The following is a 72089-nucleotide window of genomic DNA, read 5'->3' as shown; positions in this document are numbered from 1 at the left end:
CGTGACATGAAGCTACTTTCCCTGGATACCTAGCCAAATTCACAATCGCTTACGTTTCATAAGAATATCTCTCCCTATCGCTCTTCTGTAGTGGCGCGACAGAGCCAGGCTGCGTTTCCATTCGCCACGTAGCGTCAACTATTGTCACTGCAGCTAGGCCGGCTGTTGTGTCTGAACTTTTCAAGACTCTCGGGTGCCCGTAGTAGACTATCTAAGAGTTTGAGAGAGAGTTAGTTTGAGTCTAACGCAAGAATGTAATTAAGTAAGTATTACCAACTATTTGTATGTAAATGTTGCTTGTTTTTTATTACATTTATTTAGAAAACTTTTCTAAATAAATATAATACTCGACATAGCCCTCCTAATCGCTAAACTTAAGTGGCAGTGGGCGGGGCACATTGCACGTAGAACCGATGGCCGTTGGGGCGGAAAGGTTCTCGAGTGGCGACCGCGCACCGGAAGGCGAAGCGTGGGTAGGTCCCCCACAAGGTGGACTGATGACCTGGTGAAGGTCGCAGGAGTCCGCTGGATGCGGGTGGCGCAGGACAGGTCATTGTGGCAATCTTTGGGGGAGGCCTATGTCCAGCAGTGGACGTCTTTCGGCTGATACGATGATGATGTTGATGAGAAAACTTTTAACTATTATCACCGTAAAATTCACCTCCGGCTAGTTTCAAACCTTCAAAATTTAAGATTAAATATCAGGTGCTAATTTCAGACAAAACATGTCAAAAAGTTTTGGATGGTTCAGGGTTATTTTCATTAGATTTCTGTTGACAAAAATCAAAAAGGTAATCACGGTCTGTATTCCGGTCAATATAAGTCTAATGGAAATATGTTGAAAGTTTAAAAACACACAGTCGGTCAACGGACGTGTTCTAAAATATCGCCAAGCGTTTGATTTTATTAGTCGCACTTTTATAACTATACGATTGCTTTTCGACTGGCGTTTTTCAACAAAACATATCCATCATTGTCACCACTCCTAAACATTGCCCCTGCAATGCGCTACTACCCCACGTCTTTGCTTCTTCAAAGCCCGCAACATGCAACTAATTCCATTCAGACGCAACTTTGCCACTGTCACGCCGCAAGCACCTCAATCATATATTCAAACTTTAATGCTGCGACTAAGTAGAGACGTAACGCATAATATGGATATTATCCGGTCATTATCCGTCTGAAACCGTATAGATGAAGTTTCCGACAGGATTGGGATTGTGATTTAGTATCAAACCAAGTCAGTATTATAGTCATTTTAATTCCACATTTAATTTTAAACATTAAAAACATAAAAAATATGTGAATTTTCTTTCAAAAACTGCCTATAATAATATCATGCCTACTATTAAAAACACTCATCTTCCTCGTACAGCTAAATAAACTGTGAAATGAACTCTCGCCTTCGGTATTTCTGAACTATTACGACCTTCAAATATTTAAGAAAAAAGCGTATTTACAATATACATTTGTCTTAACGGCCGCTATTGCAGGTATCAATGGACAGCAGTGATCGCTTACCATAAGGCTCAGTCTGCTCGTTTGCTCCTTATCTAAAAAAAAAAAAAACATTACATACGCACTTGCAACCTACGCCCGCACGCCATCTTTGTTTCATTTTGGCAAAAATAAAGAAAAGATGGCGGATTAGCCGGATATTCGGCGGCTAAACTATTCGTTGCATCCCTAGCTACGACTCAAGCTAATCTTCGGAATTCAAAGCAACTTTCGAGCAACTAATTTGGTTACGGGATGAAAGAGCATTGTTCCCCGGTGCATTACTGCTAGCGTAGTGGGTCTACGGCGTAGACTGCTACGAAGTTCTTATTACCACAGAGCACGGGGAATCTAAATTCTTGCCATTTTATTTCACGCTTTTCGTGAAATAACCTGACTTCAATTCTTTTCAGTTGAAGTACTACCTAGATATATTTTGTTTTAAGAGCACGACCAGAGTCTATATTATTATCATGTACATGATACCTAGCAGGATTACAAGCTTAATTATTTTAAAAATTATGAAAGAAAATTAGTTTTGAATAATATAATAAAGAAAAGCCAACAAATGAATTTCATAATTTTTAGAACTAAATAAACAGGACTTACTCGCGTAACATGCACTTTACGTTTAAATTTGGCCCGACGTTTCGAACATCACAGTACCTACGTTCGTAAGTTACGGGCAGACTCAAAGTAAGTAGCGTTTAGTTCTTAAAATTATGCGTGCAAATCATGTTAGTTTAAATCAATATAAAATCAATTTCATTCTTGAATTTTAAAATAAAGTCACTTATTTTACAACTTCATAGTAAAGTTAATAAAGAGACTTGACAATAACATGTGTGATGAAAACTATTACGGCTCTGTCATGTTGTCCCGTAAAATGGAACGACACAATAAAACATTCCATTTTAAAGCTAGACGGCCCTATTCGAATTTTAAAAGAAAGCTCTAGATACGATTTGGATTGGATGAAGTATGACGACAGTGATATGTTTAAAAAAATATAATAATTTATTACCTCGGGTCACACAATTTTAAAACGTGATTACCTCTACACGACCTCTATCACCGTGTGGTACCCGACGAAAATTTGTTATGTTCTGAAAGAAAAGGCGCCTTTGACCAACTCTAAGGGCGAACAATGTGTGCTTGCACCTCTTATAAGAATCCTTCACAGGATTACGATATAGCGGGAGAGATGGTGCTGCCATCTCACCACACTCTTAAGTCAATGTGTCGAAGCGGGGAAAAAATAATCGGCTCTTTTCTGGAGACATCTATGCCGATATAATTAATAATTATTTTTCAAAAGACTCCCAAAGCAGCTTAAATTTGTTGCAGCCATTTTTAATAAAGGCTTTCCACGGCTCAATTAGTGAATAGTCAGCACAAGGGCTTTGAAGCCGATTAGATTTTGCAATCGTGGTTTGGTTTTCATATTGTTTTGATACGTCTATTGGTTATCTTACTCTAGAACAATGCTCTGTGCCGGGGCTTCTGACATTTGAGTTATCTATGTATTTCGTGACCAAGAATAATCCGTGATATAAAAAGATGCATCAAAGCCATACTTCTAGTCCGGCTTGTTCTAACGAGAATCATCCTTGTGCTAAACTGCTCGTTATATTAAAAATTAACTTGAAATAATCATGCTAATGATGTAAAACAATATACTACATGTATTGTGGTGATGTTTTTCTGCACCAGTTCGCAAAGTATACATTACTTGTCGTACGATACAAACGTGTGAATTCGGAATTCGTAACTCGCGTCAATTTAAAACACACCTATTATTCAAACATTTAATTGGAGATACTTTGTACTAGTAACTTTGTACATTCAAGCCCAAGAGGATATAAAACACCCTAGCATGGAGGGCCCTCCTCGCCACTCGCGCCGATGTCAACACTCACACAGTATACAACCAGTAATAATTCTTCCAACAAATTTTGCGCTGCCCGGTTTGTCTTTGAACAGCAATCTGCGCGAGCGAGGTGCAGAAAGTACATGTGGAAATGGACGATCGCAGTCGCGCCAGTACGCCGATCGCGAGAGATTCACTACTGGGTCGTCCTTATACTGTGACACTGACGTCTTAACAGCCGCTGACCTTGATATGCCCATAACTAGAGTGCCCTCTTTAGATCATTTTATATACATCGTTATTTTAGTTATACTTTTGCATTTATAACATGTTCAGGAATTGTAACTACAGAGTCGGCCTCCTTCTGCGGTAATAAGGTTATTAACTCAAGTGGCAGAACGCGCGTATTACCGCCTTTGTTACAAACAGCTTAACAATGCTACAACAGTTCTTGACCTAACTTCGCTTAGCTGAATACAGGAATTAGTATATAACGTACTCGTAGTGTACATACAACGTTCAGAGGCTTAGCAGAATAAGATACGATTAGTAAAATTACATTTTATTTTAAAATTTCCTCATTGAAAATGATAATTAACATTGTTACAGTATCGACTTTGAAGAAAAAATAATTGTAATTTAATAAGTACTTATTGTAAAAAGATCTCTCTCTCTCTCTCTCTCTCTCTCTCTCTCTCTCTCTCTCTCTCTCTCTCTCTCTCTCTCTCTCTCTCTCTCTCTCTCTCTCTGTCTAATTGGTTCAAAATAGTTGTGTCGCTTAACTTCAAACTTGGGTAAATCCATTCTGCTTTAAGGTTGATTATAAAAAAAAAAAAATTGATCTCAAAGAAAATCAACCTTACAGCAGAATGGATTTAACCAAGTTTGAAGCTGGATGGGGTGTTCTTGTTATGATTGGGTATATCCTAGTTAATTATTAGTAGTATGTAGTTTAGAGTATTTATAATATAAGTTAGTTTAAGATTTTTGCATAAATCTATAGTTTGAAGTTAAGCGACACAGTTGAGTGTTGACACCATTATGGTGAACAAACCAATTGACGAAACTAAACGGACAGAAAAATATAAAATTGATTTAGATATTTAAATTTATTTGCTCTTTCATTATCCTTACCTGGTAAGATATTCCACAGGGCTAAGATGGACGGCTTTCTATCATTTTTAACCACGTCTGTCACATTCTAACAAGTATGTAAGTGCAAAAGGGACGCATAACGAGTGACTAAAATACGACCATGATATAGCCACAGAGCCATAAATTATTGTCACAGAAAATGAAAACATAACTCGAAAACAGCATTTGAATCGTTTCCTTTTACATTCACTGGCGCAGGTCGGCATGCAACGTAAATGTCCTCTATTGTCGCAACAAAGTTCCCGTTTCACGGAATTCCGTTCAACATGTCCCCAGGCGAAACAGTTTCGCGGTGTCCATTACTGGCACACTGTAACAACTGTACATACTTAGCCAACGTAACAATCGATTACGCTTCGTAAGCTTCTTGTAGCTATTTCTATTGCCATTCTATAGTGGCGCGACAGAGCCAGTCTGCGTTTCTTTCGCCATATATCGTCAACGATTGTCACTTCGGCTAGGCTTGTAGCGTAACCGGGAGAAGCGCAACGGTGTAATGCAAAATGTAAAACAAAAGGAGTGCACCGCGCAATAAAACAATGTAAAACAAAACACTCGAGATACGCGAATTCCGCCTACGGCTGTATTCATGGAGAATTCAATAAATGGAAAGCGTAAGGAAAAAACGATGACTTTACTCCTTCCAATATCAAAAATATAAAAATATACACAATCGAAATTACGCTGCTGTAAATATGTAATTCAAATATCATTCTGTTAACACGTTCTTGTGTACTTTTGAATTGGTAAGGAAGTCAATACAGATTTGTGAATTATTTTGATAGTAGTATGGTCGATGTATGCTGCACGCTGTACAGTATTTTGACAAAAAGTTATAGTTATTTGTTATAAAAGGGGGCAAAGTTGTATTTTAACGCCGAATGTGCTGGAATTGAAAAACGAGCAAGTGAAAGGATTGTATAGTTGAACCACGAGCGAAGCGAGTGGTTCGAGAATAGAATCCTGAACTTAGCGAGTTTTTCAATAGTTTCAATACACGAGAAGTAAAATACATTTGCACCCGTGTGTAACACAAAACTTTTCCCCACACTATAGCGAGGAAACTACAACGCAAAAAATGCGTTTATCACTGCTTCCAGTAGTTCCACAGGTGGTAAATCATCTTCATTAGTAGATTCATCTACTTTTATCAATTTAAATACAGTTAATTTGACTATATTCAAGGTCAAATTACTTTAGTGGATAAAATGCGTTTTTACCCGCTGGTATTAAAGGATAAAACACGTGTTTCCGAGCTAGTGTGGGGAAAAAAATATAATACAGTCTGACCAAAAAGAGTAGAAATTAAAAAGTGGCAACTTCGTAGTGTCGTCCCGCTTTCTCACACATATTGATTTGAAAGGAATGAGACTACAATGTTGCCACTTTTTATTATCAACTCTTTTTGGTCAGATTGTACAAGTGGTGTAAGTATATATGGTACTGTAGTATATAAATGAGGAGATCACAAAATGTCTCCTTAACGTTAACATTAAATAGTTACTCATAAAGTATGACTTCACAGATGGTATTCGAGCCGCGGCAGTGATATCATTAAAAATAAGTGAACTGAGAGCGTCGTCCTGAAACATTCAGGGCTCTGAAAATAATGGCGACATCAACTTTTTGTAAACAGACTGGATATAGAAAATTTAAATGTTACGTATTGATGCAATATCTGAACCCTACTGAGCATAATTCAGCATTTATCCTATAAAACAAAATACCGTATCTGTTTACTGGAACTTTTTTTTACACTGACTGATCCTATCCATCTATCTAGTAAATTGGACTTTCGAATGATCCACGAAACTTGTCTGATCGCGCATAAGGTAGGTACTCTTTTTAATTTTGCTGTTTAATCTTTTTCATAGCATAACATGCAGTTAATAGATTGAAAATCTTACGCAGTTTTGTAGGTACTGCTGCTTCGACTATCCTCCATAATAGAATTTATTATGCGCAAGGAAATATCAAATGAATAAGAAAATATATTGCACCTCTCCGGGATTTTTCAATGTTACTTTATAATTCAATATGTTGAAATATCAGATGAAGCAATCAAATGAATCGCAGAGCAAACAAAGAGTTCATGAAAGGTAATATCGGCGAATAATTGGCCTCGCGACTCGATCCGCTCTTTGAACCAATATTCCATTCAAATTATTCCAATAAAAATTCAAGTCGGCGACATTACGGATTTCGTCAGAAAACATTCCGGCTTGTTAATTCGATAAAGCAAAGCTTTGCACGACTTGAATTTAAATAAATTTCCAAATCTTTTTACAGACGCTGTTTTGATTTCAAATTGTATTTGAATGTTTTTTTCTTCAGGATTTTCTGCTGCTGTAGATAAGGTTTGAACAAAAGTCTCTGCCGATTGGTAACAAACAACAAAGTATCTCAGTATTGAAAAGTCTAAACCACTGAGGAGTAAAGAGTCATTGATAGCATTTTAGATACGGAATATGCAGCCATCGTCGATCATTCAGGGAGTGAGTCAGCGAGCTATCTAATGACCCCAGTCTTTGTCCGCTAGGAAATGAGAAAAGTTGTGACAACGGCGTGGAGCTTTTTATTTACCGCCGCCCCGTACCGTCCCTGGATAGACTTTCTTGTACCTGGGCTGTTATTACAGAGCTTATCGAGCGCAACGCCCTGGGGGCTACCGAAGATATTTAGTCGTTTTTCATTATCTTTAGTTATATATTGGCGTTAAGAAGACGACCGGTAAAATTTCACGCGCTACCAATACCAGTTTGTGTTAGTACCTCATGTAAAATACCCTATAATGGACGGTGACGCCATTATGGACAAAAATCACAAATTCTTATAAAAATAAGTATCTAAAATTAGTTTCTAAAAACTGACGGCAATGTACCATAAACTAGAGTCATAGAGCTATTTAATTTTGAAGTTTCATTTAATTCGGTTGTTTCGGAAGGATTTGGCGGCAAGATAAAAGTCATCAGCGGGGCCCGTAACTTTCATGCCGATGACATCAATTTGACGTCACGCTACGTTTTATTGTTATAATTAATCATTATTCATTAATCAATTTAATCGATTACAAATGACTTCAAAAGTAAGCTATTCATACGTGGAATAATTAATACTGTGATGGTCGTCGCAGAGGGCGAGCCACACATATCCTTCAGCCTGAGGGGCCTTGTGAAGGTTTCCAAGCTAACTCAGGGTAGGGAGGATGAGCTGATAAGAAACACCACTTAAAAGTAACGAACTGGCGTCTTACGCGCCTTTTATTTATAAAGAACTCTTAGGTCTAATTACACTGGTTTCGCTCCAGACGGGAGCGAGCTATATACAACGATATATAGGAATATGATACGTATATATGATAACCCGAGGTTTGGCAGCGTGCCCTGGGAAATATTGGATAACGGAACGTTCCCCGGGGAACAGGGTCGGGAATAGACCGTCCTGGCTAGCTACGCGGGCTTCCACGCGGACGGGATAGGTTCACGGTGGGAACGGTGCTGGGGATAACCACCCTGGCTGACTACGCGGGCTTCCACGCGGCCGGGAGAGGTTATACTACGGGGGGAAGGAAGGGGAAGTCTCCTGGCTAATTACGCGGGGCGCCACGCGGCCGGGAGACTTATACCTAGGGACACTTGGGGCGAACGCGGGCTTCCACGACGCACACCAAGCGGAGGAGCCGTTGTGGCTTGCTCGGGCTCAGCACACCGACTGCCGGTCGGTCCGCGCTCCGCGCGGTTATATAGGCGTGCGGCGTCGGCGGGGCACGGTGGGGTGTGTAGCCGGAGTAGTCTGCTCGTCGCGCGTCGCGCTACACCGCTCCGGATGCCGTCCGTTGTGACGATGCCGGGTCGTCACAATACCTACTCGATACGTGAAACGAAAAGGAAACAATTTGTTTTGTTTTTATAATTTATTGAAATATGATAACAAAACTATTTAATAAAATGTATGTATAAAAAATAAACAAATAATTAATTATTTCACATATGAATAGATTAGTTTTGAAGTCATGATTAAAATTATTTATGAATAATGATTAATTATTAAATAAAACTCTTGAATTATCTTATAGGACGTCAAATTTATGTCATCGGCATGAAAGTTACGGGCCCTGGTCATCAGTTTACTGAAAAAATATCAAGATGAATTCTTTGTGATGTTGCTAAGAGAGTTGAGTTCATGTATAAAATAATAAAAAAAATAATACTCGGTGTAAACTTGAATGATTTTTACTTACTGCATTAACCATGAGAAAAGGTATAAAACATACTAGTTTGTTGCTCCAAAGATATAAAAAAATTGTGTTATTTTGCGAGTGTCCATTACTGGAACCGGAAAACTGCGTACCTCCTATGATGGACAAGGAACAATTTACGAAACCAAAATTTACAAGAAACAATCATAATTATGTTAAAATAACCCAATTAACCCAAACTAATTTTGTTTGGGGTATATAAAATTGACTCATTGAGTATCTGTTGGCTTTAAAAGTAAAATTATAAACTTATTTCACTGTCCATAATGAGGGATCCATTACTGGAGAACTGCCGTCCATGATTGGAGAATAAACACCTAGTTTTAATTTGTTAACTATGAAGAAACTAATAAGAGTATCTATTCTGCAATACGCTTGAAATGTAAAAGAAGGATAAGACATTCAAAAACACGCTTAGCGGTCTTGCGGTAGAATTTTTACACATATCATTGAAATAGCAAAATTTTATCTTAAACTGTCCATGATTGGGTCCGTTACCTGACTTAAGATTTTAAAAGAGCAACTTTTTTAAAACAATAGTAACGACTAAATCATTTGTTTTCCAAAATGCATGCAAAATGAGAAATAAAAGTATGATCAAAAGCTCCTTTTTTCAATGCATATTGCATTATTCTCGAGAACATACGACCAATTCGTACTGCAGTCCGAGTGGGCTCATTAATTGTTATAGGTTGTGCTATGAATACATAAAGTATAGGTCAGTTTTTCTTTTGTATGCCGTAACATACAGTATTAGCGGGAAATAATCTATCATATTTTTTTCGGACACATTTGCATACTTATTTCATACATTTAAAAAAAACGGCTATTGCGATGTCGAAGAAATTCACAATATAAGTGTATATTATGAAAAAAACTATTTGGGCAACTTTCTTTTTTAAAACAATTCGTATGCCCGAGTTATGCAGGGTAGCCCTGTGGGCCTCAAATAGTATAACCCTCCTTTTACGTTGCCGTAGTCAGATAAAAATAATGATGTGGTGTTATTTTCATACCAACGACTTCTGAGGTAGGTAAATTGTTAGTAAGATTTATAACCAGTATGATAGATTTTTTTACGCTACTGAGTTATAATGAAACAATATTCTTGTGTTCTGAATTAAAAAAACATATAATGATTAAATGCCGATTGAACATTTATTATGGTATTTTGTTAAAAATAAGCAAATAATCTCCATATTATTTTACATATTGTACCCAGAGATTGGTACTATACGCATTGTTGTCGCTTCACCAAAAGGTAACACGAAGGTTTAACCCGACCAAGACTAAGTAAGTGCTTTACGAAAAGGATAAGCGGGTTTATAAAGTTGTAAGTAAAAAGAATGAGTTTGGTAGCTCAGACGGTAAACACACCCATGTTTGTAAATAAATAAATAAATATTGGGGACACCTTACACAGACCAACTTAGCCCCAAACTAAGCAAAGCTTGTACTATGGGTGCTAAGCGACAATATACGTACCTAAATAGATATATACATAGAAAACATCCATGACTCAGGAACCAATATCTGTGCTCATCACACAAATAAATGCCCTTGTTAATTTAACTTTCTAACAGTTTGCCATGTTTTCGATAATTTGTTGTAAAAATATAATTATATTATATTTTCTGGTCTTTATTTGAGAGACCATTTTTTTAACTTTATACATTTGTTTGACACTCGTGAATTGAATATTTATAAAGTAGGTATTTAATATACCTTTTTTCTAGAAGTATATTTATTCACCTAATTTTCATAATTATGTGAATAACTTACGTTTCACACTGATTAACTTTCTAATTTGCTAACAGATAAGCAGACGAAGCTATGCATATAATTTATTCATAGGTTACCCACCGGACCAAATGGATTCCATCGTCTCCCAAGACAATAGAGACCTTGTATTACATGGCTCAAGCTCAACTTAAGATGATTAAAGTCTAGTGAATTGAGACTCCAAACATGCAATTATCTTGCCAACATCATAGTCTGATTCTTCTACTTAATATATACCATCTTAATACTTATAGTACTAAGTCGGTTTTAAAGTGCCGGCAAAAAGAGATACGAGGTTAATAAAGTAAACATAAATCAAGGGATTTCGCAACGCTGTTTAAACGAAAAAGGTCTTACGAATGTACAAAGCCTTGCTGCTTTCTTAGTTTGTAGAAACATGAGCGTAAATATATGTACAGTTTTCAACTTTATTCCAATAGAGGAAGGATAAAAGTGTACACGTATTTATGACAATGAGTGTACAAGTACATTGTAGCATCGTACGCGAGATTACAACAGAAAACACGGAGCTGGATGACATCGCGCTCCGTGACAGTTTGTCACTGCTTTAATGATCGTTTAACTCGTAAAAGTCATACAATATGCTTACTAGACTTTTTGGATCGAAATATAAATTGTCACAAAGAGCAGTAGGTACGCGTATACTGGTATAATTTGCATTGGATGAAACTTTTTTTCATATCTTGCCGCTACATAGATCACATGTCTTGTCATAATTGCATAATTGAGATGGGTGGTTAGATAACCTTAAGAAAGTTAGTTAACAAGTGTGATATCTCACGAAAGTTAAGATTTTTTTTTAATAAATAAACATTATAGGACACAGATTATAATAAATAAATAAAATAATATATAAATACTTATATGTACTATACATAGAAAACATCCATCACTCAGGAACAAGTATCTGTCCTCATCACACAAATAAATGCCTTTACCGGGATTCGAACCCGGGACCGCGGCGTAGCAGGCAGGGTCACTACCGACTACGCCAGACCAGTCGTCAAAAGTAGTCAATTCGCGGTGAGATAATCTGCCCTGTTGGTCCGACGCGGAGCTCGGCAAAGGCACAATTGTGTATGTTTTTCCCTTAGTTGCGAGTAAACAAACCGCCATTGTAGCCGGCTTACGTTGATCTGCGGATCGTTTCCGGTCCGCCACTCGTCACTCCCTGCTTACTCCGCACAAATAGGTAAATAATTCCGTCAGGGATCAGGGAACAATGAGCCAGCGGCAGCATGTCGCCGTGTGGATGTGCCGACGTGATACGTCATGGGGAATAATCTCGTGATAAGCTTCCGTTTTTCTTTACTCGTTTTAAAGCTCTAAAACAACTTGTCATCACTACGCCTGCAAATATATCGTAAGGTTTTCTAAAACGCTAATATTACTTCCTGTTTGTAATGTGTGTGTGCTTTCCGTGTTTTCACTCGCAATGGCCCCGACGGAAGATCAGCGTTGGCCCTCCCAGGCTAACACCATGCTGAGTCGGGACCATTTCGTGGCAAAATATTTGTATGTACCTATCTTTTTGTGTTATGTGTAAATAATTTATGTTGTCACTTGTCACGAATAAATGATTTCTATTTTATTCTATTCTAAAACTACAAGCCATTTTCTTTCATTGAAATGGACACACCAAAGTATTGCGTAACTAAGGAGTAGGTAGTAAGTTAAAAGCGTAACACCGTGACTGCTTATAAATTGCTCTGGCGGCGGCTTAACTTCATCAGCAATCTTGCCTGATGATATGGTCCTAGTAAGGTACAGCGGGGCAAATCTCAAATGAGGGGCAATTGTAACTACTCCATTTTTTCTATTATTACACTATGATGTTGAGTTCTACAAGTAGGTATCCACTGAACACGCCTACCATATAAATATAACTGGTGGACACTCTATTTAATAATGCAAACATTGTAAAACATGGTTACATTTGCCCCCCAATCGAGATTTGCCCCAATGTACCTTACACGGAACATGTTACCAATTAATCGCTATATTTTAACATGAGTAGATCCATGTACATAATTGAATAATTATGTCTAACGAAAGTTTAACATAATTATATTTATATTTTAATGTGTTACTGTTGTATGAATAAAACGTCACATATTAATAAAATAAAAAAGGTTTTGACAATCTCCTACATACATTCAAATAATAACAATATATTGTAAAACGAGAAAAATAAGCTAGTTTAAAGGAACCGCCATCAAAACCCATCTGAAATGTAATCTTCGCTCGGCGCTCGCGGAACCCGGCACCGTCGCCCGCGGCGTCGGATAACGCGCTAATAATTCACACACACCCATTACTCAACGCTGATGGCCGATAGCTAATAGTCATGCCCCAGACGCCAAATGCCTTGATTAGAATCATTATATAACAGGTTACTTTGTACTTCTCTTTTTGCAGGTCACGGATACAAGGATTTGTATGGCGATCTCAAAATTCCTAGGTAACCTAGGTTTTCTTTTTCAGTTGGGTCCCATAACTGGCATGTCGACGGTGTATCGGATAACATGTTAATACCTAGTTCACACGAACCCAATAACTCAATGCTGATGGCCGATAGCTGATAGTCATGCCCCAGACGCCAAATGCCTTGATTAGAACCATTATATAATTGGTTACTTTGTACTTTACTTTTCGTCACAGATACAATGACTTGTGTATGACGATCTTCCTAAGTTCTCTCCTTCAGTTGGGCCCCGTGGCGCCCGGCACCGTCGCCCGCGGCGTCGGATAACACGCTAATAATTCACACACACCCATAACTCAACGCTGATAGCCGATAGCTGATAGTCATGCTCCAGACGCTAAGTGCCTTGATTAGAATCATTACATGACTCGTTACTTGTGTTTCGCTTTTCGCAGCCCTATGGTCACGGATACAATGACTTGTATGACGATCTTAAAATTCCTAAGTTCTCTCCTTTAGTTGGGTCCCATGGTGCCAATAATTCACAGACACCCATAACTCAAAGCTGATAGTCATGCCCCAGACGACGAAGAGCCTTGATTAGAATCATGGTATAGTTGGAATTCAGTGTCAATATGAATTACTGTAATAATACTAGTGATGATTTTTCAAAATTATTTTATTATTAACACAGTCCTGTCAAATCTAATTATTTGACGTGATACGAGTATAGTGTAGTAACTTTATTGTTCTGTTCTATTGTAAGTGTAATTGATCAAAATGTTAAAATGAAATACAGATCAAAATTCTTGATATTTTTTCAGAAGTCTACAAACAAGTAAAAATCCATAATAATATTATAAATGGGAAAGTGCATGTGTGTGTGTCTGTTTCTTTGTCCGTCTTTCACGGCAAAACGGAGCGACGAATTGTCGTGATTTTTTAAGTGGAGATAGTTGAAGGGATGGAGAGTGACATAGGCTACTTTTTGTCTCTTTCTAACGCGAGCGAAGGCGCGGGCAAAAGCTAGTGTATTATATTTCTTATATATTTCGTAACAGTGAAAACTATTTAGACCTTTTCCTAAGTTCTCTAAAACAATATAATTCAATATACGTATTTGTATGAATAATACGTCCACGACGGCATGTGATTGGTTCATTACGCTGAAGCATCCCGTAATTAGACGATGCGGTGTACCTACGCCCCGGGCCACCGCATTGTTTGTAAAAAGATGTTTTACTCTTACTTTTACCTGCAAAATTTATTAAGTTTCAAAATTAAACTCAAATCACTCTCACTTCAACACCAGCGGCAACAGGAAGCTTTAACCCATGATACAAGTTTTTGTTAATTGTCTTATAAATAAGCAAGTACTTAATATTAATATAGTTACCTGTTATACTATCCTCTCTTCTTTATCACTAAATGTTTATTTACTGTATTGCACTTTTAAGTTTTATTGTATTTCTCCTCCTTTTTTTTCCATGTTGTGGCACCCACCTCGCCAAGTTTAATTGTTTAATTGTTATGTTTTTTTTTTTATGTACTCGCAGCTGATTTTCTTTCTTTCTTTTTTGTGTACAACGCAAATCCAGGCCTGTTTCATGGTTAGTTTTAAAAACTTACATTTCTATGGGCTCTTTCATGCCTATATTTGTAACACACATCTACTAGTAATTATGTACTTTGCACCTTAATATTTCTTATTTAAGATATTGTCATACATAATGTTGTACATATACGAGTGAAATGTTCCACATTGTTGTATAAGTCATTGGCACGCTGTACGACCTGACCGGCTATTTTATTATTAATTATGTTAAAATGTACCTACACCCACCCGCACTCTAGATGGCGCTGAACACCGCCTCGCAATTGTGGCCGCGTTCAGATGTTTTAGAAGGGCAGGTCGTTCAGCTGCGTTCGTGGCCCACTAACATGGTCTCGCCGGAAGATCAGCGCTGACCCCCGGGTCAGCATTTATGCTGAGGCGGGACCATTTCGTGGTAAACCATTTTTTTTTATCTCATCACTTATTAGAATTTTATATAATACTTATGTATATTAATTGTGTTTACCATTGAATAAATTATTGAATCTGAATCTGAATCTGAATCTGAATCTGAAACTTTTGACTTGATTATACCCCTGGTAAAGTATTAGGAAGAAGAAACATTGCAAAATAAAACAAAAGTATGAAATATGACTAGATTATGTTGTGTCAAGTCAAGGTACACATTTTTATTAATGTTTTAATTTATTTTATTTATTTATTTCATCGCAGACTGCTTTCGCTTTCGTAAAACTAGTGCCTACGCCAAATCTTGGGATTAGTTGTCACAGCGGACCCCAGGCCCCCATGAGCCGCGGCAAACGCCGGGATAACGCAAGGGGGATGATGATTTATTTCATGGCATGGATACAAATTGGTCTCTTTCGCTCATCATCATTTTAATTAGTGGCAGTGAACATAAATTATAGAACAGGCACTAATAGGTATCATATTTAAGATCAATATTATTTAACCATAGGGCTGCGTTCATATTATCAGGAAAAAATGTGGGTTCAGGGAACCTCTGGTATTAATTTTTATTAAGCAGAAACGTCTGCTAACGATTCTAAACATTTTTATATTAAAGGAAAAAATGCATAAAAAAAGGCATGGAAGGATTTGCGAAGTCCGGCGTGGCTTCCGTAGCTCAATTGGTAAGAGCATTGCACGGATTGCAAAAATGGTGCGGGTTCAAGTCCCGCCGGAAGCGTAAATTTTTCCATTTTTTCCTTTAATATAAAAACCTCCGGTATATTAACGGGTATATTTATTTTGTCTCTCGGGACTGTCTGGTCTATTTCTTAGGACAGTGGGAGATGTTTTTCGTTTTATTAAGTACACATCGGTAACTCGTGGCATTTTGGTGGCACTTGACAGCTGTTAACAGACTAGACTAGTGATGTGACAATGTTTTTCCTGTACGTACGAGTCGGAAAAAAGAAACGAATTAAAAGAAGGAATGTTAATAATTTAATCAATTATGACATTCGTGATAAACAATTAATATTTGTTCTAAATATTCACAGGTCTGCCTACGTCTTCTACTTGAGAAAATCCACCTTGTGTTTAAGAAAAAGATATTTCAACCTCCACTGACGTAATGGTAAAAAAGCTCTCAATAGAAGTTCTGAATGATCTCTTAATGTAGTAAGTAGGTAGGGCTTGTAATTATCCGCCCAATTTTGTACCCGGATGAATCGAATACTTGGAATTTGACTATCCTGATATCCAGATAAAACGGATATTAGGAATATTTTCATTTTATTTGATAAAGTCCCACCATGCAGGCAATAATTATTTATTATTTTATCTTTTCTTAAAAAACACAAACTTGTCACATCACTATTCTGTCAAGTGCCACCTAAATGCCACGAGTTACCGATGTGTAATAATATACTTACAATAAAATCACCACGTCGTTTAAAAGTTAAATTTTATAACTATTATTAAATAATCTAATATAATTTAAAAAAATACGAATGCCAATATATTGTAAAACAATATCAAAAATGATTATATTTTGTGCAATGTACGTGTACAGCCGCACTTAAACTTGTAATACCCAAAGGTTTTATTAATAGTTTGAAAATAACATACCTATTGACTTTTAATAATGCCGGCGACATAATAACTCTTAGAGTTTGCCTATTATTATTTCGGGGTTATTTCGGGGTAACAATTGACACTGCATGCATTCATATCGAGCACTACTACTGACACATTGAAATGGGAGCAACAGGGACAGGTTATTAGAACCAGACAGGTACGGTAAACCAAGCCATTCGGTTCGATATCAAAGGCATATCCGAGCCAATATTCCAATCGCTTACCGAGATTTTAATCGAAGCCGCATAGTATAAGATCAGTAGTAACTCTTCTATTAAACGTACGCCACGCGTCATATATGTATGAGTGCCTTGTCTTATGATCAAATGTATGCGGAGGAGAATGACCTAGAATGAATCTTTCTCATTCGCTTACATGTGTTGCGTAAGTCTAAGTGTGTGTTTGTTAGATGAGTTATTACTGGTTATATACTGCTAAGGGCCTAGTGATTATGACAGTACCGAATAACTAACATTCCGCTATCGTCAGTTCTGACAGTCAGTCATATGCTTTAGAAGGACACCAGCGCGCAAGCGTCCATTTCCATATAATAGCGCCCCATTTAGCCGAAGCATTTAGGCAATCTTGCGTGAACATACTTTTAAATAGTTCCGAATACAGATTTTGTATTTTAATGGCTCCTGAAACACTGGTGTAACTGACGATTAGTTCGCGCGTCCACTGCGCATACACAACCTGATTGTCGTACAAACGTAAACAGGGAAGGTTGCCCGTGCTAGTTCAAAGGCAGTGATTGCGCTGCCCCAACCGTATTGAATTACATTCCGGGAATAATGGTGCTGTTAAATCCGTCTAAATTGGAAATGATATTGCGTTACTGGGTGCATTAAGTAACGAATTATGCTTCAATTCGAGTTTTCTGGGCTCATCGTAAAGCAATTAGGCAAGAAATGTAATTTAAACAGTGTTAAAGCGGTTTTATTGATGCCCACTGTCATTCCTATATCGAGTGACAGTTTCTGAAATAAAGAGTAATGACATGGAAGTATCATGAAATCGCGTGTGACAGCAATATTGTGTACGTACAACGCACTACTAGTATTAGATTGGGGAGCCCTATTCGAACATAATCATACTCCTTATATTAGATCTATGTAGGTACGATATGGATCGAACGATTTATTAAAAATCACAGTTTTTTTTAATGAAGGATCACTAGAGAGCCGATTTCGAAAGCGATTTAAACATCAATATGGAAATATGGATATGACTCGCATAATTTATTATTTTTTCTACACATAAAAAAATGTATCGGAACATAAAAGTAAAACCCTTTTTGGATGCTTTTGTGAATATCGGGTAAAAATCATAACGATAAATAAAAAAATGTTTACTCTTTTTAGGGTTCCGTAGTCAACTAGGAACCCTTATAGTTTCGCCATGTCTGTCTGTCCGTCCGTCCGTCCGTCCGTCCGTCCGTCCGTCCGTCCGTCCGTCCGTCCGTCCGTCCGTCCGCGGATAATCTCAGTAACCGTAAGCACTAGAAAGCTGAAATTTGGTACAAGTATGTATATCAATCACGCCAACAAAGTGCAAAAATAAAAAATGGAAAAAAATGTTTTATTAGGGTACCCCCTACATGTAAAGTGGGGGCTGATTTTTTTTTCATTCCAACCCCAACGTGTGATATATTGTTGGATAGGTATTTAAAAATGAATAAGGGTTTACTAAGATCGTTTTTTGATAATATTAATATTTTCGGAAATAATCGCTCTTAAAGGAAAAAAAAGTGCGTCCCCCCCCCTCTAACTTTTGAACCATATGTTTAAAAAATATGAAAAAAATCACAAAAGTAGAACTTTATAAACACTTTCTAGGAAAATTGTTTTGAACTTGATAGGTTCAGTAGTTTTTGAGAAAAATACGGAAAACTACGGAACCCTACACTGAGCGTGGCCCGACACGCTCTTGGCCGGTTTTTTTTTAATATTTTACTTATTTAAGTTGCGCATTGCACAGTAAAAACTTCTATTACGATTCAAAGAATAGAAAAATGAAAATAATTCTCTTCCTGTATACAAACTCCTTTATTTAGAATAAAATACTTTTGTTTAAAAGTAGTGTGTTGCAAAAATAACATTAATTTAATTTAATTATTCAACGAAGTTTGTGGTGTGTGACGTAATAATAGATTGTAAGACCTTATTATAAACCACAACACTTGTATTAAAAAAATTGCATCCATATTAATATTTAAATCGCCTATAAAATCCGTTCTCTAAGGATCACTATTAAAACTAACAGATTGGTACGAGTATATAGTATCGCAGTGATATTTACTCACATCTTAGGGCCCATTTAGACGGTTTGAGAACTCGCATACGAGTTTTCTTACATTGCAGTATTTATGGCTGTGCAAAATTGTATGTAACCTCCACAGCCCGCAATGTAACTAAAATCGAATGCGAGTTCGCACGCCGTCTAAATCAGGCCTTACCCAGGCAGACATCCGAGCTTCAGAACAATTCTCATGTCTTTTGTGTAATTACGAGGTAAGGTTGTTCAGAGGACGCATTAAAATGATAAATGTATATCCCTAGACACATTCGATTAATTAGCAGCAAACAAGACATCTCACGTTAATTAATTAAGGCCAAAGATAAGTCGTCCTGGCTACGCCCTCCCACCCTGCCTTCCCATTTCAGTGGTCACCGCGCGTAAAATTGCCACGTTAGATAAGATACCTATCTAGATAGCTTTTTCGTTTCTCAATTTCTGGGAAGGTCATGTGGGTAGAATTATTAGCCACATACATACTTATTTTCGGCGTAATATACTCGTACGATCCTTATCTTTAGATTTGTGCCAACAACATACAATTTGGTAGTAACTATCAGAAACAATAGGATCGACAGAGCTTACAAATTTATTAGGACATAAACCAGTAATCAATGTTTTCGTTATTAAAAAATAATAATTGCCCTTATAAACACGAAAAGTGTTTTTTTTTGTCTGAGGAATAGTCGCCACCATAGACTGCAAGTGAATTTGCCAAGCTATGTTTACACCACAACCAAAATCAAAACAAAAAAAAATCAAAAATTTCGTACCTGCAAGCGCACAAGATTGGGCACGTCGGAATGAGTAACGGTTAGGACCAGATGCATCTAAATATTCAGTGAGGTGCAGCCGGCTGCTCAGTATGCGGCATTATAGCGCGCAATAAAAGGCAGCCACCGCTGGACACATAAATCCATCCGAACGGGTAATACTTCCATCTTCCGTGCCCTCGCCCGGAGTCATAACTTCCGCGACCACAGCCGTATTCTGGCGTTTCATTGCAAATGTCCTTTAAAATAGGTGTGCTTTCCTTGTGATTAATGACTAACTCTGTGCATTGTCATTCTGAAATATGTAGGTACCTTAGCTTGCTTTAGAATGGCCAACTGTATGTACTATTGTCATTGTGCAATATTTACCTAGTAAAAAATATGACTAAAGGCTCTATTTCAATGTTAGTACGCAAATACTATAATATACCTAATCTAAATACCTTAGTGTCAGCATAACGTTTATTTTTTAAAAAACTTTATTTTTGACACTGACAGACACATCTTTAATCATAATTAAAATCATATTTAGAATGTGGCATAGCTAAAATATGAAATTATAACACCTTGCTATGAAAACACCAATCTAAAGCGATATCGAGAACACACTGAGACAATATTGCAACCTTTATTACTATTGTATCTCGTTTCTGCTTTGCCGCAGCAAAACTATTATGTGTCGGAGCACGAAACACTTCGATTTGAATACTATTAGGATTTCCTAGCGTTGGATGCAATTCCTGAGCAACCGTAAAATCTACAAACTATTGGATATAGGAAGTAGGAGGAAATATCTAAATTACTTTTATCTGGCTGACCGTAGTGGCTATTATACACGGTGTAACATGAGGGAACCGAAAGATTTTAACTACGCATTTCTGAGGGCAAAATAAAGATAAAATGTTATAACACGTCAAGCAAAATTGTTGTATTTTTTTTAGTTTTCTTGAATATATTTTCAAGTAAAAAGTAAATCTTATTCGTAATTAGAACTGGAAAATAAAATGAAAAATTATTATCTTTCTTTTTAAATAATTTTTTGCAGTGAGTTATTAGTTATTTTTTGACATCTAACAATGAGGATTATGTGCGATAACGGCATTATCGCGATCAAAATAGCGTTTTGTTCTGAGGTATAATAAGTAATTGTTATTTTTTTTAATGCTTATAACTCTGAAAGTAGGCGAAATCCAGAAAAGTTTATATGACATTTTCCTCTTCAAATATGATGAGGAATACGCTGTTAAAATTATTCGGTTTCCTCATGTCCTTAGCTAGTTGAAAGTAGGTTTTCATATCGCTTGACTGCTACCGCCAGAATCGTCCAGAGTCCAGCAGATTCCCAGTTTTGAGCGCCCGTATCCGCTAGCACGCTCGAATGCCCCGCGTTCGCCTGCCTCACGCTTCGACGCACACGACTTCCTAACCCCTATCTCCTTTTTCTTAAAGTCGAATCTCGAAAATGGCGACACATTTTTGTAAGCTTTTATCTGGCCCGTGTGCAATCTACTGTGTGTCGTTTTTGGTAAGAAGCCGAAGCTATTTCTGGGCGCACATATGTTACAAATACATATTAATGGATTTATGTATTTTGATAGATGCCTTAAAAGATTTCGCTGAGATAAAATATTGGTGTGTTTCCTGCAATATTTTAGCCGAGCCACTTCTCATGAGTTATGATCGCTGTGTCAGTTAATAATAATGTATGAACCGTTTTTATATGAAACGGAAATAAATGTGGCTTGAATAGCAGAAATAAATGTCTTATCGAGAATAAGAGATCGCTCTTCAGCGATAAGACCGCCTGTTGTTACCTCTGTTTAATTTGTTTTGTTTCTTGTGTATTACTTGTAAACTATGTGAGGTGTGCAATAAAGAGTATTGTATTGTATTGTATTGTATTGTAAGTGTAATGTCAGTCAATACATTAAAAAAAAACTTTGTCTACAGTGGTAGGTTTTATGTACTTTGTTATATTTGTCCCATCTCTCCCCCTCTGCGTCACCCCTCTTCCCCCCTTAAATAGCCGAAAATGCGGTTTTTCGTGATTTCTGACAAAACCGTTGCAGATACAGAAAAAGCGTGTAGGAACAAAGTAATCCTTAATAAATTTACTACAAATCATTCATTGACACTTTGGTTCTAGCACTTATAGTTTTCGCGTGATCCATCACGAAAGTTGGTCCTTTGCTGCAATTTTCTTTAGTGAATGTTAAGTTTTCTCCCAAATTGTTTACGAAATCTGTTTGATATTACTAAAATATTATAAACTGAAAATGAATTTCAGAGGGAAAAATCACTACCATGGGTGGAACTTGAACTCACGGCATCTGGATTGAAACTCCAGGGCTCTACCAACAGCTACCAAAAGCTCATCCCCAGTCATCGATATACTATATGGATCAATGGTACTCCTAGCGACTACTACCGTGAAAATATTACGTCTTAAATAGTTACTAGAATTCCAAGACATATTGGAAATTCCACCCATGGTAGTGATTTTTCCCCCTTAATTTTATTTTAGTCATGGGTTACAATATTTTAGTCATATCAAACAAATTTCGACGATTTCGTAAGCATTTTGGGCGAAAACTTAACATTCATTAAAGAAAATTGCAGCAAAGGACCAACTTTCGTGACGGATCACGCGAAATCTATAAGTGCTAGAACCAAAGTGTTAATGAATGATTTGTAGTAAATTTATTAAGGATTACTTCGTTCCTACACGCTTTTCCTGTATCTTCAACAGTTTTGTCAGAAATCGAGAAAAACCGCATTTTCGGCACTTTAAGGGAGGGTAGAGGGGTGACGCAGAGGGGGGAGGAGTGAAGAGGGTTGATGAAAAATAACTTCAGTCTATAACGTACATATTTCAATTTAAAAAAACCTTCCATTAATTATGCCGTAATTTTAGCTAATTTCCCCCTACTACCAGTTATTTACAGTTGTACATTTTTAGGGTTCCGTAGTCAACTAGGAACCCTTATAGTTTCGCCATGTCTGTCTGTCCGTCCGTCCGTCCGTCCGTCCGTCCGTCCGTCCGTCCGTTCGTCCGTCCGTCCGTCCGTCCGTCCGTCCGTCCGTCCGTCCGTCCGTCCGTCCGTCCGTCCGTCCGTCCGTCCGTCCGTCCGTCCGTCCGTCCGTCCGTCCGTCCGTCCGTCCGTCCGCGGATAATCTCAGTAACCGTTAGCACTATAAAGCTGAAATTTGGTACCAATATGTATATCAATCACGCCAACAAAGTGCAAAAATAAAAAATGGAAAAAAATGTTTTATTAGGGTACCCCCCCTACATGTAAAGTGGGGGCTGATATTTTTTTTCATTCTAACCCCAACGTGTGATATATTGTTGGATAGGTATTAAAAATGAATAAGGGATTACTAAGATCGTTTTTTGATAATATTAATATTTTCGGAAATAATCGCTCCTAAAGGAAAAAAAAGTGCGTCCCCCCCTCTAACTTTTGAACCATATGTTTAAAAAATATGAAAAAAAAATCACAAAAGTAGAACTTTATAAAGACTTTCTATAAAAATTGTTTTGAACTTGATAGGTTTAGTAGTTTTTGAGAAAAATACGGAAAACTACGGAACCCTTCACTGAGCGTGGCCCGACACGCTCTTGGCCGGTTTTTAATTATCATTTGCAAAGTTTGTTTCAAATGTCTACTTAGAATCATACAAGTGATTCAATGCCTTTTCTATGTCTGTTCAATGTACCAATATGACTGTAAATTGTTTTAATTAATTGTTTGGTTAGGTGCTTTTTTGCTAACTTAATGCACCATCGTTGAACGTATGAAAACCGACAAAAATGTGAAAATGTTCGGAAACAAATCTTATCTTTTTTTATTATATACGTGCTTCTAAAGTGCAAAATCGGTTTTAGAATTCATTTATAGCAGGTCTCAGAAGAGCAAAGGCAACACGACACCGAGCGCCTCGGGCAGCGCTGTTCACAACATCACAATATTGTGATACGGAGACAAAGGGAATTATGGATTAATTATTGTCGTGACATGGCTTACTATGTACGTACAGGTATATACAGGACGAAATAAAAAGAACCGTTCAAACTTTGCATATAAATGACTTTAGAGGTTTTTTTTTTCAGTATGAATAAATAAACAAATAAATAAATAAATATTATAGGACATTCTTACACAGATTGACTGAGCCCCACGGTAAGCTCAAGATGGCTTGTGGTGCAGGTACTCAGACAACGATATATATAATATACAAATACTTATATACATAGAAAACATCCATGACTCAGGAACAAATATCTGTGCTCATCACACAAATAAATGCCCTTACCGGGATTCGAACCCGGACCGCGGCGTAGCAGGCAGGGTCACTACGCGCTAGGCCAGACCGGTCGTCGGTATAATAGGTAGACGTTTGACCACGATCACACCTGATGGTAAGTGATGATGCGGTCTACGGTGGATCACGCTTACCTATGAGATACCTATTTACTCTTGCTATAAAGAGACCTGGATTGTACTCATGTGGAAACACAGACTCAGGTAGGGCATTCCACTCCTTGGCGGTTCGCAAAATAAATGTTGAAGCGAAACGCTTAGTGCGTATTTTTGAAATACTAACCGTGAAGCGATGCCGCATTGCCGAACATGAACAACTGTTATTATGGGGCCAATGCTGAAATCGCAAAAAAAATATTGGTTGTTCCATATAAATGAGCGGCATCATGACGTCGAAATTTATGAAACAGCCAAAATTTTTTTGCGATTTTAAGGATTGTTCCCATTATAAAAGTGTCCATTTTGACCTCAAAAGGCACTATGCAAAGTTTAAACGGTCCTTTTTATTTCACCGCGTACATTTATATCTAAGATGTTAACAATTAGGCATAATAAAAATATACTAACACAATTATTGACCTTTCAATTTTTGAAATAAAAACGGGACTTAGGGCCAGTTGCATCAATAACATTTGATAGACACATCATCGTCATGCAGCAGACGTCCAAAGAGAATATAATCACTACTGGGCAAAGCGCTAGTTGCTTGCGTATTGGCGCCGCTTTCGTTTGGCGTCGGAGAAATGCCATTCGGCTACGGGGCCAGGGCAATAGTTGCTACGAATCCCGGTAAGGGCATCAATTTGTGTGATGAGCACAGATATTTGTTCCTGAGTCATAGATGTTTTCTATGTATATAAGTATTTATATATTACATATATCGTTTTCTGAGTACCCACAACACAAGCCTTCTTTGAGCTTACCGTGGGCCTCAGTCAAGCTGTGTAAGAATGTCCTATAATATTTATTTATTATTATTTAATTACTACTTTTTAATAGTCGGGACTCCCATACTAGCGAGTGAAGTCAGTTAGTATTAGTTTGTTTCCAAAATCGTTACCACAATTTACGACAAAGAACTGTCATCATGACAGTGTCATGTGTCAAAGATCTGTCAACTAGGGTTGTACGCTACATGCTTGCGTTCGTTATCGATATCGATAAAATGGAGAGGGTTGAAACATAGGTTCCACGCAAAATGTATTTTACTCGAAGTCAGGCTAAGGTCGAATCCGCATTTAAGTTGTATATTATTTATACATAATATTTGATTCAGTAGACTAATGCATGGACAGGATTTAATGAAATAAAAAAATGCAAACAGATTGTATTGCATTTAATTAACTCGAAATACATCCCGACGTTTCGACGGTTAACGAGTCTTACTATAATTATAATATACTACAAACACCCGGAAGAAGGCACTATAGAAGACGTGGGAAGGTAGGACTTCATTCCCCAGAAATTTGACCCACTGCCTGCAACTGAAATCATACTGCATTAAACAACTGAGCAAACTTGCTCATTAGATGATCAGCTGATAGCTAATTTCCATATAAATAATATTTGATGGCATTCCATTATCAACAACCCTTCATCAATGATCTAACTTTATTAACAATGGATATTAATTATATTACAGATAATTTCCATTGAAAAGCTTTAATAATAAATTAAAGTCATATCGCTTGCAAGTTGTCATGAAATTACACATAATTATTTTCTTTAATTTAAGAATAGAAGAATTTAATTAAAGATTTACTAACAAGATTACAGCTATCGATAGTTCTAGTACATCCCTAGCTAACAAAATAACTAGATATGAAATATCTAATATTCGACGGATTTATAGCCTTCTGCACAAAAATAAGATCAAAGGTACCTAAATTAATACACACAGGTCTTCAGGTAATGGAAATTTCAACCATAAACTCCCTTTTTTGATCATTTTGGTAAGTATTTTCTTTGCCACATATTTCGTAATTTGTGAAACGTTTTTGCAGTCGCTGCATTCTGACATGGTGGCACTTTGATCACAGTTCACTTTTGAGTTCAGTTCAGACCAAATAAAAAAAAATCACAAAATATTCCACCAAAACACGGAGGGACTAGCTCCATCACAAGTAAATCATTCAAACTGACAGATGACTCGAATTTGAACTTGACTGATAAATAGCAGTGACGTTTTTTTTTTTCTTAATTATTGGCAACATATTGGCAATGTTTTCCGATACAATTTTCATACAAAAACTTGTTTTGCTCCTAGTTGCTTCTGCCTGGAGACGTCTATGGAACTTCCCATACAATAAAATTTAACGAACACTTTATCGGTGACAGATGGTTTGATGCAACCTGCCCTTAGCATTGTAACTAGGGTTGCAAAAAGACGGTTTTTTTCTGCCTTGAAAAAAACATGAAAACAAAACCGTGAAAAAAACAGTTTTTTTTGGAGTATGTTTTTTCTAAAGTGCGAAGTCTCAAAATTAGCAAAAGCATAAATACTTTTATACGGTTTTTTAGACTTAATGTTAACTATTTAACGAATTTAATCAAATAACTTTAATTACTGGTCTTATAAAAGTAACATTTACGAAATCTGTAGTTGGTAGTTCTCACTATTTACTGTTGGCAACACCACCGCCTCTCCACGCTCCACGCCGCATCGGGTATTCCCCAATAAACGTTTGTATATTGAATGTTAATCGAATTAAAATGTACGTTATTGTTATTGAAACACGTAACAACTCACGAAAACCCGTTATTGTCGAATTATTTATTCATCTGAAAAAAAAAAAAACATATTTAGAAAAAAACCATGGTGCTCGGTTTTTTTTTGTCATTTTTTTTTCATAGTTCTGAAAAAAAAACATTTGTTTTTTTTTCTATTTGCAACCCTAAGTGTAACACTCACGTTTATATTGGTCTCGCAATTCCGAAAGTAATTACGTCACGTTCGAGGCGTGGGGACTTAATATAAATGTAAGTATTACGCGACAGTCTTGTTTTAGTTATAAAATATAATAATTACCTACCTCCTACCTACTATCAAAATTATTGAAATGTAGTCAAATAAAACATCTTCAAATGTCACACCTGATGTTGCGTATGGGTACAATGTGTACAGTGTACATTCATAAGTATAAATAATGTACAACAGATAAAATTTTAAACTTTTAACTATGCCAAATAGCAGAAATCATAAGGCTACGACAATTTTTATGGTTTTTAACTCATTACCTCGAAAGTAAATGTGACGTTCCAAGCCTTATGGTCTTCATGCCTTTTGTACAGTAACCATTTTATCAGATTTTCGCTTGGTTTTCAAACGGCAACCTTATTTTCCTTGAAGCACCCTTGTGCTTAGATAGAAACTAATTATGTTTTCATTCTTGATATAGGAAACATACTCATTGGTATCAAATGATTTGGTTTATCTTTGTTATTTTATTGTCAAGCGCATGCTTCTAAGGAGTCTATAAAGCTTACCCTTTAGACATGGATCTAACAATAAACATAACACTGAGCTTCAATAAAATAGCTCCAGCGTCGAATGTAATTATTGACACTCCAGCGTCGGTGGTATTGACACCTCTTTATAATAAACAGAGCCTTTGTGCGTTTATTAAATTTGCTCCAGCTTCCGATGTACAAGCGAACGCTCAAAGCGCTCAACCTCGGGCGACATTTAATCACGAATTGAGCCCTCTTTATATATCGTTCCAGAGATAAATTAAGGAGGAGGAAAATATCGAATGAATCAAGTAATGAAGGCGAAGTTAGCCGTTTATTTGATTACCGTCTGCTCGCGGGCACTTGATTGCTGTGACCTCTTCTGGGTCATCAATTCTACTAAGTCCCTTTTTAGCTTTCAGGCACGTTTTGATGCCGTTTCTATTTTATGTTAACTGTGTTTAATTTTAAGCTTTCCAAATAATTTTATTTGCACGTGCAAAATCTACAGTAGAAACTGAAAATACCTCGCTGTTCCAGCGTGCAGCGAACAACTTTTTATTTGCATCACAACTCTCTTATTTACATTATGAAAAGCAGGATATCTACATTTGTAAGCGTGTAATTCCAAAAACACAATGCATCTACATCAGCCGGGACAACGGCTGAGGCATGGAAAACAAACGTCTCACGCCAGAGTAGCGCTGCATGCGCGCTTTTACCCTTTTCAATTATGCTAAGAGCGATAGGATTAAGCTCGTGCAGGAAGCCTGGGAATTTAGGGATGAACTGCATTTTCATTTATATTGTTATAGTTTAGTTGATTGAAGAGTTAGCGGTCTGAAGTTTGACTTGGGCAATTGCTTTTGTATAGGTATTTGGGTGCTTTTTTTCTGCGGGTCGAAATTCTCAAATTATATAAAGTATAATATATTTTGTTTATATCTGGAGTCTATGATTGCATTAATTTTTTGCGCAACTTAATTTTGTTTCCCTTAAAAATGGAGTTAAATGGAGAGCAGTGTTAGTAGCTTATGGTGACCTAAGGCCGAACGTCGATAAGATCCATACTAATATTATAAATGAGAAAGTTTGTGTGTCTGTTTGTTTGTCCGTCTATCACGGCAAAACAGAGCGACGAATTGACGTGATTTTTTAAGTGAAGATAGTTAAAGGGATGGAGAGTGACATAGGCTACTTTTTGTCTCTTTATAACCCCCAATTCCTAAAATGGGGGGTGGAAGTTTGTATGGAGCATTGTGCAATTTTCTAACTTAACGCGAGCGAAGCCGCGGGCGAAAGCTAGTAGGTTTATAATTGGTTACAGTGAAGGAAAAAAATAGTTTCAAACTATTTTTCAAATAAGGCCAATACGGGTAAGTGTGTCATAAGGAGAAGAACTGGCATGTAACAATATTATAAATAAATTAATATGAGAATGAGTAGTGGTAAACGTATGAAGACACACTTACCCGCATTGAAAAATTGTATTAAACTTTTTGAAAATAAATAATAAATATGTATTTCGATTAAGTTTACTTATCTTTTGTTTAAGTATCATGACTCAACATTTAATTTCTAATGCTCTTAGCGACTCATGTCATTTGTGCATCCAAACATCATCAATAACAAATGTCATGTCATTTAGATACATGTATACACGTATCAAGTTTATAATACGCTGAATGACAAGTAAGATTAACGGCAAAGTTCAATGTGTGTGTCTCTGTCTAGTGTTACTACAAATCCGAAATATCACCTGCTGCGGTGTATACAGGCAACAATAACAATTATTTTAACTATAATAGGAGTATAGCAACGAACCACAGCCCCAATCTTGAGACAATAGAGCGCACCTCTATTCAGAGCCTTGCTGTATGCATCTAATACGCAGCGCAAATGCCTAAATTACTTATCGTGTTTGGCCTGAACAGACTAACCCATCTCTCACTGAGGCTTGTGGTTTAAACAAAAACTTTCAACGGTAAAATTTTCTAAGGTACGGCGGATTTCAGCTGGGGGGGGGGGGGGGGGGGGGGGCATTGAAGGTGGTTCACTTTTTTCTATGTTTTACAATGTTTGCATTATTAATTAGAGTGTCCACTGTGTAAACCTTATAATAAATGTTGAAATATGTATTCACAAATTTCATCACCATTGGACTCTATTTTCAAAACTTGTTCAAAGACTTATTTATCCCAGTTATCTCGCTTTCCTCGAACGTAGTTTACGGTGAACATCTGAAAGATATTTTATTGCATATGCAGCTAGCTTGTATTCTTGCAAAATCAGCCTTATGGTTTATTTTTCTCTTGAGGCAATTTTACATATTGTACATTTGATAGATTCCCGTTTATCACAGACTGTAGAAATTTAGAAGAGTTTTAATTTATTTTAAAGCATATTCCTTTATTCCTCTACTGCCTTCAAGAGATTTTTGCAATATGGTCCGATGGTTTAGTTTTGTTTTAATGCATATTCCTCTATCTCTTGTGACTCGACCAGCCATAACTCGGTAATAGCGGTCGATACTCGATCGTGTCTCTCGAGATTGAATGCACTGTCTCCACACGCCCTCTGCCCCGCGGTTGCGGTCTCTGATTTATTTAAGCTGCACCAGGTTACTGATTGCCGGATTTGCGTTCGCTCGGATGCAGTCAATGTGGAGCTCCGACTTAGGTTCAGGTGTGTTAGGAAGGAATATATTTTATGTTTTCATTTGAGGCTAGATCAGCCGGTTCTTTGGGTTTTATTGTGTGGGTGAGATTTTATACGAACTTGTACAAGTTTTCTTTAAATCAAAGAATTTTGAAAATTAAAATCAAACGAAATCTGTAGATGTGTAAATAAATCTATTATAGGAACAACTCTGAGATACGATAATATATGTGGATGGGATGTCAATATTAGAATCAGGCAGAAAGTGCACGATACCCTACTAAGCTACCCCAAAACGATTATCTACTCGTACCTAATTATTACAATCACTGGTTGACAGACTGATTTAGACGGTGCCTCCAATATCTTGGGTGTGAGTTTCATTACTTTTGAGATTACATTTCAAAAGTATCGTAGTATTATAGAACTGCATCGCGCATCGACGAAAAAGCCTTTAAAAGTGTGAGATGTTTAGATGACATCATGTCAATAAAATTTAGCTCTCTTATTCAACGATATACCTACTTCGGATTAAAATAACCTAAAATGAAACTACATAGTATCAAGCTTGGAATTGCTAGAAATATGCTTGAACATCAATTGGGATAATAAGCCCGTACGTAACAAAGCAATAACCCATTTGGCATGGCGAGTCGCGTAAGGATAAATGTTTACGAGCACTGGCTACGCGGTACACGATTTGATGAGACGTTTTATCAGCCTCTGAGATAATGCTTGGCTTTTTTGAAGTGAAACTTCTAATGCGACTTGCAACTGTCAGCGCATAACACTCAGTCAGTGTTACGTTGCGTGAAATGCCGCTCACTCAGCACGTAACATTCTGTCAGTGTCGTTGCGATGAACACGACTCACTCATTCCATTCATTCACTCATTCACTCAGTCAGTGACATAATGGTTTTGAATGGTGGAATGGTTGGTTGGAATGTATGTGTTTTATATTTAGATCCAGTGAAAAATTAGTTTCAGATTGTTTTTTCAACAATTTGAGCAAATAGCAATGTAAAATATTTAACACAGTAAAAAGATGGACGAAACTAAACGCAAAAACGTCACTTCACTCACTTGACAAAATGTTTTTTAGTTATGTTACGAAATTGCATTTAATCCGCGCGGAGGGACTCCACGCACCGTTTTGTTCGTTTGATTATTCTCCAGCTGTTTGCTCGCGAATTAAACGCATGTACCAAGTACCCTGCTGTATCGTTGCCCATTTTTTTGTGATATATGTAGTTACTCGTATTAAGTAACTAATAATGATTGCTAAATAAGTTTTAAATTCGGTCATTTAATACTTGTAGATAATTTAAAATTTCATAAATACATTTTAGGAGAGCTGTTTACAAAAACAATGGAGTTAAGAGTAGATAAGATTTAATCGAACTTTGATTAAATTTTTTGATTACATCTATATTTATGTTGCTTAAGGGCGGTATGAGGCTATCGTATTTAAACGCGCCTATAGGTACAAGCGCGTTACTTTTCCCTCCATTGGCTTTTGACGAGCTTTTTTTAACACCCGTTACTTTTTTCCACATTTCATCTATAAATTTGTACACACGCGAATGAGTATCCTGGTATAAAACTTTAGCCTGAAACGGTTCTCAGTGACCACATGATGGCAATCACTTTATATGTAATTTGATACATATTTTACAATTTTTGAGCCATGTCGCTCGGCGCAGCAGCTTGCGACTGTTTCATTTGAAAACGATAATTTACGAGGCAATAACTCGATCGCGCCGACTAGTGCGATTTTTATTTAAAACAGCTTCGCTCGTTCCCTTTCCGCGCCGAAGCTACGCGGCTTATCTGTGGCAAACCTGTTAGTTTTTATATTTATTACTTTTATAAGCAGAAACTGAAATTCTTTGAAAATATGGTTAAACAAATTTTAATAAAAACATGTATAACCAAAATTCATAATGAAATGGGGTTGGCGGGACTCTGCGCTCTGCGAATGTGGTGAAGAGGCTCAAACCATTGAGCACATTATACAGCGCTGCCCTCTGCATGCTTTCCCAGGCCCTCCCCGGAAGACCTGTTTAAATTAACACCTGACAATCAGCAATCTCGTGGTTTGGAACCCTGAATGTGGACTTATAATTCTAGCTACATATTGTTTGAAAGTTTATGTAAATGCGCCATACGAATAAATAAAAAATAATGAAATTCGCGACGTAAATGTATTTAAGAATGATACTGACACAAAAAGAGCAAGTTTTCGTGTACCGTGACGTGCTCTGTTTTTCCTCAAAACTGCCATTTTGTGTTTATACATTTTTGTCTTTTACTCAATGACCAAGTTAGATTAACGGTCCACTAAAAGAAAATTTCGAGGACACAATATACAGGCATCGCTGAAAAAATACTTGCATTTCAAACAAATAAAAACTCTACTGTTTGCAGTGATCTGTCCGTCTGTTACTTTTTGTCCTTTACTAGGCAGAACACAAAGCAGATTAAAATTTAAAGCTCACATCGGTGCACTATCTCCATGTTGTTTTATTATGTAGTATGCTCTCCAGTACAACAGCGCTTATGCTCAGAGTCCCAAACGTATAAACACAATGTTTCGAGATAAGACAGCCTAGATTGCCTGGGGACTATCATTGGAAACTGTCGCGCTAGGCAGCCAGATAACGAGACTACTTAAATTCTAAGACGCAATATAACGATTGCATAACTAAGATCTCATTTAGATGGTGCGATGCAAAAACTCACATGCGTCACTGCGTTATATGATCAGTCGTCGGTCAGTGATCCGCAACGTCTAACTGAGCCTTAAGTATTTCAAGTTCTTGATAATTGATTAGTGAGTTGAGCGAGAGCTACATTCGAGTAAAACGTTGCTTAGCCATCAGTAAAACTGGAATCCTTTCACCGAATCAATCTGGGAGATGGGCGGACTCATCGCGCAGCGCCGGCAGCGCGGGAACAATGCCTAGCGGGGCAATTGCCGTCGCCTCTGTCGCGACGGCCCGAGCTGCAATCTCGTAGATTAGTCGCGCTCATATTACACGCAGTCAAACTGTCAGCAGTTGGCGTTTTGTGATTTATGACTGAAGTATGAACAGGTACAGGATGAGCTTGCTAGTAGCGAACATGCCATATGTTACATACTTACGTCATGAATGAACTGACTATAAGTTTACTAATATTTAATCATGTATGAAATACAGTTCCTCTGGGTTGTATAAATTTCAATAGGTAGTCGCTGACGTCAAAACCAGTTTATTGGCTGGGTGCGAAGTAGGTGGTGGGAGAACCACGAATCGATCGCAGCGCGCACCGTGGCCAAAAAAACCCTCGCTCGGCAGACCAACTGTCACTTTTTACAGCGAAATTTACGTATCCGTGCATTTAACGTAAAAATAAATAAATATGCGTAACGATACTTGCTACGTAGCTAACTGTACGAAGACTGGGAAAAACAGTGATCACAAATTTTATAAATATACACAAGCAAATTGGAAACGAGACCAGCAAATGAAATAGATAATCGCTGTAAGAGGAAAAAGTAAGTAAACTAACATAAATTTAAAAGTGGAAAATGTCTGCCTTGGGTGAGACTTGAACTCACGGCCTCTGGATTTGCCAGCGCTCTGCCAACTGAGCCACCAAGACTTCAACCAAGCCAGCGAAATTTTCCACTACTAAGGTCAATGGGACCCGTAGCGACATCTACCGTAAGAGTGTTAAACTTCTTAAACGGCAACCGGAGTTCCAAGTCATATTGGAAATTCACCAGTTACGATGCGCTAACCATGCTAAATTTTAACTTCTGATTAGCAGAAACGTCTGCAATCGATGCCACTAGGCTTAGAATAAATTTAAAAGTGGAAAATGTCTGCCTTGGGTGAGACTTGAACTCACGATCAATATTCCAGCGCTCTGCCAACTGAGCCACCAAGACTTCAACCAAGCCAGCGAAATTTTCCACTACTAAGGTCAATGGGACCCGTAGCGACATCTACCGTAAGAGTGTTAAACTTCTTAAACGGCAACCGGAGTAGTAGTTAGTAGTGGAAAATTTCGCTGGCTTGGTTGAAGTCTTGGTGGCTCAGTTGGCAGAGCGCTGGAATATTGATCCAGAGGCCGTGAGTTCAAGTCTCACCCAAGGCAGACATTTTCCACTTTTAAATTTATTCTAAGCCTAGTGGCATCGATTGCAGACGTTTCTGCTAATCAGAAGTTAAAATTTAGCATGGTTAGCGCATCGTAACTGGTGAATTTCCAATATGACTTGGAACTCCGGTTGCCGTTTAAGAAGTTTAACACTCTTACGGTAGATGTCGCTACGGGTCCCATTGACCTTAGTAGTGGAAAATTTCGCTGGCTTGGTTGAAGTCTTGGTGGCTCAGTTGGCAGAGCGCTGGAATATTGATCCAGAGGCCGTGAGTTCAAGTCTCACCCAAGGCAGACATTTTCCACTTTTAAATTTATTCTAAGCCTAGTGGCATCGATTGCAGACGTTTCTGCTAATCAGAAGTTAAAATTTAAACTAACATACTTTTCAAATAGACAAAAATTCTGCATCATTAACGACACTACAGGCATAAATAATCGTCTTCAGTATATATGAAATGCGTTATTACCTAAAATCGGTTTACTTCTTTATTTACATTTCGCGAACTCAACCATGAGAAACTCCGTATGTACTTACCAGAAATTTATTGATTGTGTCATTTTAAACGGAGTTTTAAAAGGTGAATATTATTATCGACACTATAAATTTATATGATCGAATTAAACATTACGCTATTTCATTAAAATTATTTGTTTATTTACTTACTCTTCGTATTGACAGAAAGCCATTTGGCGTTTCAAAGTCCGCCGTAATTGTAACCGCTAGGTGATGCCGTCATCGTGCACCCAGCCAATACGCATCAATACGCGTTCATGAATTTAAAAAAGCTTTGTATAACTTTTTAGCATCTAAGGCATAATATATTGATAGTAATGATAATGAAAGTTATAAGATTGTCTAATCAAAAGTAAGTAGCCATTAAATTAATGCATGCGACACACATTACATTACAAAATATTTGCATGTCTCTATGACCAAACATGTAGAACTGTTATACCTAGTATTAAGACCTTATTGTAAATACCATGTTTCAGCAAATAAATTTCTGAATCTGAATCTGAATCAAAGCCTGGGTGGCAAAGCGAACCTAGGCGCTCACAAACGATGTCAAAATACCGGGATAATACAGAAAGAAGAAAACGATTGCATAAAAGACAGAGTTGTCACGTATGCTTTATTAGCGTAAGTTTTGCGTCCCCTACGGACTAGCGAAACCGCAGGGATATGCAGCTTACACCTGGATTTATCTAAGCGCGAAGCATCTATCGTTACCTACATGACAAACTCACACTATAGTATAGTTTAGTTACCTACACACTAGTTTATGAAACGACAGTTTTATCTGTGATTCCGTGCCACTGCACACCGTGCAGCCGCGAGCACCAAGGGAACTGTTACTCTGATTGGGACAAGTATCAAACGCGCGATACCCGCACGGCGACTATCCTTAATGGAGTATATACCACTGAACTCTCGCTCCGTCCAGTTCAAAAGCATCTACACAAACCAACATCCCAAAGTTACGTATACACGACCTTAGTGTCATTGTTTCAAAGACGTGTAAATATATTTTTGGAATGTTGGCCTGTAAAGATGTTTCTGCACTCGCCTGTTCAATGAGACGTGTTTTCGAAGCGAGCTTTGAAATACCGTTTTCGCTTGATCACGCCACGCGGAAGGCATTTTTAACGGGGATGTAATTGAAAGGTAAATTTAATTGAAATTGCTTCAAATTAATGACGTGTTGTAAATTAATTTAGGGTTATGAAATGCGGAAACATTTCTTCAAGCAATAGACTAAATAATGATACTATTTTCTCGATTTCAAAGTATTGCAGTATCATCAAAATGTTGACGTTTAAAAATCTATTAACTTGTTTGGAATGACACTAGTTGACATAGTTAGTGTTGAAACTCCGTGAATAATAACAAAGAAGGACCATCATAAACTAAATATTTTGAATGTTGAAGAAATCCAGCGTAGCGAAGCTAACATACATACATACAATCACGCCTGCATCCCATAAAGGGGTAGGCAGAACACATGAAACTACTACAGCTTCAGTGCCTCTCTTGGCAAAATAAGGGGTTGAAAGAAAACGAAACTGTGACATTGCAGTGACAGGTTGCCAGCCTCTCGCCTACGCCACAATTTAACCCATATCCCATAGTCGCCTTCTACGACACCCACGGGAAGAAAGGGGGTGGTGAAATTATTAACCCGTCACCACACAGGCAAGCTAAACACACACAGGTAAGCTAGCGAAGCTAAGTTACTTGTTAACTTACTTAAGCCTTTTAAATAGGTAGTTAAGTTATGTCCACAATTTTGCAGAAAAGCTAAGTAGCTCTTAAATATCAAGCAACTTTTAGTCGTTGTCTTTGCCCCGAATGTTCTCATTATCATGTTGAACAATGTCTTAAATCAAAACTCGGTCGTGAGCGGCGGGAACTCCCCATTGGTTAGTAACTTGCACAAAGAGGATGGGGTTAAACGTTACGTAAGATCGGAACTAATCTGTTCAAATTGTACTTATTATAGCTAAAAAGTTGCGTCATATCAATATATTTTTATTTATTTATTTAATCGTATGGGACATTATATTTAGAATTAATATTATATTTAAAAACAATTTTGAGTATGATTTCATTGAAACAGTCGGTTCGGTCCTTGTTTGTTTATTTTCTTTCTGACTCTTGGAGACCATAAATATACATCTCCAAGAAAAAAAAGTAGATTAAGTATACATATATTTTTTTCTTTAGTTGAGACATCAAGAGTCTTTTACAACTCTAAAGTTGTTTTAGTTATCTTTTATTTCTATCCCTTCTTTGTTTTTCTTCATCATGTATAATTTTTCTTTTTTTTAGATGTTCTATACATCTCTAACATCTCTTATTAATCATAGTAGCTTTGTACTTTGTATAATTTATTGAAATTATTTTCCATAGAGTACCTAAGTCTATATTTTTTGATGAATACTTTTGCATGTTAAATTGTATCTTGTTTTTTTAATGCATGTTAATTATAAGATGTAATATTTTAAAAAGAAGTGGCCCGTCGAGTTGCCGGTCCCATAGTGGATACCCCCTCCCCCCCGTATATATTTCATTTCATTTCAATCAAACTGTAATTACTCCTTGAGGTTGCTAAAGCTAGGCAACCAAGTTCCGTGTCACAATTTTCAGATCTTCAGCAGGCCCGTGGGTGCAGTAGACAGCGTTGGAAGATTTTTATGATATGATAATATGTTCAAGTTTAATCAGGTAAGTTAGGTTATTAATAATTATTATTTTCTCAAACAGTTGTGACTGTATGTCTGTCTACACTCTGACTCCTTCTTCTTCAACCTAACGTTTTCCCGGCCTAGCGCCAGGCTCCGCATATAGTTGGTTGTTGTGATTAGCTGCGATACAGTTCATATATATATTTGAGCATAATGCTTCCCGTAATTTCACTTTCATTAAAAATAATCAGGATAAAAATCATCTGTAATTCGTTTTCTATTTTGTAAAAATAAAAATAATATTAGTAATTGCAAGTAAAAATGTAACCATATTCAAAATAAATAATTTAACTAACATAAATTTCTGTATTTTCTTTCTTTTGTATACTTTGAAGTCTATTCAGCAATATCATACAATAATGAACTTATAAAGTTATATTCATATTAAAGATAAAATGAACCTTAATTACCAACAGTTTTTCTAATTAGTAAAATGTAACCTGCTACGGAAACACTACAAGAGCGCTTGCTTTGCCTCGGTGACAACAGCCTCCGGCAAACAGTGCCCGGCGATAAAGGGCGCCTCGCAATGCCTTTGCCAACACCGCCCGTGTACATTAAGAAAAATGCCGGTTGCATTTTTCAATACAATTTCATAGAAACATAAAACGTTACACAGGGAAGCCTTTATACTGCTGTGTCACTTTCCACTAAAAAAAAAACTTTTCTAGAAAGAAAGAGATTTAAGTCTCAGAAGCGGCGTCTTTTATAAAACTGGTGTATAGCAACACAATCAACTGATTATTTAAAAGATTTGACGTTTCATAAAAACGTTTGATTTTTGTCCGTTGTACAAATGAATTAGCACAATATATATAAAAAAACGAACCTAAATTGTAAAGAAACAAACAATTTTTATTAAATGTAATCTGCTACGGAATCACTAAAAGAGCGCTCGCCTTGCCTCGATGACACCGGCCTCTGGCAAACGGTGCCCGGCGCCCGGCGATAAAGGGCGCCCCTCGCAGCGCCTTTGCCAACAACGCCCGTGTACATTACAAAAGAAAAATGCAGTCGCAATACACTTTCATAAAAACATAAAACCTTACTCTAAGCGGGGAAGTCTTTGTACCTACTGCTGCTGCTTTGTCACTTTCCAGGAATCGAGCTAAATACGTAGGTACCTGTAGTGTATGCTAAGCTTAAATAGCATACTGAACACTATCTCGTGTGTCTATTGCATTAGCGGCAAAGCCGTGGAAAGTATCTGTCACTTACGCTCTGTCTATGGTATGATGGCCGTGGGCTGGACGACGGAGAACGGAGTGAGGATACATGGTATGCGAGGGCATTGCCGAGCCAGTGTGGATTGTAGGAGTAAATTAAATAACTAGTGATTAAGCAATCACTACAAGTGGCGACGAGAAAAAGGTAAGTGTTTTACTAAAATCTCAAGTAAGAGAATTACCAACACCGGGTACAAAAACAAAATGGAGGTCATGATTTTATTCCGAAATGAAACTTTTTCTATATTTAGCACTGTTGCGTGATGCGTCCACAAGGAACAATATTTTTACAACATAATTGTTCGTTCTGTCAGTATATTCCATCATCTAAACGGACTTTTCAAGGTGAAATATGTTACCCGGTTTGTACAGATTGGTACATAAACAAAGCAGGGAACTGGACAGCGTAAACAATCACAGATAACGTTATCTATACTTAAATGGCGGCAGGCCTATTAGATTGCACTGTTAGGGGCGTTGGGATCATGAATTTATTCTCACTATAAAGCAATAAGTTGTATTCGCGTATTTACTCCACAGTGATGAATATCATTAGGTACAAAATGGCTACCGGTTTGTTGGGAATATATTAATATAATTTAATGTAAATTTCACCTTTTATAAATATAATATTTTATACAGTAGACTCATAAGGCATTTCCATTAAAATCCAATATGACAAAAGCCTTAGTGAAACTCAAGTACTTACTATATAATGTCATAGTCATAGTGGGTAAACTGCACAGAACTTGCCATGTTAAAATAATGTAATTAGGATGATATAGTATCGGCTGCAGCCACAAACTACTAAGAAGATACTACGCTGCAGCACACATTGTGATTATATAAAGAACAATACTTTCTTTGACTTGACAACAGTTATCAGTGAACAGTACAAGATACTCGGTTAAAAATTAAACTTAAATGTCTTCTATTAAAACTGGGTTGACACACCATCCATTAAATTGGAAAATGTCTGGGTGTGACACACCATCCATTAAATTGGAAGATACCTGGGTTTGACACACCGTCCATTAAATTGGAAAATGTCTGGGTTTGACACACCGTCCATTCAATTGGAAAATGTCGGGGTTGACACACCGTCCATTAAATTGGAAAATGTCTGGGTTTGACACACCGTCCATTCAATTGGAAAATGTCTGGGTTTGACACACCGTCCATTCAATTGGAAAATGTCTGGGTTGACACACCGTCCATTCAATTGGAAAATGTCTGGGTTGACACACCGTCCATTCAATTGGAAAATGTCTGGGTTGACACACCGTCCATTAAATTGGAAAACGGTCAGATAATTCACCAACTAATTTGATATTTCAGGTTACATCAAGGGTGTTACATAACTGCTATGAGCTCACAACCATTACTAACCCTGGAGGGGTTAGATTTGGAGGGCGATCGAAGTTCCATTGGCAGCAAATGGGAAAAATGGAAGAGGTCATTGTCTATCTACCTGGATGCGGCAGAAATAACAAAAGATGTGAAGAAACGAGCAACATTACTGCACTTCGGAGGGACAAGTCTTCAAGATATATTCTACAACTTACCTGGTGCAAACGTCACAGCTGCAGAGAATGTTGATGTATATAAGACAGCAGTAGAAAAACTTGATGAATACTTTCTTCCGAAGTGTAATCGAGTTTTTGAGCGTCACATGTTCAGAGTAATTAAACAAGAAGATAATGAAAAGTTCGAAAGTTTCCTGGTACGACTCCGGAAGCAAGCTGAAAAATGTAGTTTTGATAAGACAGAAGATCACTTGATCGACCAAATTACTGAAAAATGTCATTCAGCTGAGCTTCGAAAGAAAATTCTAACAATAGGTGACAGTATAACGCTAGAAAAAATAATAACTGAGGCTAATACATTAGAAGTTGTAAACGACCAACTACAAATATATGAAGACAAGACACAGAGTAGCCTAAATACTAAACAAGTAAACCAAGAAGAAGTTAACTCTATTTATAACAAGAATAGTACAAAAACTAAAAAGGAAGGGCCTCATGGCAAATTGAAACCTTCTTGCGTTCGGTGTGGAGGTAAAATCCATAAAGAGTACAAGGATTGTCCAGCTTCAGGGAAGACATGTCATGCTTGTGGCAAAATAGGACACTTCCGCCAACTCTGCAGATCGGCTGGTCTGAAACGGAAATTGAATAATCAATCAAGCAAGAAAGAAAATAAAAAAGCGAGAGTTGAAGTCGATTACGTATTTAACATTGACAGTGATGCTATAATCGATTGTATCCTCGGGGGAATCAAGACAGAAATGCTAGTTGATTCTGGTTGTAAACACAATCTTATTTCTCTAGAAAAGTGGGAAGTTTTGAAAAAATTAGGAGCTGTAGCAATTAATCAAACACCCAACCCAACCAAATCTCTTATGGCTTATGGCAGTCACACTCCACTCAATATCAAAGGGTCATTTGAGACTACAATGGAAGCAAATGGACGCAAAGAAAATGCAATAGTTTATGTTATTGCGAATGGCACGCAAGACTTGTTGGGCAGAGAAACGGCGACACGGTTAGGTGTTTTGAAAATTGGTGCAGATGTGAATAAAGTTGATGAAGGTGTCATATCACAATCATTTCCCAAGCTCAAAGATGTATTGGTAGAAATTCCTATAGATGAAAATGTACAACCAGTCTCACAGCCATATCGGAGAATACCTTTGCCTATCCAACAAAAAGTTGAGAGCAAGATCCAAGAGTTACTCGATCGAGATATTATTGAAGAAGTTAATGGACCTTCACGATGGGTTTCACCAATGGTGCCCATTATGAAAGAAAATGGAGATTTGCGGTTGTGTGTGGATATGCGTCGTGCTAATGCTGCAATTTTAAGAGAAAATCATCCATTACCATGTATGGATAAACTATTACCGGAAATTGGGAAAGCTAAATATTTTAGCAAACTTGATATCAAGGACGCTTTTCACCAGTTGGAATTACACCCAGATTGTAGACATATTACCACTTTTATAACAGCCAAAGGGCTCTATCGCTATAAAAGACTCATGTTTGGCATATGTTGTGCGCCAGAGATATTTCAAAAAGTACTGGAGAAACTTTTAGTTAAATGCGATGGGGTCATTAATTTCATTGATGATATTTTAGTTTTTGGGGAGGATGAACAACAACATGACATGCGTCTGGAAATGGTACTGAAAGTAATTAAGGAGAATAACATACAACTCAATGAGCAGAAGTGCATATACAAAGTGAAACAGGTGCACTTCTTGGGACATGAACTATCAAAGCATGGAGTGAAACCTTTGCCAAAGTATATGGAGAGCATCACCACCTTCAGACTTCCGATAACAATAGAAGAACTACAGAGCTTTTTAGGACTTGTGAATTATGTTAACAAGTGGTTACCCAATTTAGCCACCAGAACAGAACCTTTAAAAGAACTGTTAAGGAAAAAACTGGGGAAAAAATCTGATATCAGACCGTATTGGACAAGTGAGCAAGACAAGGCATTTACAGAGCTGAAAGATGCACTAAGTAAAATACAGACGTTGGGATTTTACGATATTAAAGATAAAACCCAAGTTATTGCTGATGCCAGCCCAGTTGGCCTTGGAGCAATTTTAATACAGACCGATTCAAATGGACCACGGATAATCGCCTACGGAAACCGGACACTGACTGACTGCGAAAGGAAATACAGTCAAACCGAGAAAGAAGCTCTTGCTCTGGTCTGGTCTGTTGAACACTTCAACATTTTCCTTTTCGGCAAGAAATTTGATCTCATCACAGATCACAAACCATTGGAAATATTGTTTGGATCAAGATCAAAGCCGTGTGCACGCATCGAGCGCTGGGTGTTGAGACTCCAATCATATGATTATAACGTGATCTATAAACCAGGAAAGGTGAATATTGCTGACCCGCTGTCTCGTCTATGCAAATTGATTGGTGCACAATCTGCAGGAGGAGACGAACACATACACCAAATTGTAGAGGAAGCCAGACCACATGCGATTTCGATGTCTGCCATTATTGAAGCTTCTATAAATGATGAAGAAATCAGAGGCGTAAAAAACGGAGTGTATGAAAAAGAGTGGCATGAGACTGTTAAAGGATATAAGATATTTGAGAACGAACTATGTTTCTATGGCGATATTTTACTTCGGGGGAACCGAATTGTCATACCTCAGAAATTACGGAAAGGAGTATTGGACGCTGCACACGAAGGCCACCCTGGGATAGTTGCTATGAAGGGCAGGCTCAGGTCCAAGGTGTGGTGGCCAAGAATCGACAAAGACGTAGAAAATTTAGTCAAGTCCTGCAAGAGTTGCACTTTAGTAGGACTGCCAAATCCTCCAACACCGCTGAAGAGACGCGAACTCCTTTAGCTCCGTGGGTTGATGTTGCGATGGATCTTCTAGGACCTTTACCTAATAATGACCACCTGCTAGTTGTAGTAGACTATTATAGCCGCTATAAAGAAGTAAAGATCTCCAGGACAATAACGAGTCACCAAATTATAAAGCTGCTCAAGGAAATTTTTAGCAGACTAGGTTACCCTGTCTCGATTACTGTTGATAATGGCCGGCAGTTTGTTAGTGAAGAGTTTCGATTGTACTGTGAAGAGTGCAATATCACCGTTCACAACACAGTACCATATTGGCCCCAGATGAACGGAGAGGTTGAACGACAAAATCGTGATATATTGAAACGCCTCAAAATTAGCCATCTAGAAAAAAGGATATTAAAGAAAGTCTGATGGAGTATCTTATAATGTATAACAGTACACCCCACTCGACTACAGGGAAATCACCATCAGAGCTGTTTTTCAGAAGGCAAAATAGAGACAAAATTCCATCAATTGACCGAATTGAAGGTACTGATGTCGACCTGGATGTGCGTGAGCGAGATAAAATACAGAAAGAAAAGGGGAAAGAATATGCAGACAGAAGGAGAGGCGCTAGTGAGCCTAATCTAGCAGAAGGAGATAAAGTGTATGTCAAGAATATGGATAAAGGAAATAAGCTCTGTCCAAACTACAATCCAACACCTCATACGGTACAGAGTGCTAATAGAGGAGATGTGTCAGTAAAGAATGATCTAACGGGTCAAGTTCTGAGAAGAAATGTGGTTCACCTGAAAAGAGTAGAAGGACAGTGGGAAGCTGTTCAACAGGAAGATCAGGGAGAAGGCGCCGACGAGGCAAACAGTGATGAGCAAATGTAGCTTGTTTTAAATGTTGTTAATTAATACTTAATTTCTTGATTTAACTATACTGAATATGTAAAAGGCACTGACTGAGTATTATCTGTAAGACTGATTATAGATGAGTAAAATATATTTGTTGATTTTGAAACACTTGTTGTTATTAATCTAATTTAACTTCAAGGGAGGGATGTAGTGTATGCTAAGCTTAAATAGCATACTGAACACTATCTCGTGTGTCTATTGCATTAGCGGCAAAGCCGTGGAAAGTATCTGTCACTTACGCTCTGTCTATGGTATGATGGCCGTGGGCTGGACGACGGAGAACGGAGTGAGGATACATGGTATGCGAGGGCATTGCCGAGCCAGTGTGGATTGTAGGAGTAAATTAAATAACTAGTGATTAAGCAATCACTACAGTACCTAAAGAGAAATAGTTTTAAATTCCAGAAACGAGCAAAGTTTTATTTTATTTTTTATTTTTTTTATTTGGGGCATCAACAGCAATACAAGAAAGAAATTTATAGCTATAGGGATTTTTTTTATTATTTCTTTAAACCTTATTTTACAACATACAAAAATAATAATGTAAAATCGCTGTCAATAGAAATTATCAACAATGTAAACAAACTATTAGATAAAATATCAAAATTCTAGCACAAGTTTATTGTTTTAAAGGTTGAGGATCATGATGTGATATGAATTGATTTGGTTTTGTTTGGTGGTTGGATTTGGCCAATATCTGATGAGTTAGAATGGAAGTTAAAGACATTTTGACTACAAGGTTTGTTTATATTGTTCACAAATTCTATTGAGGGCGACTTTACAGAAGTTCAAGGAGAAAGAAAGATAATATTGGTCAGACCCATTCAGTTATTCTGCAGAAGTAATAACGAACAACATTGAATTTGAAGTCTATTCAGCGGGGATGGCCAAAACGAAATGAGTATTTTCTCAAGATGGTTTATTATTAATCTTATAAATATCAAGGACCTACAAACCTTAAAGAAAAGATCGTATTTAAATACCTACATAATTGCACTTTTTGCTCATTAGCCTCTGAGGTAAGTATATCATAAAAAAAAGAATTAGTGAACATTTTTGGAGTTGTTAACACAATATTATTTTTTTTGCTAAGTTTTAAGAAGTTTGACATTACCTTTTTCCTTAGCTTTTAGCCTATGGCTTCTCAGAATTCATTATAAATTTTAAGTTTATGAGTACATTAAAATTATATATTTTTTAAAGTAGGTATATTTTTTTTAAATTCAGTGTTGTGCTTGGCATAACTGCTTTGAGCGCGACTTGTTGACGTCGGAACCGCAAGCTCAACGAGGACAGGGTTGCGGTGTAGGGGAAGGTTGCTATCATTGGACCACTTAACTTCGCTGCACTACAATTTATAGATTTTATGTCAAAAAATAAAACTAGTTTGAGAAATTTTAATTCTTGACATCTATTTATGAATTACCTTATTCACAATAAAAAGTAAAGTAATACATTTCTTTGGACCAGAGTCACCTTCATTGAACCACAAAGTCGCCATCAATGGACTTAGGAAATTTAGACCAATGGTCCAATCAAGGAAACTTATGGAAATCGACAAAAAATAAATTTATGAAATATTTTTTATTCAAAGTTTACAATTTAAAAAATATATATAATTATTTTCATATATATACTAGTTTTTTCTTACGTATTGTCTTTTTGCGTACGGGTGAACTATTACATAATTCTAAAAAAGTGTCCATGATTGGACCGGTCCGATGATAAAACCCACAGGTGGTCCATTGATAGCAACTAGGTATAAAAATATTAAAACATAGAGAAAACAAATAGCTGGAAACTGTTGTCTTAAATTTGTTCATTAATAAATGTTTAAGCATTATACGTCAACACACGAATTCAACTGCAAACGTATTTATACTTTCGTGATTTTATTCCTTCACGTAATTTAACTCAATAGCGCTCGAAACACACTTGGACGCGTCACTTTTTTCCGGGAAGCGAGGCGCTACTGAGGTTAAGGGGTGACCCAAGGTGAGGCCTAACGTCACCTTGTACCTTACTGCACCATAAGATTACATTTGGTCTAGCACGATTAGATTTTGAAATATTTAAGTGGTCCACTCAAGGCGCTGGTCCAATGATCGCAACCTTCCCCTAACACTATTTATAAGCGGTATTGAAGCCGAGATGTAATTATAAAAAATGAAAATAAATTACCTATATTGTTAACATTTATCATAAAACTAAAAAACTTATAAGAGATATTTGCCGTTAAACATTTTACACCGTCTCATTAAGATGCTTCGCGTCAGTAACGACGCTTAAGCAGATATATTCGCTTGAGCAGACTTTTAAAAGTATCACAACAGAGAAAAATAAATTACAATTTACGGCCCAAAAAGTTATAATGACATGATTACAAATCCACGAAGCCGAACAAGATTTACGCGAAGTTTTAACACCCGCGTCTCCCAGCTATCGGAAAAATCTTTATTGGCTTATCCAGTACTTCGTTGTTTAGAAAACCTTAATCTTGTGAGAGGTGGCTATCTCGCTTGCGCAGGTGAGGGGATTATGGGATGTTGATAAAAGTTTTCATTCACTGCGCAATGCAGTAGCTAAGTCCACAAAGTCTACTTACCTCCGCAGCTCGTCTAAACGTTCAAACAATGAACCGTCTTCGACGGCTTTTATTATTTCTATTTTAACGACGTAATTAAAAATACTCAGTGTACTGAAGTAGTATCTTTAATAAGCTAAATAGCACTAGACCGTACTCATAGTGTTGTGTTCCTGCCGGTGAGTAAGGCTGCCAGAGCTCAACGAGGGTGCGGTGTACTGATGACGGGAGGACTTACGGAACTGACTTATTCCGTCTATTGTCCTTTGAGTCGTCGGCAACCCTCCTTGGAACTTGTACACTCCTTTTTGCTGTGTATTTAACACAGCAAAAGGGAATGTACAAGTTTCTAATGGGGTGGCAACGCGCATGTGAGACTCTTTGAGTTGCAGGCGTCCATAGGTTACGGTGACCGCTTTCCATCAGGCGGGCCGTACGCTTAATAATAGTAGTCATTTAGCAATCGTTTGCGCATATCAGCAAATCATAGTTATTTAAATTAACTGAAAAAATAATTTTCCGAAATCCCAACATTCAATGTAACGCGTGCACTTTTTAATTGTCATTACTCACATCGCTCATACTTATTTATGAGCTGTCATTGCCCTCACTTGACAAGTTTAGTGTGTGTGCTGTACCTACATTGCCGGCAATAAATTTTTTGTTAGAAAATTTATATAGTATTTTTTAGGGTTCCGTAGTCAACTAGGAACCCTTATAGTTTCGCCATGTCTGTCTGTCCGTCCGTCCGTCCGTCCGTCCGTCCGTCCGTCCGTCCGTCCGTCCGTCCGTCCGTCCGTCCGCGGATAATCTCAGTAACCGTAAGCACTAGAAAGCTGAAATTTGGTACCAATATGTATATCAATCACGCCAACAAAGTGCAAAAATAAAAAATGGAAAAAAATGTTTTATTAGGGTACCCCCCCTACATGTAAAGTGGGGGCTGATATTTTTTTTTATTCCAACCCCAACGTGTGATATATTGTTGGATAGGTATTCAAAAATGAATAAGGGTTTCCTAAGATAGTTTTTTGATAATATTAATATTTTCGGAAATAATCGCTCCTAAAGGAAAAAAAAGTGCGTCCCCCCCCCTCTAACTTTTGAACCATATGTTTAAAAAATATGAAAAAAATCACAAAAGTAGAACTTTATAAAGACTTTCTAGGAAAATTATTTTGAACTTGATAGGTTCAGTAGTTTTTGAGAAAAATACTGAAAACTACGGAACCCTACACTGAGCGTGGCCCGACACGCTCTTGGCCGGTTTTTTTAAAATTATTAATAGGCTACTTGACCCTTTTTAGGGTTCCGTAGTCAACTAGGAACCCTTATAGTTTCGCCATGTCTGTCTGTCCGTCCGTCCGTCCGTCCGTCCGTCCGTCCGTCCGTCCGTCCGTCCGTCCGTCCGTCCGTCCGTCCGTCCGTCCGTCCGCGGATAATCTCAGTAACCGTTAGCACTAGAAAGCTGAAATTTGGTACCAATATGTACATCAATCACGCCAACAAAGTGCAAAAATAAAAAATGGAAGAAAATGTTTTATTAGGGTACCCCCCCTACATGTAAAGTGGGGGCTGATATTTTTTTTCATTCCAACCCCAACGTGTGATATATTGTTGGATAGGTATTTAAAAATGAATAAAGGTTTACTAAGATCGTTTTTTGATAATATGAATAGTTTTGGAAATAATCGCTCCTAAAGGAAAAAAAAGTGCGTCCCCCCCCCTCTAACTTTTGAACCATATGTTTAAAAAATATGAAAAAAATCACAAAAGTAGAACTTTATAAAGACTTTCTAGGAAAATTGTTTTGAACTTGATAGGTTCAGTAGTTTTTGAGAAAAATACGGAAAACTACGGAACCCTACACTGAGCGTGGCCCGACACGCTCTTGGCCGGTTTTTTAAAGTCTATCTTATATTATTAATTACTGTCCAATTAACCGAAAAAAATACTACCATGCATATTTTATTACGACTTGAAAACAGCAAAAAAACATTTATAAAGTTTACTTTCACTTTATCAGGCAAAAACAACATTAGCCATGTTAATCTATAGATTGTCTGTGCATGACGTAAATCGAATTGAACACAAAATTTTCTAACATTTAAGTATGAGGCATAAAGTTCATCATGTCATTTATTGACGCGAGATGAATTTAAGTTAGATTCTATGACGTTCCTACATGTCTGACAGCGTTTTCGGTGGCCAAAGTAAAAAAAAATATTACACACATTTTTAGGGTTCCGTAGTCAACTAGGAACCCTTATAGTTTCGCCATGTCTGTCTGTCCGTCCGTCCGTCCGTCCGTCCGTCCGTCCGTCCGTCCGTCCGCAGATAATCTCAGTAACTGTTAGCACTAGAAAGCTGAAATTTGGTACCAATATGTATATCAATCACGCCAACAAAGTGCAAAAATAAAAAATGGAAAAAAATGTTTTATTAGGGTACCCCCCTTACATGTAAAGTGGGGGCTGATTTTTTTTTCATTCCAATCCCAACGTCTGATATATTGTTGGATAGGTATTAAAAAATTAATACGGGTTTACTACGATCGTTTTTTTGATAATATTAATATTTTCTGAAATAATCGCTCCTAAAGGAAAAAAAGTGCGTCCCCCCCCCCTCTAACTTTTGAACCATATGTTTAAAAAATATGAAGAAAATCACAAAAGTAGAACTTTATAAATACTTTCTAGGGAAATTATTTTGAACTTGATAGGTTCAGTAGTTTTGAGAAAAATACGGAAAACTACGGAACCCTACACTGAGCGTGGCCCGACACGCTCTTGGCCGGTTTTTAATAGAAAATACGCAGCCACTTTTAATACCCAAAATCTATGAACATTGGTTTCTTATGTCAAATACTACAGGAAACAATCATTTCTTGTGCCAAATTCGATAAGTGTCTAGTAGCCTATTAAAGGGCGTGGTTGAGTTAAACAACTATGTAAGATCACGACCCTTTAAAAAAAGCCCACTTGTTGGTAGCACACTGTATTATGTAGGGTACAATAACTACAAAAATGCCCTTGTGCCAAACATGAAAAATATCTCATTAAGCACCATTTTGCGTCTCATTTAAGTTTGCTTTTTTTAACGTTGTTCGCTTCGTATATTGTTCTTTGTGATTTTTCTCTCTGATTTTCACACAATAACGAATGACCAAGCGACGAATACTCGTATTCTCCCCACCGTTTTTGAACAAAAATAGCATCTCTATGACTTAGACGGGCTTACTGAAACATTTTATTGTGTTACAAATTGTTTGGTCTGTTTCAATTTCAAGAATCCGAAGGACTTTGAAGTGAGTGCCATTTTACTTGTTTCGTGACTTTTTACTATATAAATTGCTCAGGCTTTTGTAAATTAAATGTGCTAGCAATAAGAATAAATTATAAATATCGTATGAGAGTCTTGAATGATTCATAGTTATTTTCATTAGACTTAGGGCCGGATGCATCAAACCGTCTGTTACCGTTAAAGCGTTCGTTAAATTTTATTGCATGGGAAGTTCCATAAGCATCTGCTGAAGTGCTGAGTGACGATGATGTGTCTGTCAAATGTGGTTGATGCAACTGGCCCTTACCTACTCGTAAGATATTGACCGGTATATAAGGTGCTAACAAATTAGTCACGGATATTTTAAGGGACGTTAATTAACATCAAAACAATGAACTTTCACTAGAAATTACTGAAAAAATCATGATTTTTTTTGTTTTCATACCCTTAACAAAAAAAAAATTAATTTATTTTCTAAATAATCATCCTCTGTAATGTAATTGCCTGTCAGGATGTTTAACAGTGTCTCTCATGTCACGTTAACGATGTCTAGAGAGGTCTCATTTAATAATTTTATTAACGGGGTGTTTAACATAGCATAATATGCGTCGCTGCGCGTGCAAAATTCGCTATGTGATTTTTAGCGATTTTTCGTTTTCAATACCATTTTAAACCTTATTTCTAAATACATATGCTCCAAAAACAGCGTCGAGCTCATTTCAGTATTACAGGTTTTATCAAAAGTAGATATGTGACGCCCATACATTGAATGTTCTTCCTATAATCGCTAACTGCAATAAATCACATAACTACATTATCTTCTTATAACAGCAGTTTTGGAATTGCGCCTGCTATGTGAATTATGACACATAGCTATATTTTCGGAAATATTGTATAAAAAGATGTGTTAGATGTTTGTGCCCGATTTGTACAATCTCAAACATAGCGATAATTTTGTACTATTTGTAGAAATCGTGAATGTTTCCAGATCGTGTGTTTTGCGTCACATAGCAGGCTTTTCTTATAAAAATCTAGCCTACTCTCTTAAAACTTGATTAAATGGGTGTATGGTAGGTGGGTTTGTCGTCAAGTATAACCTCTATAAATGAAACAGAGAGTGTAGTTTCCCTTTTTATTGAGACTATGTCTGAAAGTACTCACTCTGACCGAATAGTTATTTTTTAATATTTGTTAAAAATAAATCATTTCAAATTGATTTTTAAGATTAACTGTCAGAAATTTATTAGTGTTGAGTATACTGACAAATTTCGTATAGGGTTCAGTGTGTGTAAACGTACTTATATTACAAAATATTGAAATAAGATAAATTTATCCTAAGTTATTTAACATTGCCTTGAAGTGGTAAGACATCGTTTTGTATGAAATTTTGTGTGATAAGATCTATATATCCTTTCTGGAAATATTTTAAAATAAATTAATGAAAATGAAATGATATTGTCTTCGGTTACCGCGATAGTTACTCATGAAATAAAACTATGGAAACGGATTAAATCGCGTATAATGAATTTAAAATACATCCCGACGTTTCGAACTCTTTACAGCGTTCGTGGTCAACGGGTGACTGAGGAAAAATTAAAATGTGCAAAAGCTACCCACTTACAAGAAATATTAACGAACCATGACCACAAATAATACAGATTTCTAAGGCAGGTTCACACACTATTAATAAAGCTAGTTATACAATATTCAAAAAATTTTACCATTACTCTGTTAAAAAATAATTAACCAATTAATCTACACAAAATTGACAAAGAAACAAACTGCAAATGTCCAACACCATACTGAGGAAATCAAAATTAATAGGGTACTTCCGGTTGACCTAAACTATGAAATTTGGAAAATAAATCGTATTACACCATACATCAGTACATGATTATTAATATAGTTGTGAGAAAAAAAATAGTAAAATGTACACGTAACCTTCGGTGTTCGAGCCAGACTAGCATTATCCGGTTTTTTCAAGTTAAACATGCATAATGAAAACTTATTCAATACATAAATGTTTACATAATACCGCATTGAGCAACTTTGTAACTGAAATAACCACCATTCATAAAAAATAATAGAATAAATACATTATTATAGTTGTAATATATTAGTAGTAATATATTAATTTAATCGAGTTTTTTATTATGGTTAGTTAATACACAATTTAAGCGTATAGTTCTAATTCGTGGTTTTTCTGAAATAATTAATTCGAAAATGAATTGATAAATTACAAATACACAACAACATAGTTAATTCAAATCATATGATTAAATAACTATGTGACGATAAAGTGCACAAATTGTATTTTGTTCCTTAAGAACAAAATCTAGTTATGTGATTGTAAGACACATACCGGTTATTTACGACTCAAATTATAATCGCTATGTAACATATTTATGAAAAAATATTTTTTTAACCTTATAATAACTAAAATATAATTTCAAGTAATTTCTTAATGTATGCAAAAGTGAAAATACTTATTCCATAAAAATATTGATTTGTTTATGTTCAATAATTTCCGAAATAAACAGTTTTTTGTGTCTCCTGTAAAGTAGGTTAAAAACACATAGCGAAATTTGCACGCGCAGCGACGATTATATTTGTTTCCTAGTTTTCTCTAAAAAACATAACAAAACCTATGATGTTTCATACATAAATATACTCCAGGAGCGGAGTACTATCAGCCGTAAAAATATCCGTGACTAATTAGTTAGCACCTTATATAGACCGTGATTACCTTTTTGTGTTTTCCGTGATAATGATGCATGTCATGTAACTGCGTCGAAATATCGGGGGCTCGACAAATATGGTAAAGTCAATTTTAATCAATGATAAATTGATAACATAGCTACCTCAATCAAATCGCTACTAACTTTATATGACAAGTTCAATTCGATTCTTGTAATCATGTTATCGCACCCAAATCAAACGGAAAGGCAGTTGAACCGTAAAGAAGTATTATCTACGCTTGAGTAACCAGCGTGGCTTCAATTTGAATCGACAGCGAGGGACGTGAGTTGATTTCAAGTTCGGGGATTGGACGGACACTGTCTCGATCAGACGATTCCGCCTCTGTTCAGGCCCCGTAGCCGAATGGCATTTCTCCGACGCCAAACGAAAGCAATACGCCGCTGGCTCTGTCGCGCCAATACGCAAGCGCGATAGAGATAGATATCTACTAGCGCTTCGTTTCGTGAGCGATTGTGCCATTCGGCTAGCCACCCGGCTATCATTGTTAGGTAGCAATTATTTGGGTTGGTACAACTGGACATAGTTCTGCGTGCGCCATATGATAATTACTTGATTTTTAACAACCCTGAGTTAAAATAATCGTTGTTTGAGTTCCTACAGAACATCTCGAGCTTAACCGTAATACTTAGGGCAGTTGCACCACAGGTCTATGAGTATGAGTATGAGTATGGAAATTCCCATACAAAAATATGAAGATGGTTTGGTGCAATCGACCCGTAATCAATCTGTAGGAATTTCCTATGTAAGATTATAATCTAACTTAAAATAATCCGTCAAATTGTGAACTGTAGGTACGTTACGATTCACAATATTTCGTTAGTTTATAATCTCGCTAGTAAGATTATAAACTAACTGTGTTTACAATTTTACGATGACATATACAGCGTGTGTATTCCGTACGGGCGAATATCTTAATAACAATTAGTATCCGACCTAAGGAGTCTAACTACATGGTTTTTATTTTGAATAAGCGAGATATTTTTTTCATACATAATAATTCAGCACGCAATGTATTACGTCCACATCAATTAGCGTACCTACCTAAACGTCATTACGACATGATGTTTATGTCATATCAAATTAAGTTGGACGGCGTACATTGCTGCTTGTTCAGATTAAAAAAAAATTACTCTTAATTAATAACACTTTTTAACAAAATGATTATCCTATACGATTCGTATGGTCAGATACTATAACTTGATATATTATTCGCCCGTATGGAATCCACACGCTGTATATATTTATTATGCAGTAGTACTACTAACAAACTGAATGTCACCGTCGTCTCCCCACTTTCGCAAAGTAAAGCGAATCATTATCTGATATTTCACGATTCATACATAAAAGCGTACTTAAGGAGTTAAGTGGAAGTGGTTATGATTGATGATGTTTTGTTTGTATAATCGATAAGTAAATATCGGCTATAAGTTGCCAGGGTACTTAGCCAAATTCACAAACGCTAAAGTATTATAATGTAATATAGGCTTTTACCCGAGAGGGGCCCACATAATTATTTATTTTAAGTTTTTTTTTTCTTGCCAATTATTTCTCATTTATGTTTTTAAGTATGTGTGGAACAAATAAAGCTTTTTTTATTTTATTTTTTTATTGTTATTTAAAGTATTATAATATCGTTATCGTAGCTATCGTAGTCTGACGACCGGTCTGGCTCAGTCGGTAGTGACCCTGTCTGCTAAGCCGCGGTCCTGGGTTCGAACCCCGGTAAGGGCATTTATTTGTGTGATGAGCACAGATATTTGTTCCTGAGTCATGGATGTTTTCTATGTATATAAGTATGTATATTGACGACCGGTCTGGCGCAGTCAGTAGTGAACCTGCCTGCTACGCCGCGGTCCCGGGTTCGAATCCCGGTAAGGGCATTTATTTGTGTGATGAGCACAGATATTTGTTCCTGAGTCATGGATGTTTTCTATGTATATAAGTATTTATATATTATATATATCGTTGTCTGAGTACCCACAACACCAGCCTTCTTGAGCTTACCGTGGGCCTCAGTCAATCTGTGTAAGAATGTCCTATAATATTTATTTATTTATTTATCTATTTAAGTATGTATGTCTCGCTAAGTTGATCTGTGTAAGGTGTCCCCAATATTTATTTATTTTATTTATCTCTATCGCTCCTCCGTATTGGCGCGACAGAGCCAGACTGCGTTTCGATCGGCGTCTAGCGTCAACGATTGTCATTTTGGCTAGGCCGGCAGGCTTTCTGAGTTAAGTTTTGCCATTTATGTTTTGTTTGTTTTGGGAGTGATAAAACTTGGGTATTCTCACTTTCTAGCTGAGTTACCGTCTCCCGCATAACGATTTAGATTACTTTTGTTACTATCTTATTGCGTTTTATCTACATCCATACATATCATAAGTTGTCTATGTATAATATGCTTAGGAGCGATAAGATTTGCTAGTACCTACATTTTGCGCAAATTTCAACCAACTTCCAAATCTTAAGGAAGGAGGTTATCAATTCGTCTTGATGATGGAGGTGGGATGAACATAAAACTCTGCGATAAAACAACATAAACTTACTGTGATTGGCATTTTTAGAACTTTCGTGGAAACAATTAAGTAGGTGTTCGGAAAGAAATGTACAACAACTCGAATGCCAAAAACATAATTATTCAATGCTAGCTTTTGCCCGCGGCTTCGCACGCGTTAGAAAGAGACAAAAGTAGCCTATGTCACTCTCCATCCCTTCAACTATCTCCGCTTAAAAAATCACGTCAATTCGTCACTCCGTTTTGCCGTGAAAGACGGACAAACAAACAGACACACATACTTTCCCATTTATAAGGCCTGACTCGTAACGGATTTGTCAAATTCAAAACTGTTTTAACGGTACCAGAGCCGGCCGAATCAAAGTATGTTTTTCTATAATGTGTTTAAAATGTATTTAAAATTTATTATTTATTAGTAAATTCATCATTCTCCATTTCTCCTCGCTCATGTTGTAAGTTTTGTTGTATGCCCTCCATCGTACATCCGACAGTGTTTTTCGACACATTCTTAGTTTTAGTCCTATCAAGGACTATCTTTTTTTAAATATTTTGGTGGCTTATGGTTGGTGTCATTTAAATGAATGAATTTCTTAGACACTCCATCCTATTCCGGTTAATAGGTGAATACTATGAGACTTCGTTAAATTAAGTTTTTTACCCGATTTGAAGAGCGTTGGCTTTAGCAGGCTGCTGGCTTCATAGCTGTGGTGGATGATATCCAGCTATTGTCAGAATAAAGTTGAAAGATCATATTATTAAATAAAATCTGCGAACAGCTTCGTTCAGCAGTTTTTGTTGTAGATTTTTTATCGAAAAGTGGTTACTTTGCTTTAAATGCTTAGTAACGGACACTGCATCGACTGAATTCCTAGTAAAGTGGATATTTGGAGACTCATCTACATTATCATTGTTTCATAGAAATCGTAAAGAAATTGCCTTTCAGATAAGGTATAATGTTGGTTGCCTGGTAGTGTTGAAAATGATTTAAATGCAAGTTTCGTCAACAGGAATCAAGTTTTTGACAGCAATTTGTCGCCGAATTATTTTCAGCGATCACTTTAATTTTATCTATCTAGTTAGTTGAGAATTGCTTTTAAACATGATTCTAACATAATAATTTTGTGAATCTGGCAATTTGAATGGTGTAATCACTATCACTACATAGTATAAAACAAAGTCACTTTTTCTGTCCCTATGTCCCTATGTCCCTATGTCCCTTTGTATGCTTAAATCTTTGAAACTACGCAACGGATTTTGATGCGGTTTTTTTTAATAGATAGAGTGATTCAAGAGGAAGGTTTATATGTATAATAACATCCATTAAATAGTGGAGAAGTACTGTTATTTTTGAGGTTTCTAATGTGATGTCGTAAATAATTACATGCGGGTAGATTATATTTATTTGTCTACCCCGAACATTTATATAAATTAATATCGGGTAGTTTTGTGTTGTTTACATGGGGTGACATTTTGCTGGGACGTCAGTCTTCCGCGACCACGGCCAGTGCAACCTGGCCGAAACGTTGGGAAAAAAGGTAAAAATAATGTTAATTAATCGCATTCGACCTGTCTGTATGTGACTTTAAATATGTGTACAAAGCGCGAGAACTTAGTGTTATCTTGATAAGGGATAGGGATAGCGATAATCGCAAATTCGTAAATAAACTTAAAAATAAACTTATGCTTGAAGCGTATTACACTGTTGACGAATTTTTCAACGACGTGCACTCTTGAACTGGTTCACTATACCAACCATTTTGAATTATAAAATTGAAATGTATCTTCGACAGCATGTTTGCATTAACTATGTAAGTTATAAGTGCCGACTGTAGACACTTAATAACAAAAAATAACAAAGAAGAATGTATTTATATGTAATTTTGTTGACATGTAAAACTATGTTTGATAAAGGAATAAATGAATGAATGAATGAATGAATGATAGGGATAGCGATAGGGATAGCGATGTCACTACATAGTATAAAACAAAGTCGCTTTCTCTGTCCCTATGTCCCTTTGTATGCTTAAATCTTTGAAACTACGCAACGGATTTTGATGCGGTTTTTTTTAATAGATAGAGTGATTCAAGAGGAAGGTTTATATGTATAATAACATCCATTAAATAGTGGAGAAGTACTGTTATTTTTGAGGTTTCTAATGTGATGTCGTAAATAATTACATGCGGGTAAATTATATTTATTTGTCTACCCCGAACATTTATATAAATTAATATCGGGTAGTTTTGTGTTGTTTACATCTCCGGTGACATTTTGCTGGGACGTCAGTCTTCCGCGACCACGGCCAGTGCAACCTGGCCGAAACGTTGGGAAAAAAGGTAAAAATAATGTTAATTAATCGCTTTCGACCTGTATGTGACTTTAAATATGTGTACAAAGCGCGAGAACTTAGTGTTATCTTGATAAGGGATAGGGATAGCGATAGGGATAGCGATAGGGATAGCGATAGCCATAGCGTTAGCGATAGCGATAGCGATAGCGATAGGGATAGAGATAGGGATACGGATAGGGATACGGATACGGATACGGAAACGGATACGGATAATATGGGTATCGTTAGAGGGATACGGATAATCGGTCGGCGGTCTCTTACAATCAAAGTGCTCTAAGACGATCGTTGTTTGCTTGCTTGAAGATTACGTTTGCGATAAGTATAAGCAAAATGTAAAAAATTGTAAGGGATAATAGAAAAAAGTACTTTTTACCCACCGATCATATAGTGTCGAAATACGGGCTATGTGGGATGTTTATAAAGGTTTCCCCAGCGTATATAGAATTACCTACGCTGTGGTCGATGTGTAATATTTCTACAATCATTGCAAGCAAAAGTATTATGTGCAATCGAAATAATCGCAGATAAATATACCAGAGAAACCTAAGGATCCAAATGAAAATCTTAATGAATACTTTTATTACGCGGGCGAAGCCGCGGGTAAAAGCTAGTGTATATATAAAGTAAGCTAGAAATTATACAAGAAAAAGCACTCTGAATTTGACAAATCCGTTACGAATCAGGCCTTAATATTAGTATGGATAATTTTATGTTTTTATGTTAAGTACGTATGTTTATAACGTTAACAATGAATTACGCCGAAAGGTATTATTACTAAGCTTAATTCAACAAACTCCGTACTGGTGCAAGTTCGCGGTTTATTTGCTAGAGCCACAGAGCGAAGTTAAAATGGAATAACGCACCACTGGGCCAGGCGGACGTGATCCGCTATTCGCGCGTGTTCAAACCCTGACTGGTGGCTGGAGCCAATCGGGATAGGGTTTGTCTACTAGGTTAGCTACTCGAAACTTTCAGCCCCATTCAAATGAATTCGACATCAAAACGATTAGCGAAATCGTTGATCTCGCTCGCGAAAATATAATAGCTATGGATGCTTACCCGTAGCTATTATATTTTCGCGAGCGAAATGCAGAACATTTAATAGTAGATTATACACCAAGGGAATAAAACACTGTTTTATGTCACGGGCGCGACATTGAATCCTGAACGTAACGAAAGGACTCCGAGTTATAGAATTCCTGAGTGCAGTGAAGGATTCAAGCGCCCAAGACAAAAACAGTTTTATTCCCGAGGTATATACTCTACTTTTCTCACCTTATGCGAGACAAGAAAAAACAGCAAATTACAATTACAAATTACAATCACTAGACATTTTCGCTATTATTCTTGAAATGGAGCTAAAAAATGATACCGCCGCAACTTGTCACAACTCGTTTCTGACAGCATTTCAACAAATGAAGATCGTGCGTCAAATGAAAATCGAGTCGGTCGCGGCTTCGGTTTTTGAAAATCGAGTTGGCCATGCCCGCCGCGGGCATTACGGCTTAACGAAATTAGACTTTATCTTCATAGCAATAAGGTGCAATTACATTATTGCGCCGTGTGTAATAATGAATTTTCATACAACATTATATCACGGTTGTTGACAAGGGATATAATGTCATGCTTTCCGTGAAGTTCTAATGACATATAATCCGACTTTGTCGAGCATGAGGTGTGAAAATGATTATTCTTTACTTTTTTTGGATATCAAAAAGCTGTTAATATAATTTAGAATTGGTCGGTATGACTGTGGATGAAAAGATTAGCAATGGTGTTAGACCTCTCCATTTGGTATTGTTTGTTTCTAAATTATTCTGTTAAACACTATTAAAATACATATGTGTTTTGTTTTACACTTACGTGACAGTCTTAGTCCACGAGACCATAATCTTGTTATCACAAACTTTATTCACCAATTCGTTCCTGAAAAAAAAAGGATTTTTTCAATAATGTATTACCTATGTAATTGATTTACATCAGCGATGTTAGGACACCGTTGCCTTAGGATTAGGCTTGGGACTTTTGGATGCTCGCTATGGTTCTGGCATCCGCAGAGTCGCCATTATGTTAAAATATTTTTTTCGAAGTCAAAGTCAAAGCCTGGAAATAAAACATGTTAGATGTCATGATCTATACGTATACCTATAACAATATGCAATTAATTTTATTACAAATCTATTACACACACCTGTCAAAGTTCACAGTTGACGCGATATGCATAATATATACTATATACGTATATACTACCTACGATTTACTTTACTATGCATCCTCTTTGATACTTGTGTTTTGTTTGACAGACGACTGACATCTATTTCAAATAAAAACACTTCAGTAATAAGTTGTCAGTTCAGATGAAATATCGTTTACGCAATTTGTAACAAAATTTTAAAATGAATAATTTTACGACTTGCGAAATTAAATCCTGGTTAGAGCCGTATCAGGAATTAAAATATGATGAAGAAAAGTCTAGTATATTTTGCTCTTTATGTGATGTTCATTTCTAAGCCGGAAAAAAAGTATTTATTGCTAACCATATTAAAAGTGTATCCCATCAAAAAAACTGTGGTGAATATAGCTTGTTGTTGGATTGGATAGAGACATTGTTGTTAGATATTTTATTTCCAGGCTTTGACTTTGACTTCGAAAAAAATTTTTTAACATAATGGCGACTCTGCGGATGACAGAACCATAGCGAGCATCCAAAAGTCCCAAGCCTACTTAGGATAAAGTATTCATAGTTTAGGTAATAGTATTTTACCCGCATCACTTCGAGAAAACTCTTAATCTAGTACACTATATACGTGCCTTTCAAACCCTGCCCCGTTTCAGCGTCAGGCACATTCTCACACAGACCAACAAGTCACGCGTGCCCCCAACTTTGTCCCGCTAACCAACTTAATTGTTGCGCACTGGACACTGGCACCATTTGTTGGGCTGTGTTGGTTGTGGGCAGCCATTACAACTGAATGACCAACATTTGCCTCAATTCCAGTTCAAATCGGTTGCTTCAAACTTTTAGGACATACGTATTACCCTTTCTATGTTACCTCAAAGTTGTTTTGAAACTCAGTTTAATTTTGCTTTCTGTTGAGGTCCTAATTTCTGAACATTTGACACTAGATATTCGAGTGTGTTCGAATTTTGAATTGAACGCAAATATTAGTGTTTATAATATGTAATCGTCTTCTCTAGTAGACCAGGTACATAGTAAACAATAGAATTCCTACTATAGAAAGGGATAAAATCTCGTTACTAATATTTGCCACCAATAAATTACTCGTACGGTCGAGTTCACAAACACCTTTACAAACCAACATTCCAAATATATATACACGACCTTATTGTCATTTTTCATAGAGACGTGTAAATATATTTTCGGCATGTTGGCTTGCAAAAATGTTTGTGAACTCAACCGTACAAGAACCTTTACTAATTGAGACCAAGTTGGCAGCAAGTCGCTAACTTCATGCTATCGATCCTCGATCAACTGACCCAAATCTTTGTGTGCTCGTCAGCCGCCGTAACTTTTGTGTGTAATTGATTGCGGTTAAAGCACAGACCACCTTATAGACGGAGCATTATAGTCAACTCAAAGTTACCACTCGTATTTTCTTTCGTGTTAATTTAGTATGGGAAGGCAAACACTTGATGTAGTTGCGGCAACGTTTATAACCGGCACTCGTGTAAATCTTGAATATTTATAAAATAATCTAACCACAAAATTTAAATTTTGAAAAAAAAAACCGACATAGTGGACCGATTTCCATCAAACATGGCTAAGAACGCTTCTGACTAATTCAGCTTTCAAACAAAAAAAAACTAAACCTAAATCGGATCATTGATTCGGGAGCTACAATGCCACAGACAGACAGACAAATAGACAAACACGTCAAACTTATAACACCCTGTCGTATCTGCGTCGGGAGTTAAATTTAATTTTAGTGTTGATTCCGAACTGTTATACTATGTAATGGTGTAAGATCATAGTCAATTGTATGTATGTATTTATATATAAGCTTTATTGTACATAAAGGAAACAAAAGAGACACAGTTACAGAGTCAGTAATATACAATGTAGGCGGACTTATCCCTTAATGGGATCTCTTCCAGTCAACCTTTGAGGAAATGAGTAGAAGCGAATTCACGATTCTTAGTGACCAATTTAAAAATGTACAACCACTAAAAGAATTAAATGCAAATTTTGTATACACTACACATGGTAACAAATATATAAGTACATATACAATTGTATTGCTCAAAGCGTGGTATTTCTGCAGCAGTAAAATTGTAAGTCTGGTGACTACGCGCTCTTTGTAAACGCTTTAAAACCAGAAGCATTAATTCAGTAAGTAGGCTACATGTGCACTTATTACATGTCAACATTACAATAAATAATATGAATTCAACTAAAGTAAGTAGAAGTTAATATGAATTCAACTAAAATAAGTTTATTAGATTCTAGAGGGCTTATAGCTCAATTCTGCCTATAGGTACTGGAATTGAATTGGAAATTGAATTATCTTACTTAGTTGATCCTGCGTGTCGTGATATAGTGAAAGCGGACAGTGTTAAAAGGCTTTGTACTACAGGATGCTAAGGACCACGTTCAGTAAATTAATGCCATACGATTAAATAAGTAGAAGAAAGGGAAAAGAAGAGCGGACTCTGGTAGGGAAAATCCAGTATAACTCGGCAACCTTCAAATCAAGAGAGAACAGACATCTTCTGGGCGAGCTCACTCCATTGGAGGCCAAGTCTTTGCCTTTCGCTAGTTTGTGGCCAAGAGTAAGCCCGTTTATAATAAATAAATAAAACGTAAACGTAAGTAGAAGAAGTGACTAGTGCACATTGTGCCACTTTGTGTGCCGCGGGAAAGTACCTACTTAAACCTAATGAGGAGGCACACTGACATTTTATCCCCTCAGGCGGCGCCTGTGCAAGTGTCTAGGCATGTCACTGTCATTCATATGTGAGAGAGATAAAAATACCTTCTTCTCGCTCTCACGTATGAAATTCTTTATCTGTGTAATGGACTATTAATGTGGTGGCGCCATCTGTCATAACCTTTGAGTGTGCTTCCTCATTGCGCTTGAACGAACTGAAAATGTTTTCTTAGATATATATGTTGGCGACTGGCTGGTGCGCGACCTCCTTCATAGTTTAAAATTATGTCACTTTCAAAAACTGTCCTCATGTTATGAAATATGATCAATCAGTCTTCAGTCTGCCTTCTGTCACGAAACTGTAAATAAGCTTGTGTTTGTTTACCAATAATTAAAATTAGTGCTTTTATTACATGTTTTCATCATTTCACGTCAATAATAACAGTCCACAACCCCGCTAGCTATCAGATACAATAAACATAATTATAATACCCGATTTAAAAAAAGTCATGGAAATAAATATTCAAGCATTTTCAGTACCTACTTACGTTTGAAAGTTCAAAAACTGTATTAGTTTTCCGTGTAGGACTCAAACAAGAACCGCGTTCATGTATAGTCGACTACAAAGAGATGTATCCACTCTTTCACCTTATTGCATTGTAATAAGGTGAAAAAATGGATACATCTCTTTGTAGGCGACCGTACATACGTTTAATATAACGCCGCAATGTCAACTTTGACGTGCAATAACATAGCGGTTTCGTGTTTAATTAACTGAGAATGTTCCAAATATTAATCGTACATGTGTAATTTAGCTAAATTATGTTAATATAAATGCGTAATTTAAATGGCTTTATGAATGGAAATCGTATGATTAACAAAATAACCTAACCACAAAATTAAAATTTTGAAAAAAAAACCCCGACCGCTACATAGTAGACCGATTTTCATGAAACATGGCTAAGAACACTCCCGACTAACTCAGCTTTTAGACAAAAAAAAACGAAATCTAAATCGGTTCATCCGTTCGGGAGCTACGATACCACAGTTAGACACACACACACAGCTAGGCAAACAGATAGACAGACAGACACGTCAAACTTATAACACCCTGTCGTCGTCGTCGTCGGAGGTTAAAAAAACATATTGATAAAAAAAACATAAAATTCACTTATTTCGTACTAGCTTTACGTCTTCGTCTGCGTGGAGTAATTTGAATAGCATAAAGGTAATATAATTAATATAAAGGTAACAATGTAATTTGAGAAAAATATTTATATCCACTAACAGGCAATGCTTTATCATCCTACATTCGGGATGGAAGTGCGATGATTTTTACATACTACATGTATTCTATGTATAGGTATATCAGTACCAAAATTTCTACAATCGGTACAGCGATTTAAACGTGAAGAGGTTAATACAAACTGACAGACAAACATAATACTGTCGCATTTAAAATGAAGTATATAGTATACATATATTATGTACTTTTTATCAACATACTTAATATTATTCTTTTTCTCGTAACAGATCGACCAATTATTTCACAGTGCAATTCCGCTATAAACAGTTTGATCCACGCAGTATCTTATCTATGATGTTTTTAAAAATATCCAATACCAAAAAAAGGACTATTTAGTGATTGAACTGGGAACAAAATTTAAAAGCAACGTGTGAATACTGGCGAAGCTAAATCCCATTAGTGCGTAGACCGCGCTTGTCAACTATCGTTCAAATCGCTTACCAAGTACAGGCGTTTTAAGCCCTGTTCACACTTAACAATTGAATTGCCAATTTTAATCACAATGTTTGTGATCGATGGCAAACATTATCTCTCGGCTCCCCTCATTAAATTTCACCAGTTCTGTCGGGTCTCCATTGTAACTTTTGGTACAGAATCACCGATTAAACCCTTTTTGTCCAAGTGGCTATCGCCTCCGAGAGAAATAAATTTCGTGCACTGCCACTTAAGTCTGGAAACTTTGTGATATAATGTTGTTCTATCCAAGGTATCGATTTTACAGAAATGATTTTCAGAGTTTTAAACCTATGATATACTATGATAATTATGATTGTTCGATGGTTCCGTGTGAAAATCAATACCAAATTAATTTTAGGAAGCATTTTTCTTGCGCTTATTTAATCTACATTTAGTCACGCCTGTTTCACAAAAGGGTAGGCCTCCGTAGGTATCTTGGACATATCGTCACTACACTCACTACTTTGAAAAAATCTCGTATCTCACGCTGCTCCTCAAAGTTAAAACGCAGTAAGTCTATATGCATTCCATACATACTTACTACAATTTTCTTTTCATTGACAGACGAAGATACAAGTTTTTTTAAAAGTAGTGACGATATCTCTTTCGTTTTTTTTTCAGCATATCTAATAGCTAGAATCGACTTCCGTGCCTGTATCAATAAATACCAATAAAGGTAAGAACCCAGGCAAAAACTACATAGAAGGCAAAATATCAGTGCTTAACAATATACTACGAGTATAATGCCATTACCGTACCAGTAGATGCCATTTTCAATCATAAGTAATTATCACGTAAGTATTTGTCACAGTTTCGTTTTCTTTCAACCCCTTATTTGCCAAGAGTGGCACTGAAGCTTTAGTAGTTTCATGTGCTCTGCCTACCCCTTTATGGGATACAGGCGTGATTGTATGTTATGTTATGTTATGTTATGTAAGTAATTATCAATACCTAAATCTGACGGAAGGGTGTCATATGTCAGGTATTAAGCGTGTAGTGCACTGGTTGGTAGGTACTCTTACATTAAACCATTTATTCAGGCAGCCCGGAGGACCTTTACACCAACTTGGCACCTGAGTTGATTAATTTTTAACTGTGTTTTCGACGTTCTTGTCTACAAAATATACGCAATACAATTAAATAGATAAATAGTAATCATTCACTAGTTACATTCGAATGTTTGACTTCGAACAAAGTTGCGAATATCGTACCAGTCGCCGCACCGTCAATAAATCAGCGGCTGACGTTAGTCGCCAACAGTATCAATCAATGTTCCGGTGGCCGGCAGTCTGTTACCTCAAAAGAGCAAACGATTTAATGATGTGTTTGCCACGGGACCGGTAACCGCAATCAGATCTATGTATTGTTTACTAAAACATTCCAATTTGAATTGTACCAGTACAAAGTAGCAAAGTTTAACGTTATTATATACATGGTGGGTTGATGATACGGAGCCAAGTACCTTATTCAAACAATACTTTAAGATCTCAATGGGATAAATCTATCACTTATTATGATATAAGCAGTGATCGGTTTTTTGGATTCACCCTCGCGGGATATCAAGTAGAAAAGTTAATATTGATACGACGAAATTATCTCTAAGGAACTTTTTACTCTTACATGGCAACCAGTTGAGACAAAAACTTTTCTATTCTTTTCCTAATCTCTACACTCTATTAAGCAAATTATATTAGAACCTCCACAAAGTATTACCTTACATCTATCATGATATTCATGATATTCATGATGGAAAAAGTACTTCAAAATCTTGACATTGACATTTCATTATTTTCTTTTTCTAAAGAGTTCACATTTTTAAATTGTTGGAGAGATTTATAGTGGTTATGAAATCGCATGTTAGTAAGGCCTATAACGTTATGTACTATTTTTAGTTTAAGTTTATAATGTTAATGTTGGTGCTTTATATTTTTGGTTGAGCAATAAAACCATTTGGCATTGTGGACATTGTACATATTTTTTGCCTTTTCTAACAACATTAAGCCCGGATTCCCGGGGCATATCCATACTAACATAATGATTGAGGTCGTTCACCCCATGTCGAATCCAAAAAACCGATCACTGGATATAAGTATATAACCGGACTGTACAAACTTCTAGAATAGGCTAGTTTCCTACGAGTCAAATCAGCTTCTTTTTAAGAACTGTCAAAACGATTTGCTAATATGGAATTACTATGAAATACTGAGGAGTGACGTCACGGTCAATTAATTTACTTTATATATTTCTCTTTGACTTATTAAATAGAAATTATGTTTAAATGTAACTACTGTCCATATATTTCTTAAAATTTTGTGGTGCTTTATTTCGTGCACTACATAAAATATTTTATTTTAAGTATAGGAAACTAGCCTGCTGCAGAGAGATACTAGAAATCGCCAGACTATACGTGCTTATAATTACCACGTTATCTGAAGCTTGAGAGTCTTTGATGTTAATAAATATTAGTCGAGACACTTTGATTATATGAGATCGTTCGGTGAAACATCTATCTGATCTGAGAGAAAGGCAACGAAGGTCGAACCAACATCTCACATGCGCCAAGTCTAAGTACTCAGTGGACTTTACCTTTTCAGTACTCGGGATGTCCATAATCATTAACATCATTATCATATTAATCTCATTAGACAGAATACTAATTAATTAGGGTCACCTTCAAATATTGGTAAACCAAGCGCGCTGTCCTCATCAATCAGGCAACATATCAATTTAGGTGCCTAATTAAGTGAAGCCTACTGAAAATAGACCTCGTTGTTTAAAGTTTCAGTGGCAGTCCTCTTGAAGGCACAGGGGCTATTCCGTTCCGAAACGTCATAAGTTCCTAACAAGTCTCATGTGTATGATGCGTTGTGGAATGGAGGAAGAGGCAACAGCGAGCAGGCGCGTGTTGTCCCGCTTAATTCTAATTACGGCCGCCTCGTGTCAAGCGCGCTTTACTGCAGGGCTGTCTCTTTGTTTAAAAGCTGGTGGCTTTAGGGTTGGCAGCTTACATCCTGAGCAGTCCAAATACTCTTGTGTGTTTGACTAAGTTAAACAATGAAGAAAAATATATAATTACGTAATACAGTTTTCTGTACGTGTGTAATGTAAGATGTGGGAAAATCAAAATTTAATTTTCTACATTTATCATGAAAAATAGAAGGATATCTTGAAGTCAAACATGTGACACTTATAGTAAATACGCCATAATTAGGCACCAAAAACAAGACTGGACAATATACGCAAAACAAACATTTACATAGATTAAAATAGGATAGGGAAGCTAACTATCGTATGAACTTAATTTATTGAACAATAATCAGATTAAGTGAAACAAACAATTAAATTGGAAATTTGGCTCCCCGCCATTTGGGATTAATTAACAAGGAAAAGCTAAATCATTAGTGGTACTTAACTACGTTACCGTTAACGTTAAGCAATACACTTGGAACCCTCTATTAAAATGGAAAATTATGGACATTATTCATTCAATGCTCTTTGTCGTTGTTATAGGTAAGTAATAAAATTATTAGAACTAAAAAAATCGCATGAAAGAAGCTGTTTGATTGATACGAGTATGTGTTTATAAGGCGTATATACTTCTTTTTTAACCACCGACGCAAAAACGATGGGGTGTTATAAGTTTGACGTGTCTGTCTGTGTGTATGTCTGTCTGTCTGTATGCCTGTTTATGTCTATCTGTCTGTCTGTCTGTGTGTGTGTGTCTGTCTGTGGCATCGTAGCTCTCGAACGGATGAAACGGTTTCGATTTAGTTTTTTTTTTGTTTGAAAGCTGAGTTAGTCAGGAGTGTTCTTAGCCATGTTTCATGAAAATCGGTCCACTATGTCGCGGTCGGGGTTTTTCCAAAATTTTAATTTATATTTTAATACTTATTGTATTATGTATAATAATCTATAACTATTATATTGCGCAAGTTAGTACTCACAACCTTGACGCTAATGATGTGTGCAGAGGGTGTGCTTCGCTTAATAGCGTCGTTTAATGTACCTAATTATAGTTTATTGTCTATGAACGCCCACCATATTTGGCTATGTATAAAAGTCCTTACTTTGATAATAAGTCTAGCCAGACTATTTGTACGTTATTTCGTATCCCTTGTCAACAATAACCAGGTTGCGCAGGTCAGTACTCGCAACCCTGACGCTAATGATGTGTGCAGAGTGTGTGCTCCGCTTAACAGCGTCCTGTACACCGCCCCTCGGTAACGCGATAAGAGTGGCTCCCGGTAAACAAGGTTAGTGAGTGTTTATTCTTTTATTTCTCGATGCTTCCGCGTGGCGTTTATTCCTCTGCTAATTTAGCTCTTTGTTACGCTGCAAGCTTAAAAGTTGTCTTTTTGATCTGCTTTTGGAATATTAATGATGTAGGTGCTAGTAAAATGCGTATAGACGTATAGAAACATTATTATAATAATATCGCGCGGCCATATCATAAGATACGCATCTCAAAAGGGCCAGTCAGACTACTTGTAGGTATATAGCGTTATTTTAGTAACCCTTTTCAACAATAACCAAGTTGCGCAGGTCAGTACTCGCAACCCTGACGCTAATGATGTGTGCAGAGTGTGTGCTCCGCTTAACAGCGTCCTGTACACCGCCCCTCGGTAACGCGATAAGAGTGGCTCCCGGTAAACAAGGTTAGTGAGTGTTTATTCTTTTATTTCTCGATGCTTCCGCGTGGCGTTTATTCCTCTGCTAATTTAGCTCTTTGTTACGGTAGAAGCTTGGTGTAGTCGTTTTAAAACATGCCTTTGGGGTTTAAGTAGGTATCGACTCTGGAACTCTCTACCTCCGGGCATTAGACGGGCTCAATCTATTTCTGTTTTTAAAAAATGCTTAAAGAACATTATTTATCTCTCCCTTAGTGATCGTATTGCTATTTTTACTCTGTGGTTGGTATGATTGCTGTATATTGTTGGTTTGTTACTATATATCTGTCTTGCTGTATATTACTATTTAAGTATGTTTATGTAAGTCTATTTATATTCTCTTATATGTGTATGTTTATTCAATTTGTGTGTTGGAAATTAGAATAAGTATGATTTTTCATTTCGAAGCACCTACTCTTTCTGATTATGTTTTTTATTTCCGCTACCCAAAGGTTGTCTGGTAGAGATCGCTCTTTAGCGATAAGACCGCCTGTTGTCTGCCTCTATTTATAATCATTTGTTTTGTCTCCGCTGTATCTTTTTTCTGTATCTCTTGCTGAGGTGTGCCAATAAAGAGTATTCTATCTATCTATCTATCTATCTATATATTAAAAGGCTCTTAAAAATATATCGTTTGGATATTCTATAAGCGATTTTGTCCTGCTCGCATACTCCAACTACGTATTAGCATAAGAAACTTAAAAGTTATATTTTCAATCTGTATTTGACTATATAAATAAGAAATAATGTATTCAAACTAATTGTAGTTTTGTGTAGTAATTCTTAGTTTTATAAATAAATAATAATAACTGATTGAAAAAAGTACCTATCAGTAGTAATCACTTTATTACAATTAGTACACTTTTTACATACAATTTACCTACAGAAATATAATATATCAATAAATTATTAAAAGAGTAGAGACTTGTGTGTATCTGCATCTACATTCCATGAACAATCTGAAAACATATTTCCTCAGCTCAGTTAAAATTATTGAATCTCGAATACGATACCCGATATTGCATTCCGGATTCTATACAATTACACAGAGATCGATGTTAACGATGCAGAGGATTTGGTTGCGGAGTACATTTACGATTGTTTTCATTAACTGAATTCAATCACAAACGATATAAAAGTTTTTTTTTCTTTAATGGCTTGAGCAAACTAGAAATGTACCTACATTGTTTTTATTTTAAACCGATTACAAATTGAAGTTAATTCAAACTGTAATACGAAAGTTTGGCTAAATTGTAAACTGTCTGTAAAATAAATAACACATCTTTTTATCTCGATTTTAAATGGTTAATGGAATGGAAATAAACAAACATTAAATTTAAAGCGTATTTTTGAACTAACAAATATTTGAGCTAACAATTTTTAAAACTACCATACCAATACACTTATCTTAAAATAATTGCTATCTCGTAATTCGTACGTCCTGTTTGACATTTGATGTACATATGACATTTTATTTAGGTAGTAGCAAATAAAACAGTTATACATCAAATTTTATTTCCTCGTTTATTCCTCGTCCTGGCGTACTTGTACAAGTAAAAATTAAATTAGGGTTTTGAATTCTAGAAATTGACATATTATTCACACCAGAAGCATTCTTTCTATATCACGGCTCTAAAATAGAGTTACAGTTTCAAGTTCTCACTCACTTAGGAGTTGTTGCCGCCTCGCGTCAACACGATAATATTTACGTTACGTAACTATTAAGATCGAAATAAACGACTTCATACATATTGCATGTTTATTTTCCGTATCAGTTTTTTCATACGACACATGTCAAAGTAAAAAAAAAAAAACAAAACAGAACATATGTCTATAAAAAGGTAAGTGACGCAGGTTACACTCGTAGAAAGGAGTCCGCAACAGGAGTATCAAAGCTTTTAATGATCACATACGCCTTAAATTCTTAGATATTACGACGCGACTGCTCCTTCCACGAACGAGTTAATTAATAGTGTTGTTTCTGGCGATGCGTTCGACTGGAGAAATTAATATCCGGCGCGCCGCATCGCTTCCGGGTCAGCGCGTCCCCCCATCCCCACCAGGCCATGTATTCATAATTACCAAACAATGCGAGTGTGCACACCGACCAGTGTAACTAAGACCTTGGTATCTAAAGCAACTGTATTCAACCAGAGAGGGTTTCATTCCGGTTCCTCTAAGCGTTCGACTGACAACCACTTGGCAATCAATTAGTAGAACTTGCCAATGCAAGGGGGGACAGTGACCGATCAAATTGTTACATTATTGGTGAATAAGTGATGGCCTGGATTTTCCTTTTAAGAATTCAAATGGATGGTCTGCTGGTAAATTAATCTAGGCATTTCGTTCTTGTTTTACTGTTCAATCTTGCCATCGTATCGAATCTGATATTAATGCTTGAACGATATAGTTGATACTTATAGTCTATTTTTACGCAGCTACAGATAATGATAATATTTATTGCACAAATTACGTTCAGTCGTAGTTAAAGTAGGTTTGTTAAGATTTAGCTTCGTATTCGATAAATAAAACTTTATCAATAGTCAATTAGTCATATCCGATCTGCTTCACTAGGGTCATTCCACCGCTCAGTGCAATTTGGCATTGACATTGCATGAGGAGTTGTATAAGCAAAATAGTGGCTTTTGTGATGTTATGTGTGTAAATAATTCTCTGTTGTTGATCTGTATTTGTGTGTCTTTTATGTATTATTTTGCCATGAATAAAAATATTTCTATTTCTATTTCTATATTATATATTGGAGTAAGTATATGTTTTAAATCTATGTGTTGCTTGCTGTTTGTTTCCTTATAAACAACTTGTGACATAAATTGAATTCATTCTAACATTTCCCGTCTTCCGACCCTAGCCTGTAACTTCCCAAGTGAAATTGACGTAGTTACACAACCCGTTCCGGCCCGTGATTGAACGAATTACCCCGTTGTTTACAGGCTACACTTTTAAAACTGAACTGAAACAAAACAAAATCAGGACGATTTGCATTCTAGTACGGCACGGAATGTAAGCCAACAGACGAACTACCGAGCACCTGCGCCATTTGCCCAGATTCTCATTAGTATTTAGTGCGGAAACTTAATCCCGCTCCACAGAAAGCCTATTCTATCAGATCCACAGTAAACACTATCGCTTTCTCTATCTTTCATTCGAAGGGAAAACCCCGGAAAGATACATAATCAGAAAGGAAGAGCTGGAATAAGGATCGCCAGCCGATGCGGGATGT

The 72089-nt window shown here is 36.7% G+C and overlaps 1 protein-coding gene and 3 non-coding genes across 4 annotated transcripts; 3 read left to right on the top strand and 1 right to left on the bottom strand.

Annotated features, from left to right (window-relative positions):
* Positions 1 to 33750: 33750 nt before the first annotated feature.
* Trnaf-aaa lies at positions 33751 to 33819 on the bottom strand. The gene has a single exon. It is a non-coding gene; the product is annotated as a tRNA-Phe (tRNA).
* Positions 33820 to 34244: 425 nt separating this feature from the next.
* Trnan-auu lies at positions 34245 to 34317 on the top strand. The gene has a single exon. It is a non-coding gene; the product is annotated as a tRNA-Asn (tRNA).
* A 224-nt stretch (positions 34318 to 34541) lies between these two features.
* Trnan-auu lies at positions 34542 to 34614 on the top strand. Its single transcript has one exon. It is a non-coding gene; the product is annotated as a tRNA-Asn (tRNA).
* Positions 34615 to 38716: 4102 nt separating this feature from the next.
* LOC125225184 (uncharacterized protein K02A2.6-like) lies at positions 38717 to 43176 on the top strand. The gene is made up of 2 exons (XM_048128770.1): positions 38717 to 38940; positions 40134 to 43176. The coding sequence occupies exon 2, from the start codon at positions 40162 to 40164 to the stop codon at positions 43174 to 43176; it is 3015 nt and encodes a 1004-aa protein (XP_047984727.1). The 5' UTR covers positions 38717 to 38940; positions 40134 to 40161.
* The last annotated feature ends 28913 nt before the right edge of the window (positions 43177 to 72089 follow it).

The sequence above is a fragment of the Leguminivora glycinivorella genome, chromosome 4, assembly GCF_023078275.1.
Source record: "Leguminivora glycinivorella isolate SPB_JAAS2020 chromosome 4, LegGlyc_1.1, whole genome shotgun sequence".
NCBI classification, from domain to species: domain Eukaryota; kingdom Metazoa; phylum Arthropoda; class Insecta; order Lepidoptera; family Tortricidae; genus Leguminivora; species Leguminivora glycinivorella.
This window is presented reverse-complemented; position numbering and strand designations above follow the sequence as displayed.

Excerpts from the sequence above, each read along its gene's own strand:
- LOC125225184 (XM_048128770.1), top strand. The coding sequence starts at position 40,162 with ATGAGCTCACAACCATTACTAACCCTGGAGGGGTTAGATTTGGAGGGC.